Source organism: Aedes aegypti, chromosome 3 (assembly GCF_002204515.2).
Source record: "Aedes aegypti strain LVP_AGWG chromosome 3, AaegL5.0 Primary Assembly, whole genome shotgun sequence".
NCBI classification, from domain to species: domain Eukaryota; kingdom Metazoa; phylum Arthropoda; class Insecta; order Diptera; family Culicidae; genus Aedes; species Aedes aegypti.
This window is the reverse complement of record NC_035109.1, coordinates 261,719,976-261,792,064: the sequence shown is the minus strand read 5'-3', so window position 1 is coordinate 261,792,064 and position 72,089 is coordinate 261,719,976. Positions and strand designations below refer to the sequence as shown.

Here is a 72,089-nt window from a genome sequence, read left to right as displayed (position 1 = left end):
CCTTCCTTAGGTGTTTAGAGCCCGCGGCTACAAAGCAAAGCCATGCTAAAAGGGTTCGTTCCCGGCTGGTCCAGGAACTGTTCGTAATGAAAATTGGGGGCATAGAGTATCATCGTACTTGCCACACGATATACGAATGCGAAAATGGCAATTTTAACAAAAAAAAAGCTCTCAGTTAACAACTGTGGAAATGCTCATTGAATACTTAGCTGAGAAACAGACTCTGTGCCAGTAAGGACGAAATGCCATTAAGAAATGCCATTCTTTAATTACGTGAGATAATTCTGACGATTTTTCAAGCAGCGTTCCCTCATGGTAATATGTTTAGTGTGAAAATAAGAAAGTAAACTGTAAATTCGAAAGATAAAATTAAATTATAGAAAACTACAACACATATTCAGCAGAATATTCGAGAATTTTCGGTGAGATTCTTCTCGCCAATTCATACAGATTGGAAAAATCACTCAAAAATATATGTTAAAATTCAAGTTATGTCTGATGTTCTGCCAAAATTTCATTCAAATCGGTTCATAATTAACTGAGATATAGCTTACCAAAGTTGGTCATTTTGTATGGAAAATCGAAATAGTTGCAAATGATTTGTCCAATACTGTAGAAGATGCTGGAACTTATGAAATGTTTCACAACATAAGGGACATTACAACAGCATTTGAGGATGTAGTTATTTCAGATCAGAAAAAAAAACATTATAACAGCATTACAGCGACGTGCTCTATGGAGTATGGTCAGAGCAAATTTAGGCGATTTTTCGTTCATTAACCTTCCAGTTGTCACGCGGTTTGCCACCGTCAGAGCCACCACGCTGCTGTTATGAACGATAAGCGAGGTTTTTTCACAGTCTTGTACAAAATACAACAGCGCGACGACTGAAGTGTTAATATCATGCGTGTCGATTTGTGGTCATTAGCCTGGGACACGGTTATATGAAAAATTTAGATTCTTGCTCCAGTCCACTTTTTGGATTGCTTTTAGGTCCCATAACAACTGTGCAAAATTTCAGCTCGATCGGAGAAACTATATTTTAGCGCCAGCCGTTCAAAGTTTATATGGGATCTACTATGCGAAAACTTACTTTTGCAAAGAAAACTCGCCAGAGGTCGTCCATTGACCTCTATAAAAATCCTGAACACAGATCTCGATAAGTATTTCTACGATGAACAGCATTGCCGAAGACCGTAAAGCAATCCGATGCTTGTGAAAAAAGTTATTAAGCATAGAGATTCGGAAATTTTGCCCAATTTTGTTATTATTGTTATTTCTTTACGTGTTAATCAACGTCGCCTTGCCAAAAGGTTTTCATTGAATAACTTTTTTCCCAAGTGTCAGATTGTTTCGCGGTCTTCGGCAATATTCTTCATCGTAAAAATACCTATCGAGGTCTGTGTTCAGAATTTTTATAGAGGGCAATGGGCGTCCTCTGGCGATTTGCAAAAATAAGTTTTCCCATAGTAAATTCCATACAAACTTTGAACGGCTGGCGCTTCAAAGTGGACTGGAGAGAGAATTTAAATTTTGTCCCACACTAGTGGTCATGTTAATGAAATTATAACCATTATTCTCTATTTCTCGAAAACTTATTCATACAGACTCAAGTCAAAAAAGTATACAAACTTACTTTATCGATCCTACGTGTTAAGCAGGCGGAATTCTACACGTACCACTCTGTACCAACTCAACTTTTCACTTTTAGAACGTTTAATTTCCGGATTTACAAAACGACGAAAGTAACATTTTCAACTTTCGCAACCTAACCACTACTTTCGCCGCCCCGCTGTATGGAGAGACAAAGTGACTTAACCACGAATCAAAACAAAACACTACTTGAGCCGATTTTACACTGGTAGAAAAACGTCGAAAGTAACTGAATGAAACGGCTTATCATTTTCTTATAATTATTTTGTGGGAAATAATAGAAACTACCTAGTTTTTGAACGTGAGCTGAGTGTATGCAAAATTTGAGCGAAGTACACGGCAAAAATATGTTAAAAAATTGATTCATTTTAAAACAGTTTTAGAAGATAGATTGTGATTTTTCCAAATTAATTTTCTCAAAACCGTATAAAAGTTACTTACGTCGATTTGAAAAAGTAATCGAGATTTCTAAAATTGCATCTCTACTGAGACAGGGTCTGCTGTAAATCATGCACCACTTGCATATTTATCGAAATAAAAATTTCTTTGTCCATGTTACCATTTTGCAATTGAGCATAGACGTTATCAATCTTTAAAATATTATGCATAGCCTGTAGCTTTAAAATTCCGTTGGATCGTGGCTAGCCACGCAGCCTAACGAACAACGCTCCGTCATCGTAATCATCGTCATTCTCGAAACTTGAATAGCAGTTTTTCTGTTCAAAACTTCAAAAAATTATTCGATGAAAATGTGTACACTGTGTTTCGGTAGGGAAACAGAATACAGTGAACGCATTTTCCTGTAAATTTTCTTGATTTTGAACGAAAAAACTGCTTTTGAAAATTCCGATATCAATGACGGATCCTGCCCCCTTAAGCTAGTTGTTCAATAATAGTATACATGATGATGCGAAAAATGTGAATTTGTGAGGTTCTAATTTGCGCGTAATAATGAATATCACACAAAATTGCAACGAACATAGCTAAAAAGGTCTTAAGCGGCATCCACAAATTACGTAACGCTCTAGGGGGAGGGGAGGTAGGCCCAAGCGTTACGACTCATACAAAAATTTGAAATTTTTCGTACAAAAAGCGTTACGGAGGGGGGGAGGGGGTCAAAAAATTCAAATTTTAGCGTTACGTAATAAATGGATGCTGCCTTATTCGTTTTATACGATTTTTTTTTATGAAAAACGCATGAAAATATATAAAGAGAAGTATTTTTATCTATTTTCTATGATCTAGAGTGAAAAATCATTCTGAAACACATTGATTGATTGATTTGATTTGACTTTATTAACGAGATTTTTAGCCCTGGGCTAGTTCATCTCGGGACCAACGGCTTTACTTCCCTTCCGAAGGAAATCGTCACTATAACTTTTTACGTCATAAGTGACTATGTCGGGGATGAGATTCGATCCCAGGTCCTCGGCGTGAGAGGCGAGTGTTCTAACCACTACACCAGGTCCGTCCCCTTCTGAAACACATCCTTCTTCCATATCTAGGGTGGCACGTTTCGTTCCCTATGGGCGAATTACCTCTAGTTCCCCTATGAGCATTTCACCTCAACGACAATTTTGCCATGGCAGTCACAGCGACATATTGCATCTGGTTGAGCCCCATGAGCCTATGCATGCTATAAAACGTTTGACTTTTACTGTGCGCCCTATTTTCAAGTTGCCCGTGAGAGAGAGAGTGAGACAGCACCAACACACGGCGCACAGTAAAAGTCAAAAGAATAAAGGAATTTATGGCACGTACAGAGGCTCATAGCAAGGCTCCTTGGCAGAAATTATAAGGCCACAGTTTTTCTTGGTGATATTATTATTCCTCGTTTTTCTTTCCATTACCTGGTTGAAGGCGTCGAAAACTGGACATTGCCAGGCTAGCAAATTCGACGCACAAGTGACAGTGAAGGTTTAGCAATTGTGGTATGAGCAACTTCCTGTAGCACGGATGCTGTGATACGGGTACCACGAAAAGTATTCCACCATTTGCTGTCACTATGCTCCTGCGTTACAAGTTCAAATTTTGTCAGCATTATCGGACACTTTTTAAGCTCATTATAAGCTTTTTGGACAATAGATCTTAAAGCTTGCAGATCCTTAGTGGAATTAATAGGATCAAACAAATTCCGTGAATTATATTCATCCAAAATCTCTAGCAATCTCTTCATCTGCCTTGAATCCTGTACTCTTGAAATTTAAAGTCGATATCGCGACCTCTTTATACAGATCAGAATGCTGGTGGAGGCTTCCAATATGCTGGTAGATCTGTCACTGAAGGCTATAAAAGAGAAATACAGAAATAATAGTAGTTTTTGCTATTCCGTTGCATATCACCCTACTTTTCATCAAGAGGGTGAACAGCATAACGGCCTACTTTTCCTAACAAAAGAAATAGTTTCGAAAAGTGCTACTTTTCATCACTGTTAACGATGCTGAAAAGTAGCACTTTTCAGTTTTGTTTTTGGTGTCGTCAATTAGATATGGGAATCTCTTCATATGCGATTCCTTCTATGTCTACAGGTTTCTAATTGACTTAGTAGATCAGCTTTAGATTATACTTTCGCTGGGCGATCCGGATCTTACTCAGGTCTTTCTGGAATGGAATGCGAACGTTCAGCGGACCTAATGTCAGCTATTTTACTACCAAACAAGTCTGATGCTTCACGGGACGGTTCGTTTGGCATTTTGGCACTTAATAAGCAACAGTATTTACAATACGATTCAATTTTACAGTTGGCGTCCTACCTGTTCAGTCCTCGAAAATATGGTATCGTGTGAAAATTTGTGACAGTCATACAACTGCTCTGTATCACGGCCTACATGATGAAAAAATACTGATACTACGCAAGGATACCCACGTGGATGGTCTTGATATATGTTTGTGCTAATAGAAATAATTCAACTGAAACGGCATTTTCGTAATAGCAAAAAATGTTGTATGCAACTCGTTGCAAAACTCGATTTTTTCAGCACTCGTCGTATTTATCCAACTCGGCAAGCCTCGTACAACTCATGCTGAAAAAATCATCATTTTGCATCTTGTTGCATAAATAACTATTACGGCACAAGTTGCAGAATGATGATTATTACAGCACGAGTCGTAAATTTATCCTACGAGGCTTGCCAAGGTAACTTTGATAGTTTTTTCGAAGAAAACTTGAATATTTATGCATGCTGTTCCAAAGAGTTATAATTTATATTTTTAAACAAGTACTGGCATATTAACTATTGATTGCAGTTGATAGACTACCAAAAGATTTATTCTGAATGGATACATAATTTTTCATATAATCGAAAGTCGGTTTTCTGTCTTGGGGTACCGTAAAACGGGGTAACTTTGATAGTTTTTTCGAAGAAAACTTGAATATTTATGCATGCTGTTTCAAAGAATAATAATTTATATTTTTAAAACAAGTACTGGCATCCTAGCTATCGATTGCAGTTGATAGATTTCCAAAAGATTTATTATGAATGGATATATAATTTTTCATATAATCGAAAGTTGGTTTTCTGTTTTGGGGTAACTTTGATAATGGAGTATGAATCGAACAAAATTGAATGAATAACGAACATTTGTAGGGCATTGCATACCTCTAGGCGTTTAACGTTATATAGAAATTTCTGACTTAGATTACAAAAATGGTCCCAGTTTGTGAAAATGCTCTTCGCTAAGAGATTTGAGACCGTATTCAAGTTCTATGATAACTAGACTGTCAAAGATAAGTGGCCAACTATTCAAAACTACATCAAATAGTGATCGTAGAACAGATTGTTTGTAAGCGTTTCGAAAATGCTAAAATTGTGTCAATTTTTAATATTCGTATAAAAAGCCTCAAATGCACTTGATTCCAATGAAAACAGCTTTGACATGAAGTGTCATACTAATACTCTTTACTTTTGCATTTGTTTTGCTTAACTGATTTACAGAAACTTCGTTATTTCGTTTAATATGTTGTGGGTCTCGCACTATCAAAGTTACCCGCATTATCAAAGTTGCCCCGTTTTACGGTACCGTAAAACGGGGTAACTTTGATAGTTTTTTCGATGAAAACTTGAATATTTATGCATGCTGTTACAAAAATGTACAATTTATATTTTTAAAACAAGTACTGGCATCCTAGCTATCGATTACAGTCGATAGATTGGCAAAAGATTTATTATGAATTGATTTATAATTTTTCATATAATCGAAAGTTGGTTTTCTGTTTTGGGGTAACTTTGATAATGGAGTATGATTCGAACAAAATTGAATGAATAACGAACATTTGCAGGGCATTGCATACCGCTAGGCGTTTAATGTTATATGGAAATTTTTGACTTAAATTACAAAAATGGTCCCAGTTTGTGAAATTGCTTTTCGCTAAGAGATTTGAGACCATATTCAAGTTCTATGATAATTAGGCTGTCAAAGATAAGTGGCCATTTATTCAAAACTACATCAAATAGTGATCGTAGAACAGATTGTTTGTAAGCGTTTCGAATATGCAAAAATTGTGATTTTTTTTTAAATTCGTATAAAAAGCCTAATATGTTCTTGATTCAAATGAAAACCGCTCTAACATGAAGTGTCATACTAATATTCTTTAGTTTTGCATTCGTTTTGCTTAACTGATTAACAGAAATCATGATATTTCGTTTAGTATGTGGTGGGTTACGCACTATCAAAGTTACCCGCATTATCAAAGTTACCCCGTTTTACGGTACCGTAAATTGGGGTGAAATTGATCACCGATTAACACGATATTATTTCTTACTAATAGAGCACCTATATCAATGTCACCTATAGTAAATGAGCGTTGTTTGTCTTAAAAATGATCAAATCGTGTGTTGTGAAGTTTTTGGGGTAACAGAATGCTTATTTCTATGAAAATAATGTAAAAATGCAGAATCATGTAAGGTGTGGTATTGGGAGACTTCCACAAACTTCTAGTTCTAAACAAGGATTTGAACATGGTGTCACCCTGAAAATTGTTAAGGATGCTCAAAATTTATCACCAAAACAGATTTTATCATCAACATTCGTACCAATTCGCTCATTTGTTTAAAATAATTGAACTTTGATAGTCGAACAAAATTGAATGAATTACGGATCATTTATAGGGCGTTGCATACCTCTAGGAGTTTAACGCTATAAGGAAATTTCTGAATTCGATTACCGTAAAACGGGGTAACTTTGATAATGCGGGTAACTTTGATAGTGCGTAACCCACCACATACTAAACGAAATATCATAATTTCTGTTGATCAGTTAAGCAAAACGAATGCAAAACTAAAGAATATTAGTATGACACTTCATGTAAGAGCGGTTTTCATTTGAATCAAGAACATTTTAGGCTTTTTATACGAATTTAAAAAAGTAAGAGGTTGTTTCCGAGATACAACCGCCAAGTTGACGTTGGATAACGTTAGCTACTTCTTCTATTTCCTGGCTTGAGACCGTCACGAACTTATGCAAGATGTCTACTGATGTCAATTCTGACCTATTATGGACATTGTGTGTTATTATTTGGTTGGTTCGGTTAACACTTCAACACCGATAGACTCGATCGATGGAAGAAGACGCATGAGCGGTAACTCTTGCTTCTCAAACATTTCGGTCGAACGTTAGGTTCACACATGATCTACTAAGATTGGTTGCTTTAGTGAGTTCTTAAGCTAGTTTGAGGTTGAGGTACTTCTCCATGAAGTCCGCGAGCTCCATGTTCTCCTATTTGCTCAAATCGATGTTAAAGTTGCCAGTCACGATGATTGGCATGATCTTCTTTAGATACTCGAAGAAGTTCTGCACCATGAAGAACTATTTTTGCTTCGTCGTGGTATCCGGGGAAATGTAGAGGCAAATCTGCCATTCCAGAGCTCGGCCGTCATGGTCCTGCAGGATCGGTTTGTTTGAGGATACCAAACTGTGCGCGATCCACGCCAAGCGTGTCAGCATCATGCCGAAGGACATCCAGCTGACTCGTCGTATCCGTGGAGAACACGCTTAAATTGAATTGCAGCACAATTTCAAACAAAACGGCCCTTTTCAGGGTCACAACAATGTAAAAGAGTTACAACCAGAGACATTTCATCTATGACTATTAATTGATTAATTAATGTATTTATCAATTATATTTTGGTTGATTAGTTTTCAACGGAGATAAATGGCAAACAAAGTTTTACCTAGGTTCTCGTCGCTCGGATCGGGCGGCGGTAGCATTTTTGCAGCCTCTCTCTTACCAAATCAAAACATCAACAAAGCTGTTGCTGATTAGTTTCAGCTCTTTGTTTGACAAGTTGATACTCTGATCGCTCTAGCATGCATTTACATGTAGGTAGCGACGACGACAACGACATTATTCAAAGTAAAATTTGTAAGGATGCTTAAAATATATCCCCGAGCCCGATTTCATCTTCTAAACTCGTACCAATTAGCTCATACGGTTGAAATGATTAAATTTCTGTTCTGTTCTGATCCTTAGGAAATTCCCTACATACCGTGGTGAATCAAAATCCGGACGGTACCAATATTCGGACACTCTCGTAATTTTCATCGATTGATGGTAAAATTTAATGAACATACGTTCAGTTTAGTTTATATTCTCTACTATGAACATAACTGATCATTGTACATTCATTTGTAATCTAGTTACCATTGCAAAATAGGGAATAATAACGAAAACAAAAAATTGCTTCAGTCAAATGTCTTTTCTTTGCTGTGCAAGTGATTTTGAAGGTAGCGTCGACGAACGAACCACAACATGTAGTGAACGATAATATTTGAGAATTTTATTAATAATGGTAAGTTTTCTAACATGTTTTGTTCACGAAGTGATAGTTATCATATGTGGTATCATATTCCTGAAATATGCAGTAAATATCTGCTAAAATTGGAGAAAAGTGTCTGTCCGGTTTTGGAGCCAAGTGGATTTAAATCCGGACATTGAGTATAAACCGTATATTTTAATGGTGTAATAACATTATCTACAATAAAAACGAAAAGAAAACATAAAACACTATCAATATTTATGGAATGAGTGTTCAGACCATTGCAATGCACTGTTTTGTGTAGAAAAGTTGTAGAAATCAGTGATGGTTGCAACTCGAATCACAGGCGTTTCAGTTCAGGTAACCAAATCATATATTAATCCTACATTTCAATAGCTTCAACTAGTATAGGATAAATGCATTTCATAAATTTAATGCACAATTAAACTTCAAGAAAATTACGTGATCAATTTTAATAATTACATGTTAATATGCAGCTGTCCGGATTCTGATTCAAAAGTGTCCGGATTTATAGACATGATTTGCTACGGGTGTCCGGATTTAAGGACAAGACAACCCTAATTGTTTTAACTATTTTCATGATAAAATCTCAACTTTTATAGGAAATGTTATCAATTATACTTAGGTCTGGCATAAAACTGTTCGCTAGATGCAAAGATTTCAATTTAATATGAAAAACACTTAGCAAAAATGAAGGTTGAAGATTTGTGTATTCTTAAGCGTCCGGATATTGATTCTACGATAGGCGTTTTCATCGCAATTTTTGTAATTAACTATTCAATATTCATCATTTCTTTAAATATTGCATTATTAGGAATTTAGCAAGCATATTCGGATTCAGGGACCTCATATCCATTATGTAGAGTCGTTTCAAAAAATAACAATAATCGCAATTGTTCAATTTCACCCCGAAATGGGATTCCCCAATTTTTAATTTAAGCGATGATTTTTAGCACTAAAAGCACATTTGTTAGAAAATTTTGACACATGAGTCAAAGCGGCTAATCGTCGTACTTGTTTTCCTGCATTCAGTTGTTTGGCATTTTCAACATTTTTGAAAACAGACAAGAAAAACCATGAAAAATGATCAGTTTCACCCGATATTACGGTACCTATATGTAAACTTCAAAACGCCAAAACATTATAACAGCAAGAAAAATGTGCTTTTCTATGATAAATAAGACATGCCTCGATTTTTACCGATTACCAATTTTTCAATAGTTTAGTCATGAAAATCAATAGTTTTCATTATTGGAGTAGATTCGTAGAATGATTTCCAATCGATTGGTGCAAGAATCTTGAAAATCAATGCGGGAGTTAGTATGTTATTAACAGTCAAAATCTAACCACTTTTCGTGACGCGAGCGATTTTTCGTTTTTCGAAATTGTACCCCAGTATGTTGCCGTAAGACGTTATCCAACGTCAAAAATTATACAATTTTAGCATTTTTGAAACGTTTACAAACAATCTGTTCTACGATCACTATTTGATGTGGTTTTGAATAGTTGGCCACTTATCTTTGACAGCCTAGTTATCATAGAACTTGAATGCGGTCTCAAATCTCTTAGCGAAAAGCATTTTCACAAACTGGGACCATTTTTGTAATCTAAGTCAGAAATTTACATATAACGTTAAACGCCTAGAGGTATGTAATGCCCTACAAATGTTCGTTATTCATTCAATTTTGTTCGAATCATACTCCATTATCAAAGTTACCCCAGAACAGAAAACCGACTTTCGATTATATGAAAAATTATATATCCATTCAAAATGAATCTTTTGCCAATTTATCGACTGTAATCGATAGCTAGGATGCCAGTACTTGTTTTAAAAATATAAATTGTAAATCTTTGAAACAGCATGCAAAAATATTCAAGTTTTCTTCGGAAAAACTATCAAAGTTACTTCGTTTTACGGTACAAAAATGGTCCCAGTTTGTAAAAATGGTATTCGCTAAGAGAGACCGAATTCATGTTCTACTACAACTAGGCTGTCAAGGATAAGTGACAAACTCATTATGACTTCATCAAATAGTGATCGTAAAACAGATTGTTAGTAAGCTTTTAAACAATAGTAAAATCTCGTAAATTTTTAATATTTGCGTATGAATCCTCAAATGAACTTGATTCCAACGAAAATAACATTGACGTGAAGTGTCATACTAATACTCTTTACTTTTGCATTCGTTTTGCTTAACTGATTAACAGAAACTTTGGTATTTCGTTTGGTATGTTGTGGGTCTCGCGCTTAAAAGTTACCCGCATTATCAAAGTTACCCCGTTTTACAGTATAAGAAATTACATCGGAATGCATTCACCATTATTTTACAATTTCTAAAAAAATGTTATGTAATGATTCATTACGCAACTCAAAACAGTTGCGTAATGAGAAAGCGTTGCGTAATGAATTATCACCGCACTGGTTTCAATTGCGTAATGACAATTCCCGCACTGCATACTTGAGTGCAGGAATGTAGGCCGTTTCATGACAGATTGACGTGATGGAAAACAGCCTATTACGATGAGAAATTGCAAAAAGTATTATTCGGATCAAAATCCAAACACTGAAAATTTGTAAAATAATGTAAAATATACATGAAAATTTCTGTCATATTGCCAAAATCGAACGGTCACTGTACTGAACAATATCCTAAGACATTTTTGGCCTTTTATTTTTACACTTCTTACAACCATAATTTCCAATAGTTATTAGCTAATAGTTAATTGTTTCTAAACAAGCAAATTTCACGAATTTTTGGACTTGATATTGATCATCGAATCGCCTTTATATTGAGCATCGAATCGCAACAGTCCATCATGTCAACGAGAATCACTTAGCCCAAATCCGCATAGGAACAGCAACAGCCATTTCGAACAACATAAATTACTATCAGCGCCCACTCTACGTGATCTGTCAATCTATTGTCTGTTCCAGTTGCGCCACCAGAGTTTTTGTAGGTATGTATGTGACAGCCTACCGAAAGCCCCCAACTGGTAGCCGTTGCCAGTAGTAACGACGCTGGAAAGTGAGAGTGAGAAAAACGTAAAAAAGTGCCCACAGTAAGACTACGCATCTCGTTTTGGAGCCCGCATTTTATTATATATCGCCTCGTGTTTTGTTGCCTTCATCGCGGGCCGAGTGGGAAAAACGACCTTCCACCCCCACCTACAGTGTGCACGGTGCTTCGCAGATCGTTATTATCAGAAAAATAATTTTGAATGGATCTCGTATTGCGCCAACGCGAGAGTGAATTATTTTACCAGCCTTGCAACGAAAGTCGGAAACGGAGAAAATAACATAATTAAACGTACATCTTCAGCGTTCACAGTCATGATCAAGTCCATAAAATCAAGTTTCAAACAACCAAAAGAATACTATTCTGTTACATCATCAAGACTTCAATCTATAGTCGAGCAGGGTTTTAAACAAGTATTTTTCCTGGTTTTATTCCTAAATTATTGGTTTGTGATCAAAATTCAAATAATTTCGCCTTATTAACCTATCGGTCGTCGCGCGAATTTTTGTAACGCGAGTAGTCGCGCGTTGTACTTTGTACAACACCCTTGGTTTTGCGAATATCTCAGGAGTCTGACCACTTAGATAGATGACGTCTTCGGCAAAATTGATCAGTAGCTTATGGGCTATCATTATTATAGACAAGAAATTCGGGATTTTGCCACTAGGCGGCGCTAGTGAGCATTAAGCTTTTGTTTCCCAGATCTCATGATCCTGACCACTTAGAAAGATGGCGTCTTCGGCAAAGTTGTTCGGTAACTCAAGGACTATCATTGTTTGAGCTAGTTGATTCAAAATGTTGCCACTAGGTGGCGCTAGTGAGCATAAAACATTTGTTTCGCAAATATCTCAGGAACCTGATCACTTAGAAAGATGGTGTCTTCGGCAGAGTTGTTCAGTAGCTCAAATTCTTTCTTTGTTTAATCCTTAAAGTTAGAGATTTATTAAAATAATGATAGTCCCTGAGCTTCTGAACAACTTTGCCAAAGGTGCCTGTCTAAAAAGTCAAGATCCTGCAGTATCCGCAAAACAAAAATGTCATGCTCACTAGCGCCGCACAGTGCTTCGTCCCTTGGACAAAAGTCAAAAAATCAACTTTCATATTCGACCGAATCAAGTAGGCCATGATGTTAACATATGTTTTGAGCGTGTAGTACAGATATTAGAAAGTTCGTGCAGTTTTCAAAACAAACCAAAACACCACGTGTTGACAAGTTGTTTCATCGTTCAATGAATAATGTTTTCGTGTTAATCCAGTCCCTCTACAATTCGCTTTATTCCCATCCTTATTATATTTTCAAAATGAAAATTGTTATGGACCGTATTGAAACAAGTAAGTAGGAGTCATTCCATTCAATTTTCTGTGATATATTTTAACAATTGTTGAAAAAGATGCTTCTGAGCTACATGCTTTTTAATACAGAAGAAAATTAAAACACTTATCTTCTTTTTGCTCATACAAAAAAGTACCTCAAAGTACCTTTCTAAAATCCACTCAAAAATAAAATTTGAAGTATTTTTTAAATTCTGGAAGTGATTCCAGCTGCATTTGTTTGCCAATTGTATGTCATCTTATGATTTTTAGGATATGCTGCCACAACCATCAATAAAGATTGTTTCGAGCAGTAGTTTTCTGTCGCTCCACCCAATCGAAAAAAATATGTTCTGAATTTCATGTACAGTTATGGCACTGATTCTTTCTCCAAGATATTTGAGAACGAGCTTAAGACGTTTTGCAAATTTTATTCTTGCAAAATAAACCAAAAGTGGGCTAAATGTGGAAGATCATACAAAATTTTCGTGAAGCAAAACTCCAACTGGTTAGCAAAACCAGTGCAGCTCCCGCGCAATCAGGAAACTGACGATGAAGATATTTCCAGCGCGGCTGCATAGGCTGGCAATGGGCCTCACAAACCGTTCAATGAATGTTCAAGAAAAACTAAAAAGGGACGTGTTGCAGATCTTTTGAACAAAGAGCTCGCATTCGCTGACAATTTATCAAATTCTTCAAGTGGGGATCAAGTACAGGTCATTACTGCAGCACAGGCATTAGCTTTGAACATTGATTTAGATGTGCTTGCTTCCTAGCCTTTATGCGGTAAAGCAAGAGAAACAAAAAATAATTTCGAAACCGATTTCTGCATCAGAAACAGCTGCTACAGTCTATTTGCAACAGCTCATGAGTTGTACTGCATCCAGTATCATGAAGGATATCTCGTTGGAAGCTTCTACTGCTGTAGAACTGGTTTGCAAGTGGGGCTTCGATGGAAGTTCAGGACACAGCATGTACAAACAAACATTTTCGGAAGCAGGAAAATCGGATGAAAGTTTGCTGACTGGAACCATTGCGACGTTCCGTTGAAAATGATCGAAATAAAAGAAAATAAAACCATCTGGTCAAACGACATTTCAATTTTCTTTTTAGCAATAATTCAGTTCTCGGATGATTAGGGTGCCGGTACCAATGGTTGTAATGTACCAGTAGATTGGACTATGGAATAAAACGTACATTTTTAGATAAAACCGGCATGTGTTATTTTTGGTAGATAGATTGCCTCTAGTTTTGTCGATTTGCCAAATTTCAGCTTTTTACTTAATCAAAAAGTCATATAAATAATTAGGTTTACGCAAAAAAATTGCTCCCTTGCACCAATAGTTGCCGTCGTGTTCCAGTAGTGGATCAACGGATGGAAGCAGTTTTTAAAATGAATGTATAAAAATGAAGAAAAGTCCCAGAGATTATCTTTATGCTTCATTCGAAAGATATTAGTTGCTGTTCCGTGGGAAAAATGTTAAACCTATGTAAAAATTTAACATTTTGTTTAAAATTGCTTGTATCATTCTCGAACGTCTACTACTGGAGCACTAGCGCAACTACTGGAACACGTGTACCAATAGTGGCTCAAGCGATTTTTTGTTAAAAAATTAGTTTTATCACTCTTTTTATATTTTTCCCATATAGTACAGGTTGAAATCTTTCTGCTGATGCCAAAAGATCTCTGTTCAGACTTTTCGTTATTTTGTTCTGATTTTTTATAGCTTAGGTAGTCCACTAATGGCACCGGCACCCTAATAGCTCGTAAATGAATTGTGTTGCTAATATAAAGAAACTTTATTCAACCTTTTTTAATGGATTTCATTTTATTCATTGGAATAATCCGTACTTCAATATATTTATAAAAAAGTTGGTTATTGAGACACTTTTATGGTTACGCATGTCACATACATCGTTCATGCGAACGACTCAAGTACTTTTTCATGCATTTTTATTTTGAACATTTCTTCCAAGCGAGCACTGTTCTATGATGTCAAATGTAAAATTTGACGTATAAGCCACTCATGCCATTACTGATGTAATATGTGTCATTTATGCCAATAATGAGTTTTTTTTTTGTGTGTAACGAGATCCTCCTCAACATCGTAGGGCAAAACCGCATAAAATAGCCCGTTATGACTTTTGTCCCCAAGTGCCATACGTTCGAAGCACTGTGCGCCGCCTGATGGCAAAATATCGTATTTTTTGGCTCAAAAATGATAGCCCTTGAGCTACCAAACTACTTTGCCGAAGACACCATCTTTCTAAGTGGTCAGGCTCCTGAGATATCTGCAAACAAAAGTTTCATGCTCACTTGCGCCGCCTAGTGGCAAAATTTTGAATCAACTAGCTCGAAAAATGATAGTCCTTAACTTACTAAACAACTTTGCCGAAGACGACATCCTTCTAAATGGTCAGGATCCTGAAAAATCTGCAAAACAAAAGTAAAACTTCCATGCCCACTAGAACCATCTAGCGGTTAAATTTCGAATGAAATAAAGTACCATCAGATAGCGCTTCACCTCCAGAACAACTTTACTAAAGACCCCAAGTTTCTATATTATCTAGATTTCGAGATATGACGATTTCAAACTCTGGTTTCCTCGAACCGTACATAGTGCGTTCATTATTATGCGACTTCCATGTACATTTGTTGATTTTACCGTATTATAAAGGGTCATACTGTAAATAAAAACTGTCGAGTATTGTTCTTAAGAAGATTCTTGAGGAATACATTTTGGTTTGGTGTCGATAGATATCTTTGTTGCAAAATGATGGCATATAAATCACAACTGTTGTACAAAGTACAACAGCGCGACAGCCCGAAGGTTAAGAACATTTAGGTGTATCTGATGATCGACCATTGTTTCAAATATGACAGTACTAAAATCTTCCGCGCCTATGATGCACCGCATCTCATAAAATCTAGTCGAAATAACTTGATCAAGAACGTGTGCAGCTTTCGTCATATTGTGGACAAGTTCTTCTTTTTCTTGGCATGATGTCCTCACTGGGACAGAGCCTGCTTCTCAGCTTAGTGTTCTTATGAGCACTTCCACGGTTATTAAATGAAAGCTTTCTTTGTCATTTTTGCATTCGTATATCGTGTGGCAGGTACGATTATACTATACTCTATGCCCAGGGAAGTCTAGGAAATTTTAAAACCAGTAATAAGAAACCAATATAAGAATGAACGTTAGTACAGCAAATACTGTGCATTATAGCAGTATAACGAGTGCCTTGAACAACTTAATTGATACCAAAAAAGTAAGAGGTTGTTTCCGAGATACAACCGCCAAATTGACGTTGGATAACGTTAGATTCTTCTATTCCTGGCTTGAGACCGTCACGAACTTATGAAAAATTTCTACTGATAAATATCCAATCAATTTTCATACTATTTGTTACATGTCAATTCTGACCTATTATGGACATTGTGTGTTATTATTGGGTTGATTCGGTTAACACTTCAACACCGATAGAATCGGTCGACGGATGTTCAGGCAAATCTGCGATTCCAGAGCTCGGCCGTCATGGTCCTGCATTAAGCGAGTGGCCTAACTGATTGGTTTGTTTGAGGATACCAACCTGTGCGCGATCCACGCCAAGCGTGTCAGCATCATGCCGAAGGACATCCAGCTGACTCGTCATATCCGTGGAGAACGCGCTTAAATTGAATTGCAGCCAGGGATTGAATCCTGAGAAAATTGAGAGAATCTCTCGCCTATCGCTCTCTGTAACTATCAAAATATGCTGCACATTATGAGAGACTGTTTATCGTATACTGCTACAACTTTGATCAGATTGGGGGGATAGTAGTGTATGATCAAACCACTCTTAACATGTTCCAAACCTGGGGTACACTATTGCTATTGAAAGTTTGTGGATTGTTTATTGTGCCAGTAAAGAAAAACACCTATCCCCAATGGTGAGCAAGCGAGAAAAATGGATTTTATCAACGCTCTTTCTTTGGGGCTCTCGTTCCCTGCTTCCATTAATCAGACTTGTTACAACTTACGATACCGTTTTGATTCATATTACGGACAGCTTCAAATTCCGGACACTCTACTTTGTATGGGAAACATTTCACGCGAAATGTTTCAATTTTTGCTGTTCAAAAGTTCTCAATTTCAAGGCTCGTTTTAGTAAACTTTTTCCATAAATACCTTTGAAAATTTATAATGCCCAACTACCTTAGATGTCTCTTTGATGGTTTAACGATTTCGATTGATGATTTGACTGTTCCATTAATGATTATTATGAGCTGTCCGGAATTCGATTCAAAGTGTCCGGAATATGAGGCAAAAGTGAGGAAGCATCCGGAATAAGAATCATGAAAAGACCACCCATTTTGATTTATTTAAAATTATTGAAGTTGCGGAAGCGTATTCTTCACCCACCGTTCGAAAGTAAAGGGTTTCCGACGCTCGATAGCGCTAAGGAATCATACAGAATGATTTATTTTGTATGCTCTATGCTGGGTTATATTTCCCTGAGCCCTTAAGTGTCCGTAATATGAATCAAAACGGTACATTGACAATCGTGGACCGCAATAGATGGGATGTTTTTCTTTGCTTGCTTCGATCGTGCTTCATACTCAAATGAGAGCGAATTTTGCAATGCCTGATTGCAGCACAATTTCAAACAAAACGGCCTTTTTCGGGGTCACAACAATGCATTCGACGTAAAAAAAAATTACATCCAGAGAAATTTCATCTATTACTATTAATAATTAATTTATTTATTTATGAACTATTATTTTGGTTCAACGGAGTTCAATGGCAAACAACAAAGTTTTCTAGGTTCCCGTAGCTCGGGACAGGTGGCGGTAGCATTTTTGCAGTCTTCTCTGTGTGCGTATTTCGATTCGATCAACAATTTCGGTTGTATGACATTTGCCAGAAAACCATTTGCCAGAAAGCCGTTTGCCAGAATTAATTTGCCAGAATGGATCATTTGCCAGAAAACCATTTGCCAGAATGGACCATTCCCCAGAAAGTCATTCCCCAGAAAGACCATTTCCCAGAAAAAATATTACTACATTACTTTTCTTGACGTAAGTTTTTAAACTTTTTGTTTGATAAAATGTTTTAAACTAATAATGATATCATAAACTTATTATATAGATAGCTGTAGGGGTAAACATGCAGCTATTCAGCAAGCTGACGGACGTGAGTTTGAATTCCACCGGGCGAAGATTTTATTGTGTGTGTGTGTGTGTGTGTGTATACAATCCATCTCCCACTGACCGGCAGTGCTTTTATGGAAGAAAATTGTATGCATGTATATTTGATACCCTTCGATATCTTTATATCTGCAGACAATTTTAACCCGGGAGATGAAAGGTGATAGCTCTACTGAAATTCCAACGACCCATTTCAAGAATGGCAGTAAATACACACACATTCTGAGGTCATTTTCATATACAGTAAGCCCCGCATAAAAACACCCAGATATCAAATGGATATATGAAATGTTTTTACACTTCCCGAATCGAAAATTAAATTTTCGACCCTGGCACGTATTTAGTTTCAAATGGTAATAGGTGAGTAAATAATAATAATGAACGATTTTACCTGGATGTAATGCTCTTTACACTTTTTCACTGCACTGCGCGCATAACATGATCGCTTCACCCGCCCCCGCAGGAGCAAGCGTCACGGTCAAAGGATCACACACTACTAAATTATCTCGCGGATCACGCCACTTTCCCCCCCCCCCCCACTGCACTGCGCGCGTAACAAGATTGATCCTGTCTGACCGCTTCACTCGCCCCCGCAGGAGCAAGCGTCACTGTCAAAGGATCACACTCTACTCTTCCACCGGGCGAAGATTTTATTGGATCGAAAATTTTCTCGATTTCCCAGGGCATAGAGCATATTCATATCGGCAATACGTTATACACATGCAAAAATGATCAATTGGCAATAAAAGTTCTCAGTTAATAACTGTGGAGGTGCTCGTAAGAACACAAAGCTGAGATTTGGCTCTGTCCCAGTTGGGACGTAACACAAGATAAGAAGAAGAAGGTGTAATAGATTTCCGAGGTTTTCATAGTTTATGAGAAAAAACTGTTTTTTTTTTAATGTTAAAATAGTCATCAATTTTATACAAGCTATTAGGGGTCGTCCATTAACCATGTGATCATTTATGGGATGGAAGGGGGCCTGGCCAATGACCACGATACAAACAATTCTTTTTAAATTTTTGTATAGACGAAAGACCCCGTGGAGGTAAAAAATCCGAAAGAATTGACCACGTTGTTAATGGACAACCCCTTATAGGCAACTGTATTTTCAACATTCTATTAATGATTTTCCCTTCTTTGAAGATTAGGCTGTTCTTTCGGGCTAACTAATTCAAGGACTTATATGCTTCATAGGAGATTTACCCTTCTTTATATTATTGGCTAGTCTTTATAATTGTACTGTGTGTTTCTGCCTGCAGTTAACAGAAGGAATGGAAGTAATGTAAACAAGGTTGTGTCATCTCAATTTTAAATAATTACAGCTAAAAAAATCAATATAGGACTGCTGTCAATAGAAATGTCTGTAAAAAGGATTTATGTAAAAAAATGCAAATATCGGGAAATGGACAATCAATAAATGTCCTCAAATAAAAAATAAATAAATTGAAAGTGATTCAATAATGGAATATTTACCATGACCTTCATCTAATTTCTCATTGAAGATTACTCGAGTGAGTCCGAAAACATTAATCTTCATAATGGACTTGTTTCGTAGAGCAAGCGACAGAATATGAGAAACCAATATATGTGTGTTTTTTGGTTTCCACCATTAATCATGGCCACGTAGCAGTCCTGCCAAAAATTTCAAAATATCTCCGGTTCCAGATAGCTAAAACTAGCAATCAGGGTAGGGGAACTGGGGGTAATATGCCCATAGGGGGCAAAACGCGCCATCCTCGATTTGGACGAACGGTGTGGTTTAGACAACTTTTTTTCATCCTAGGTTATAGAAAATGGATAAAAATGCTTCTCTTAATATATTTTTATGTGTTTTTCTCAAGAAAATCGTAAAAAACGTATAAAAACGTTTTTCGCTATTTTCGTTGCAATTTTGTGCGATCTTCAAGGTCAAATTTCAGGTCGATAAATAACCAAATTTCTGAAACTATCGCCGAGAGCCAACTTGTGCACTGTCATAGTTTGTATAACAGGCAAAATATATGTTGAATTTGTCCTTAAAAAGCTTATTGAAGGACCTAAACTTTAATCAACTCTGGGGGCAAAACGCCCACCCCTATTTCATAACACCAAAACAGCCGTTTGAATTCAAATTCTACCAAGCGTAATGCCATATTGAAGTTACGGGCAATTTAGAACCTTACAAATGTACATTTTTTGCATCAGCATGTATACTATTATTGAGCAATAACATCTGAACAAACGCCCGGAAGTATGCAACCTATAAACTAGCATGATAGTGTGCGTAAGTTTACAGCATGGCTAACGCCGAACTGAAGCGGGGCGTTTTACCCCGCAAAACAATACATATGCAGTTAAGAAAGCATTTTTTTTTAAATTGATTTATAAAACACAGAAAAGCTAGAATGGATAGCTGTTTCTACTATTTGATAGAAAAAATGTTAGTTTATCCGACCATCATTGAAAAAAGATCATAATATAATGTTTTTATATATAAAATCGCTGTTTTCCTTAACGTGGGCAAACTACCCCATGTCCCCCTAAACACTGAAGATTGAAGAGTTTTCCGGCAGCCTGCCGCAAATGTTGTAAAACTACTTGAAAACAATAAATAATGTGGTTCAAGTTATTATTAAGAGTAAAACAGTTTAACGTTCTTTTCAAGGACTGAATAATGTATTTAAATATATGACCGAAAGAACATTGGGTAGTCATTTGAGTTATATTGTTCCAATGATTATTGGCGCTAAACTGATCATATTTCAAACATAATTTTCCCTTCTTTCACTCAAAGGCTGTTCTTTTTAGTTGTTTTGAATTTTTTTTCCGCAGAGATACACTATTCATATTTCTGAAATTATTCAACTAAACCAATTCGTGTCAAACGTTTTAGCTTTTTTGTTCTCAGACCAGCTATGTAAGTAGTGAAAATTGCATAAAATTGTATGCGAAGGATTTTAACAGCATAGACTAAATAACACGGATCGATCAGTTGCGTTGTTTTATACTTGTTATAATATTACAAAGATATAAACATTATTTGGAGCAATATTTACGATGCGAGTGACGTACTGTAGAAGTGACGCTAAATTTTAATTAATTTTGCGCTGCAGCTGTGCAGTGCTAGTAGTCCAATCCTCTTGATGTAAATAATGTGAAAGTTGACTACACAATGTTTCATGCTATAAGTGCAAATAGTATGAGTATATTCAAGATACAAAAATAACAAATATCGAAAATTTCGGTAGGCTTGAGGTGAAGATGCATCGAAGCCAAACCTCAAATTTTCAAGAGCATAAACCTCGAGAACCAGCCAGCGGTTTGAGCTGAAAACTTAATCGATTGGTCACACGCTGGTGGTGACCAATCGATTAAATTTTCAGCTGGAATGGCTGTTTGGGTCACTAGATTTGCGCTCTTGAAAATTTGAGGTTTGGCTTCGATGCATCTTCACAAATATGTCGATCAATTGATATCAAGGTTGAAAACAGATTACAAAAAATGATTCTGGGGAATGGTTTTCTGGCAAATGGTCCATTCTGGGGAATGGCTTTCTGGCGAATGGTACATTCTGGGGAATGGTTTTCTGGCAAAAATCATTCTGGCGAATTGATTCTGGCAAATGGTTTTCTGGCAAATGTCATACAATCACAATTTCTTACCAAATCAAAACATCAACAAAGCTGTTGCTGATTAGTTTTAGCTCTTTGTTTGACAAGTTGAACTCTGATCGCTCTAGCATGCATTTACATGTAGGTAGCGAAGACGACAACGGCATTATTTAAAGTAAGTAAAGTTTGTAAGGATGCTTAAAATATATCCCGAGCCCGATTTTATCTTCTAAACTCGTACCAATTAGCTCATTCTGTTGAAATAATTGAGTTTCTGTTAGTTATCAGAGATTTCCTTAGGAAATTGCCTACATTTAGGCGTTTTCATCGCAATTCTTGAAATAAACTGTTCATTATATTTTTAAATATTGCATTAAGAATTTAGGAAGCTCATATTCATTATGTAGAGTCGTTTCAAAAAATAACAATAATCGCATTGACAAGTGATTAATTTCACCCCGAAATGAGATTCCCAGATTTTTTATTTAAGGAAGCACATTTTTAGCACTAAAAACACCTTTGTTAGAAAATTTTGGCACATGAGCCAACGAGGCTGACCATCGTACTTGTTTTCCTGCATTCAGTTTTTTGGCATTTTCAACATTTTTGAAAACATACAAGAAAAACCATAAAAATGATCAATTTCACTCGAAATTACGGTACATGTAAACTTCAAAACGTCAAAACCTTATAAAAGCAATAAAAATGTACTTTTCTATGAAAAATAAGACATGCCTCAATATTTACCAATTTTTCAATAGTTTAGTCATGAAAATCAATAGTTTTCATTATTTGATTATATTCGTAGAAATATTTCCAATCGATTGGTGTAAGAATCTTGAAAATCTATGCAGGCGTTAGTAAGTTATTAACAGTCAAAATCTAACCACTTTTCGTGACGCGAGCGATTTTTCGTTTTTCGAAATTGTACCCCAGTATGTTGCCGTAAGACGTTATCCAACGTCAAAAATCGATGGAGAAGAGACTTTGGAAAAATCAGTATCGGGGAACAATAAGGAATAATTTCCAGGTGGACCCACGCTAAACCGTGGAACAGGAGTAAATCTTGCAACAGCGGTTACGATTTTACTAGAAGTATGAAATATTACCGGAGAACCTAAGGTGCTTTGCTTCGACACAACAGCGGTGAACACCGGAGAGAAGAATGGAGCAAGTGTTCTGATAGAAAATCAGTTGGGACGTTCGTTATTACACTTTGCGTGCAATCAACACGTCCATGAGCTGATTTTAGCAGAAGCGATTGTTTCAAAGCACCCACATCCGGACCCGATATAAAGTTATTCGCACGCGAATAATAAAGCTCCTTACTTGATGAATCATCCTAGACACATCGACAATAAAGATAATACATAACTCCTTTCTCCATTCCAACTTGTTTAGATGTATGTATGTATTGGCTATAAAAATTTAATTTTATGATCTGTCTTGAAAATTAAGGGTTGAATTGCCTTGATCGATTTTTCTTTTATCTGTATTTTAGAGGCTATCGGAAGAAGTATATGATCGATTTGTGATTGATCTATGCTGTTGCTCCATGTTGTTAGTACTGATTTGGATTTCGCAAATGTATTACAAGCCCTGAGATCAAAGTGATACATAAGCAGGTGTGTTAAAAATCCATTTTCGTTACTTTCCTTGTGTTGCAGACTTTTTTCAACAAAGTTAGAATAATCTGTTGCATTTCGAGATCCAATGTGTGCATTAAAATCTCCCAAAACAACGTAATCATCTTCTTGCGGTATGTTTGCAATGACATTCAAGAGGCTAGTGAAAAGTTGACTAACGTTCTTGTTCTTGTTGTGTATACCTTTTTGAGCTGGAAATCATATTATAAGTTGTAATTCAAAGTTACAAGTTCAGTTGTCACGAAGGACAGCTAAATGTTGACTTCAAATGAGTACAGAGTCAAGGATGCTCAAATAATTAATTCTGCCTTCAACAACATACTGTTTTGTGACGGTTAATTGTAAAATAGCCCAAATTCTACTAATGCAAACATAAGTTGCTGTCTACTTTACTGTCTACTTACAATTAGTAAAATATCAAAGATTCAAATAACCTTTGGGGCTCGAATGCATAGCAAGATCATTTCATTATTCGAGTGCGAGGTTAAACAACATTTTTAAAAATTATATGTTTCCACATGATACGAAAGTATTGTTTCAAATTATTCACGTTTGAAAAATCTATCATAAAAATACAGGTATAATTACATTAAAGGTAAGGAACCAGAAATTGTTTCTGGTATGTTTGATTTACTACGCTAGGGGTTTTGAAAGGTATTTGATCATTATTGGCCTAAATATTCGTCATGTTGAAGTGCTTCTCATTGTGAGTTTTCAGATAATTCAGCAACGTCCCTTCTACCAACGTGAATCATGGAAGTTAATATTTACCTTTCGTTGTTATACATTTCCGATCCATCAAATATGGGAATAAAAATTAATTTTGTAAAAATATAAAATGAGCATTACCGTCCAATTCAAAATTTTCTTCTCTGTGATTGACCAGAATAATCAAAATTACACAAGGCATCAACAGACGGAGCTTGGGAGTAACTTACCGCCTTCAGTGTCAAATTCGAGAATTCTACGCACAATAAAGTCAAAACGACGTCGGCCACGTCCTTACGGTCATCGGAGAAGGGAGGGAACATAAATGTGTCATTCATTGTTACTTAAGACCGAGTATACCGCTGCATCTTCATGGTCGTCATGGAAAGGAGTTTTTGTTTGTGGAGAGGATTCAGAAGCTACACAATCCTCATTCACCTTAATAAATAAAAGTAAACCAGACGCCAAAAATTATTATTTCTTCAACTTTATTTACTGCAGTGCGTAGAAGACGTTATAATTATGGGTCCCTGGCGAAAAATATCGGAATTTGGTCCAAATATACCATTTAAAAGGCGAGTGCTCGGCTTTCGAAGCGTCCGGCAATTCGAAGCACGGAAAATATTGTATTTTGTTTTATAATTGAAGAATTTAAAGCTGTTATAATAAAAAGCTGTTATTTATCCATCGAGAGTAGAGCTGCAAAAGAGCCATGATAGGGATCTTCATGCTCTTCACGAGCCGCACAAAACTAAGCAGCGGAACAGATACGCTCCGCGGGATCATTTAAAACGCTAAGCTATACGATTTTTTAATATGGCCCAGACACGCAACACTGCCATAGAAAACGACAGGCTAGCACAATTTTTTTTTTCCTGATAATAAAAGTTTGGGGAGCACCGTGGTGGGGGATTGGGGACGTCGAGCCTCGCAGCTTCATTGGGTGGTGGTAGGATCTAAAGGCACACCAGCAAACGATGGCGATAGGACGTGCTGCAACGATGAAGAAGAATGATGTGTTGCGCAACATCACTCTCGTACGTACGTTTTATACATAAGCCTCGGAGTGTCCGCCCACTTTTCTGCGCCGTATACATAGGCGTTACAGTTAATTACTTTGGGTGTCGAAAACTTGCGTGATGAGAATGGGATGCTCATTTTGATGTTTCTGAGCTGGGATTAGGATTGAGTTTGCAAATTGAATTGTTACTAAATTCGGATGAATGTGGCTCGAAGAACCAATTTTGTCGATTCAGTTGGAAGAACGAACTGTCCTACTCTTAATGTATTATTACTTAAATGCTATTCAATTTCATTTGCTCCAAAGTTATTGATGACTCGTCGTATTTTTCATCAAATGGATTTACAATCGAGCAAACAACATTTTGACCTATTTTGACCATCTAAAACGAAAATATGTAAGGGATTATGGAAAGAGGGCTGGGGGTTGAGATTTTTACGCGTCATATAATTTATTTCTAATTTCCATAAAAAAGTATTACCATGGAAAGAAAGGAGAGAGTTGATACGTGCTCAAAATGGTCTCACATACTTAATAAATGGATAGCCCTTATCCTGATTTATGGCCTAATTCGACACAGAAATCAGATGTGCTAAAGAACACGTTGTCCCCCACAAAATTTGTCATCAATTTGATTTACAATTGAGCAAAACAAACATTTTCCTTACGTGAACTAGGTATTAATCACGAAACCTTTACAATTAAAAGACAGTACGCGAGAACCGCAACCCCTTTCCAAGAGAGGATGTATTGATGTTCTCCGATCGGGCTATAATTTTCAGGCTTTGTTCGTTTATTTAAAAGAAGATTTGTCGCAAAATTGCAGATGGAATTCTTGGAAGAACACTGGAGTAGTTCTCGGAGAAATTCCTGGAAGAGTTTTCGAAATAATCCTCTGAGAAATTTATGAAAAATATCTGAATTATGTCTAGGTAAAATCTTTAAAAAAATTACTGGAATCCTTGGAGTAGTATTCTAAGCAACCTTTGGATTATTTCGTGGCGAAATTTCCCTGGAGGAATTCATTGAAAAATCCCTGAAGGTTCTTCTTTAGAAATACTGTGGATGAATCCCTTGAAATATTGCATGAGGAAGTCCTGGAGAAAGCCTAGGTGAATCCCAAGATGAATCTCCGTGGGAATTTTCGGAAGAATCCCTCGATGGATCTGTGGTAGAATTTCTGCAGTATTCTATGGAGAAATTCTGGGTGACTTTTCTGTAATGTATCGAAAATTTTCGAAAATGTCTCTTATTTCCTGGCAAAATGATCTTAGAAAAAAATCTTGAAACGGGTTTTGACGAAATTGTTCAGGGAACCCTAGGCAAATTTCCAGGAGAAATCCCTGGAAGATCCTCTGGAGGAACCCTTAGACTAATTGAAAGAGTAAATCTTGGAAGAATTCATGGAGGAATCCCTGGTGAAACTTTGATGGAGTTCTAGGGGGAATTTTCAAAGGAGTTTTCGAAAAAATCCCTGAATTATTAGGCGGAGAAATTTCTCTAGAAAAATTCCTTGAGAAATCGCTTAAGGAGTTTCTAGACGAATTCCGTGGAGAAAACCCTCGGTAAATTGCAAGAGGATTCCCTGATGGAACCCTAGAGGAGTCCCTTTGAGATTTGCTGGAGAAATCTGTGGAAGAATCCCTGCAGGATTCTTTGTAAAACCTCTATGGAAGTCATCGGAATAATTACTGGTTAAATCTGTGTAGTTATTTCTGGTGAAGTTTCTGGCTGTATCCGTAAAGAAATTTGTGGAAAATATCTGAATTATTTCTTGGTGAAATTTTTGAAGAAATTCTTGGAGGAAACACTGGAGTACCTAAAGAAGTTTACAAAAATATCACTGAATAATTTCCTGGCAATATTTCCCTAGAGAATATCCTGACGAAACTGCTGGAGAAATTCCTGAGGGAATTGGTGGACGAATTTCTTAAGATATCAGCAGGATTCTCACGAGGAATCCATAGTGGAGTTCTTTGTAGAAGGAATTCCGGGATCTTTAAATGAAAACCTAGGAGTTTTTAGAAAATCTCCGAATTATTTCGTGGTTGAATTTACTTACACAAATTCCTTGAGAAATAGTTGTAAAGAAATCCTTGAAACCTTCCGGAAAAAAGTGGATGCATTCTTGAGAGAAACAGCAGACGAAATCCCTTATGCAATCTTGGAAGTTATTTATTTATTTATTCTTTAATACATCAACAGGCAATCAACAGCCCCAATGATGTCTGACTTAATTCTAGTCTTAATACTAGCAAAAGGTCAGAACTGAACTTAAAGTGAACACAAGTCAAAGCTATGGAGGAGTCCCTTTGAGAAATCTCGGAAGAATTTCTCGAGGAATCTGTGGAAGAATTCTTAGAGAAGTCTCTGAAGGTGTCATCGGCAGAATTTCTGTGCGTAATCGGTTTCATCTACGCTGTGGGCATTTCGGTTGCAATTTGTTCGCAAACATTTTGGATTTTTTGGAATCATGTTACTTGCGGTATACGACCACCGGATCATATTAGGATATTTCACATTTCTCCAATAGTGCCGTAAAGAAATGGGTAAATAATTCCTAGAAAAATTACAAAGATTCTCTCGATGTTCCCAGATGATTTTTTTTAGAAAGATTTATTCAAGAAAACCTTCAGTACCGTAAAATGGGGTGAAGTTGATCATTTTCGAGCTATTCTGTTCTATAACTCCTAGTAGAATTCATGTATTATTATCCAAATATTTTTAAAACATGTACTGGTTGAATATCTATCGAAATGTACAAACGAAATTTTGACGAAATGTTCACTTATTTAATTACAAAAACATTTATTTTAAATTAAAAAGTGACGTTTTTGATTCCGGGGTGAAGTTGATCAATTATTGCGATAAGTTTCCTGAAATAAAGAGATATGCTATTCACTAAATTTGGGGTCACTGAATATGGAACAAGTCCCAAAAATCTTACAACTTAATGATATATCGGTTAATTTTGAATTTTAATGTTGGAAATTTCGGAACACACCACATTAAACGCCTAAAGGTATGCAATTTTCCTTGAAATTAGCAACACGCGCACAAACAAATACATTTTCACTCAGATAATGATTGTTTAACCACAATGCAAATTTAAAACTGTATTAACAGAACATAACTGCAATGTAAGAAATAGTTTATTTAAATAATGTCTTTATATAGCCTTGTCAATAGTCGATTGTTTGGAGAAGAACCCTTCAACAGTTCATCAAACATTTTATTAAAAATCTGTTTTTCCATGGTATAATTATCTTGAATGTCAAACCGAACTTAGGAACATCAACAGCAGCCATCAGGTAATACGACGTCACAGAAATTGTGCTTATTGAAATCAAATCATAGCTCTATTGACAGTTTATACATGGTGGTACATGAATGATCAACTTCTCCCCACTGATCAACTACACCCCGAATTACGGTACTCTACTAGTAAATTCAGTTGGGATCATTTTAATAATTTTAATTCATATTTTTTTCCAGTTATTCCTGTGGAATCTCCTATCGGATTTTCTGAAGGTTTTCCTTATTGTCCAAGGAACATTCCCAGAGTTCCTGTCATAGACAAGTATCCTCCACAAAATGTTTAATAACTTTTCCAAGCAATCATCAAATAAAACACCTTTATAAATATCTATAGATGTTCTTTCGAAAAATTCTTGAAGGATGTTTTTAGTGGTTGTTCAATTTCGGGAATTGTGTCAATTCTTGCAAATTATAAGTGTGCGCAACGGTACAAGACCCCTCGTTATCGGCTACCGATATCGGTTCAACCGATCCGACAATCAACTGACAACTGCAGCCCGAAACGTCATGAGGAATGATTGGGAGAAAATTGAGACACCTATTGTTGAAGACGTATAATAGTATCCACACTAAGACTCGTTTGAGCCAAATTAATTTCTCTGAATTTGATATCCTAAAATTGATTATTCTAAAAGTTGTTAACCTAATATTTGTTCCTAAATTTATAAGTAAGTATTTCTTAATCTATTGAAATGAATTTGATCCTTATTGTAAAACTTAACTCTGAAGGGGCATACAGAACAAATAAGTACACATTTGTTACAAGTAGACGGACAGTTAACGAAGAAGACAACAAATGTAAGTACCGTAAAACGGGGTAACTTTGATAATGCGGGTAACTTTGATAATGCGAGACTCTCAACATACTAAACGAAATAACAAAGTTCCTATTAATCTGTTAAGCAAAACGAATGCAAAAGTAAAGAGTATTAGTATGACACTTCATGTTAAAGCTATTTCCGTTGGAATCAAGTACATTTGAGGATTTATATGCAAATATGGAAAATTTATAAGAATTTAGCAATTTTGAAATGCTCTCAAACAATCTGTTCTACGATCACTATTTGATGAAGTCATAATGAATTCGTCACTTATACTTGACAGCCTAGTTATAGTAGAACTCGAATTCGGACTCAAAACTCTTAGCGAATACTATTTTTACAAACTGGGGCCATTTTTGTAATCTAAGTCAGAAATTTCCATATAGCGTTAAACGCCTAAAGATATGCAACGCCCTACAAATGTTCTATAATTCATTCAATTTTCTTCGAGTGATGCTCCATTATCAAAGTTACCCCAAAACAGAAAACCGACTTTCGATTATATGAAAAATTATATATCCATTAAGAATAAATCTTTTGGAAATCTATCAACAGGAATCGATAGTTAGGATACCAGTACTTGTTTTAAAAATATGAATTAAAATTCTTTGAAACAACATGCATAAATATTCAAGTTTTCTTCGAAAAAACTATCAAAGTTACCCCGTTTTACGGTAACATAAATTAAAACATGCGACATGAAATTAAATAAAACTAAATTGCAGCTTAAAGCCTACTCAAGCAAAAGAACGAGTTTGCTGTTAAGAGTCCGAACTGTGACCGTCTTCGTAACAAAATCTTAAAGATTTGTTTGGTATCGTTATCGGCGTGGAATACATAACCATGTCTAGTGGTGATCCCGTTGCCGATTCACGCGAGCAGCGTGATGCAGATCAGCAAAGTCAATGCATTATCTGCAATCAACCGAACCATGCCGACCGTAAAATGGTCCAGTGTGATGGATGCGATCACTGGTTCCACTTCAGATGCGTCGGTGTGAACGACAGCATCGAAGATCCGGAAAGAAGCTTCAGATGTGCGGCTTGTACTGTTCCCGATCCTCCGGGTTCAACGGTATCGACATCAGCGAGTGTCCGTGAAGCCCGGATCCAGCTAGAAGTACAGCGACTGGCAGACGAAAAAAGGCTTCAGGAAAAGATGCACGCGGAAAGAGAGAAGCAGGAGCGAGATCTGCAAGAGATGACTTTGCGTCTCGAACGAGAGCGGAGGGACAAGGCGATGAAGGAAAAGTTCGCCCTGGAGAAAGATTATCTCCAAAGGAAATATGACCTCCTACATACGCAGTTGGATGACGACGGGGACGCAGTTAGTGTTCGTAGCCGTTACCAACCAAGATCAGAAAGGGTTGTGGATTGGATTACCAGTAATCCGGCTGTGACCATGAGTGCCAACACTGGGACTATTCCCACTGGACTCACATCGCAACTGAAATCAATCACACACTCTATGCAGCAAACATCGGCATCAGCGATCACTAATGCGAATCGTGTGCACCCAGCTCCCGCTTTCATATCCAAAGTACCACCGACCGCGCCGAGTACGACTACGAGTGATTCGACTCCCCTGCCATGCTATTCGAACGCATCGATCACGCAGGCAGCAATGCAAAACCCAGTTGCGAGTGTGCAACAAATTTTACCATCCACATCAATCGACACCAGCAATATGTTTGTGATATCACCAACTATTGTGTCTACGGCATCGCTCTCGTTGCCGCCACTGCCCACGTTACCCGTTCGTACCGGCGTCATTCTCATCTCAACCACCACAACTGTAAGCAATTCCATCCGTGCCATCATCATCGTTGTATCGGATAGGTACATCACACACTGCTGTGGCGTCGTGTTTACCATCAGGAGGAATTCCATCAGTGTGGCAACAATCGACGTACGTTAGTATGCCACCACCAACCCACCATTCAACACCAACGACTGTGGCTTCGGAGAGACGTCCAGTAGGAGAGCAACATCTGTACAATACACAGCCAGTTCGTTCTCAGGGAGATCAGCACAACTCTGCATCAGTCCCGGTCAGTCGAATCAGTATGCATCCAGGTCTTGGTGAGAATGCTAGCTATGTAGGTCAGTATGTTCAACCTATGGCAGTGGTAAGTAATACCTATGGGTTACATGGCATGCAAAGTTCGTACCAAAATTATTTACTAAATTATTGGTTCCCGGGAGCAAACAATGCTCCATTGCAAATATTGCCACAGCAAGAAAATATAGCAAGCGTAGCTAGGCCAGCATTACATTTGGGGGGGAACACAAGTCAGTCAGGCTCTCAGGGTATACAAATAAATCAAAACCCATTCCTTTCGTCTCAATTTGTTCCCGGGGGTCCCCAAAGGGCTTCACTGCACGGTGTGGGGTCAAATGTTCCAATGTTACAAGAGCCGAATATTAGTGGGTTTCCTTCGGCTCCACTGGATTACGCGCCAAACACTCAGCAGCTCGCAACTCGTCATGTGGTGTCAAGAGAGCTTCCAATTTTTGATGGGAATCTTGCGGAGTGGCCAATGTTCTGGAGTAGCTACACTACTTCAACGCAGATGTGTGGTTACACGGGAGCTGAAAATCTTCTTCGGCTGCAGCGCTGCTTGAAAGGCGAAGCGAGAAAAGCGGTGAATAGTTTCCTGTTGCACCCGGCAAACGTGGACGACATTATGTCAACCTTGCGCACGCTGTATGAGGGCCCGGAGGCCATCATAAACACCTTGCTAAACGATGTCAGAAGCACTCCAACGCCCAAACCGGAAAAATTGGAAACCCTGGTGAACTTTGGATTGGTGGTGCGCAATTTTTGTGCACATTTAGTGTCCGCAGGCCAAGAGATGCACTTGGCCAACCCGATCCTTCTTCAGGAGCTGGTGGATAAGCTGCCGGCCAATGTGAAACTGGGATGGGCTATGCACAAACAGTCAGTAGCAGTGGCAGATCTTCGAACATTTGCTGAGTATATGAATGTGATCATCAACGCAGCGAGCAGTGTATCTAGCGGTATTACCGAAGTTACAAAAGCAGAGCGGCAGAAGGGTAAAGCCTTCGTGAACTCCGTCCGTTTGGAGAACAACAGTAAGAGCGATCAGCGAACGGAGAAAAGCAGCAATAGCGGAAAAGAGTTCGTGGAATCCAAGGCATCTACAGCTCCCAAGGTGCGGCCGTGTGCAGTCTGCCAAGTTCATGGCCATAAGCCGAAGGATTGCTCTATTTTCAAGAGGAAATCTCTCGGTGAACGCTGGAAAGCAGTACAAGAAGCACATTTGTGTAAGCGCTGTTTATATCCTCACGGAAAGTGGCCGTGTAAGGCACCTGTTTGTGCTTCCGATGGTTGCCAAGAGAATCATCACAAGTTCCTTCACCCTGGTAATCCCCAAGCTGGAGACAACCAAGGAAATTCTGCACCAGCTTCGACTTCTGGCGTAGTTACTGTTCATCAGCATCTGCATCAGAGAATTCTGTTTCGAATCTTGCCAGTTTGCCTTCACGCTAACGGCAAATCAGTGAACACGTTCGCCTTTTTAGATGGAGGCTCTGATTCAACGCTGTTAGAAAGTTCTATCGCCAGGAAACTTGGGGTCACCGGAGCAGTCTTTCCTCTCTGTATGCAGTGGACGAATGGTGTTAGGCGGGCAGAAGATTTCCGGGACCAGCGGTAAGGGTTTCACGATTTCCGAAGTGCATACCGTGTCCAGCTTAGATTTTCCGCACCAGACCATCAATTTCGGTGAGCTGCAAGGAAAATTTCCGTATCTGAAGGGGCTTCCTGTGGCAAGTTATGAAGACGCTGTCCCAGGAATATTGGTTGGTTTGGACAATACTATGCTGAAAACCACCCTGAAACTGCGCGAGGGTAGCGGAGATCAACCAGTTGCGGCGAAAACACGTTTGGGCTGGATGCTATACGGAAGATCTGGAGGGTCAGACCCCACTCTGTTGCGACGAGTATTGCACCTGTGTAATACACCCTCAAATGAAGATCTGCACGACTTAGTTAAATCGTTTTTCACCATCGAAGGCGCTGGTTTTGGGTCGAACGAACTTGTCGAATCCACTAGTGAAAAGCGGGCTCGCGAAATAATGGAAGCTACCACAGTTCGCACGGAGTCCGGAAAATTTCAAACAGGTCTGTTATGGAGGTACGACCTGGTAAAGTTTCCGGATAGTAAGCCTATGGCGGAGAGGAGGCTTCAATGCCTCGAAAAGCGGCTTTCGAAAGATCCAGCCTTGTATGAGAAAGTGCGACAGCAAATTGCTAATTACCTCTCCAAAGGCTACGCCCACAAAGCGACGATGCCGGAGCTAATGGAGACCGACCTAAGCCAAACCTGGTATCTGCCACTGGGGGTCGTAACTAACCCGAAAAAAACCGGAGAAAGTCCAAGTGGTGTGAGATGCAGCCGCCACTGTTGAAGGAGTTTCGCTCAATTACGTTCTACTAAAAGGACCCGATCTGTTGCAGTCACTACCGATGGTACTTTGTCGCTTTCGGCAGAGAGAGGTGGCCATCAACGCTGACATCAAGGAGATGTTCCACCAAGTTCTCATTAGACCGGAAGATCGTCAGGCTCAGCGATTCCTGTGGCAAAATAATCCATCGCTACCGGTGGAGGTGTTCGTGATGGACGTCGCCATATTTGGATCTACATGTTCACCGAGTTGTGCGCAGTTTGCAAAAAATCGGAACGCTCAGGAATTTTCCAGGGAGTTTCCGAAAGCTCAACCGTAGTTCTGGAAAATCACTACGTCGACGACTACCTGGATACCGTTGATACAGTCGACGAAGCGGTGGATCTTGCAACGGAAGTGAAGTCACTACACGAACGCGCTGGGTTTGAACTGCGGCACTGGTTGTCCAACAAAACTGATGTTTTGGAACGGATCGGCGAAGAATCCTCTGTCACAGCGAAAAACTTCGTGATGGGGAAGGACAGCGGCGCTGAACGTGTGCTGGGGATGATATGGTTGCCGAAGGAGGACGTTTTTACTTTCGCAATACAGTTTCGAGAAGATCTGAAGCGATTGCTCTACGGAAATGCGTTCCCTACGAAGAGAGAGCTCCTAAGCCTGGTCATGAGCATCTTTGATCCGCTCGGGTTGGTGGCAAACTTCGTAGTTCACGGCAAAATCCTCGTGCAAGAGGTGTGGAGGGCTGGTATCGGCTGGGATGACCGGATACCTGAGGAATTGTCCGCATCATGGCATCGATGGGTCCTAGCACTGCACAGTTTAGCTCAAGTACAAATCGATCGGTGTTATTTCCCAGGTTACGACGCAGAGACGTTGAACAGTCTGGAATTGCACATTTTCCTGGATGCCAGCTTGAATGCCTACGCTGCGGCGGCCTACTTCAGAGTTGTCCAGCGTGACACGGTACGTTGCAGTCTCGTTTCATCAAAAACTAAAGTAGCGCCTCTGAAACAGCTCTCGGTACCAAGGTTGGAGTTACAAGCCGCCGTTCTTGGAACTAGGTTGATGAAAACGATTGTTTCAAGTCACACCCTTCCCATCGGTAGGAAATTTCTTTGGAGCGATTCGAACACCGTGTTGGCCTGGCTCAGAGCTGATCAGCGAAGATTTCACCAATTTGTGGCTTTTAGGATCGGAGAAATCCTTGAGTCCACCGACATTACCGACTGGAGGAAGGTTCCATCAAAATGGAACGTATCAGACGAGGCCACTAAATGGGGCAGTGGTCCAAATGCTTCGGAGAGTTCAAGATGGCTTCGCGGGCCGGAATTTCTCTACCGAGATGGTTCAGCTTGAAGCATTTCCACAAGAGTATGCTACGTTGAAGTCGATGCAAGGAGAACCTTCACATCCGTCGAGACAAGTTGAGTAAACCAGCCCAATCTACAAAATGAATCCCTGCATATCCCTCCATCCTCATGACTGATTCGCAAAGATGGCCGAATTGGTGCAGCTGCTATCGTTTCGGAAGACGCAAAGTTTCCCGTGATACTTCCGAAGGAGCACTACGTCACCGGCCTGATCATCAATGAATACCATCGGAGATTTGCGCACGCTAACAACGAGACGATTGTGAATGAGCTCAGACAACGGTTTCACATACCGAAGCTCAGAGTTGCTGTAAGGAAAGCAGTGGGAAACTGCGGCTACTGTAAGGTGCGTAGAGCGACTCCTCAACCACCTCGTATGGGTCCACTTCCTGAAGCGCGCTTGACTCCATACATCAGGGCATTCACGTTCACCGGTCTAGACTACTTCGGACCCGTAAATGTGCGGATTGGGCGCAAAAATGTTAAACGCTGGGCGGCATTATTCACGTGCCTCACTACTAGAGCGGTGCACCTAGAGGTGGCCTTTACTCTAAGTACGGAGTCATGCAAACTAGCTGTGCGACGATTCATCGCCCGCCGTGGTGCGCCTTTGGAGATATATTCCGATCAAGGACTTAACTTCCAAGGGGCGCGAAAGGAGTTACGGGAAGCCATCCGGAAGATGAACCTGGAGCTGGCATCAACCTTCACAAACGCAGCGACAGAGTGGAAGCTGAATCCGCCGTATGCTCCCCATATGGGCGGTATATGGGAAAGACTAGTGCGGTCTGTCAAAAATGCTTTGGCCGTAATGAAGACCTACAAAAACCCAGACGAAGAGACCTTCTTAACCGCATTGGCAGAAGCTGAATCCATCGTGAATACACGTCCACTCACCTACCTACCACTGGACTCAGCTGAGAGCGAAGCACTAACGCCTAACAATTTTTTGCTGCTTAGCTCGAATGGTGTGTGCCAATCAGCAGTAAGTCCTGTAGATGCCAAGTTCGCACTTCTTGCCAACTGGGGTCACGTACAAGTGATGTTGGACCGTTTCTGGACCAGATGGGTTAAAGAATACCTACCGGTCATCACTCGGCAGGCAAAGTGGTTCGGAGAAACGAAACCAGTTCGAGTTGGAGATTTGGTTATTGTGGTGGACGAGGCAAGACGAAATAGTTGGGAGCGTGGCGTTATCGTGAAAGTGCATCCTGGTAAGGATGGCCGTATCCGCAGTGCAGATGTTAGGACCAAAGGAGGTGTGCTTCTTCGGCCGGTAACCAAACTGACGGTCTTGGACGTGCTCGATCAACCTAGTATGGCTGAAGGCATAACTTCAAGCAATACGGGGCGGGGTATTGCGCAACGGTACAAGACCCCTCGTTATCGGCTACCGATATCGGTTCAACCGATCCGACAATCAACTGACAACTGCAGCCCGAAACGTCATGAGGAATGATTGGGAGAAAATTGAGACACCTATTGTTGAAGACGTATAATAGTATCCACACTAAGACTCGATTGAGCCAAATTAATTTCTCTGAATTTGATATCCTAAAATTGATTATTCTAAAAGTTGTTAACCTAATATTTGTTCCTAAATTTATAAGTAAGTATTTCTTAATCTATTGAAATGAATTTGATCCTTATTGTAAAACTTAACTCTGAAGGGACATACAGAACAAATAAGTACACATTTGTTACAAGTAGACGGACAGTTAACGAAGAAGACAACAAATGTAAGTAACATAAATTAAAACATGCGACATGAAATTAAATAAAACTAAATTGCAGCTTAAAGCCTACTCAAGCAAAAGAACGAGTTTGCTGTTAAGAGTCCGAACTGTGACCGTCTTCGTAACAATAAGTTTTCTCATTTAATTTTCTAATATGCATTACCCATACTGGGAATTTAGGTTGTTGGAGGATTCCATGGAGGATACTTGGCTGAATGTTGTAAATTACTTGAGAATGTATATGATACGGGTAGTTTCGGGATTAACTGCGGGGTTAAAGATTCTGTTAATCCTTAGGCGATCATCTCGATCTCTGGTAATGATTTCAAAAAATTGTAATTGCGACTAAATGGATCAGAGTTTCAAATTCTTACACAAGTCCTTCCAGTAGTTAGGTATTCCACCAAGATTTTTTTTTAGATTCCTCCAGAAGTTCCATGCGGATTACTCCAGGAGTGTACCCAGGGATTCTTCAAGGAAACACCTTCAGGAATTTCTCCAGGAGATCCTTCAGGAATTCACCCAGGAGTTCATGAAAATCCTTTAGGAGTCGCTCTAGGAGTTCTTTTGTAAATTCATCCAGAATTCTCCCAAGAGATAATCCAGGAATTCCTCCAAGAGTTCCTTTAGGAATTTCTCCAAGAATTCCTACAGGATTTCAGAAGTATCAGAACAAAGAGCTAAGCCATTCAACAGGTCGCAAAACATTTATGGTATACCGTAATTTCGGGTGAAATTGATCATTTTTCACTGTTTTCTTTGTATGCTTTCTAAAATTTCAACAATATCATACAACTAAATGCAGGAAAACAAATACGACGGTGAACCTCATTGGCTCATGCACCGAAATTTTCTAACATATGTGATGTTAGTGCCAAAAATCAGCTCTAAAATTAAAAATCGGGGAATCCCATTTCGGGATGAAATTGATCACTTGTCAATGTGATTATTGTTAGTTTTGAAATTAACTTTACATACTTAATTTGGGCCTTCTGAATTCAAATATGCTTGCCAAATTCTTAACGAGACAATATTTATGGAAATAATCAATAATTAAATTTCAAGAATACCGCGAAAAAACGCCTAAATGTAGGCAATTTCCTAAGGATTTCTCTACTTTGTAGCAGAAAATCAAATTTTTCAACAAAACGAGCAAATTGGTAAGAGTTTTGATAGTAAAATCTGTTTCGGAGATATAGTTCTAGAATCCTCACAAACTTTCAGGTTTACACCATGTCCAAATCCTTGTTTAGAACTAGAAGTTTATGGATGTCTACCAATTTCACACCAAACTTGATTCTGGAATTTGCATTATTTTCATAGAAATAAACTTTCTGTGACACAAAAAACTTCACTATACACAAATATACATTATTGAGGACAAACACCGTTCATTTAATATAGGTTACAATGAATTTGTTGCATTATTAGTACGAAATGAAATCGCGTGACACGGTGATCAATTTCACCCTACTGTTCAATTACACCCGAATTTACGGTATTTGGGCGTTAAATATACGTCTTTTGTTTAGAAGAAAGATGGTTAAAACATGAAAATTAATAAAAATAAAACGAACATGAGGAAGGTTTGAAAAATGTAAATTAAAAGGATTAGAATAACATGTTATAAATGTGATTAATTCCTGGCATAAATTGCCAGGCGAAGTGTCTCCATTTTGATTCCATTCAATTAATTCATTAGCAAATGTAGCATTTTCAGTTGTTATTCAATTTAAACCCTTGCAAACAAATATCAACTCAATTTCTGCACAAGGCACTGTTCAGAACATAAATTTTTTGAGTTGCACAGACAATGAAGCCATTCGTCATATTATTCGCAGACAGCATAAATGGACTAAAGATTGGGGAAATGTTTTTCGATGAACCCGGCGCGATAAAAAAAACCGAAATGGTCGCCATTCTCGGTGGCCGTAACCCTTCTCCCTTCTGGCATGTGGCCCTTATTTGGTTGGCAAGCCGTTAAATCACTGCGCCTTAATGTGTATGGTACGTATGATGAGACGGAATAGCTCTCGAGTGTCTAAAACGCACAAAAGAGTATCTCCGCTTCTTGTAAATTTATTGTTATTAATATGATTATTTTATTACTCTGGATCAGTGGCATGGGAAATCAAGGCGGAAGGAGGAAGCTCACCCCATCCCGAATCATATCTGCACAAGCAGTTCAATAGAAAGCTGGAGGGAGGGTAAATGAGATTGGATCGGAAGATGATTATGATTCACATAGTCATTCGTGGGTGCGTAAATGGATAGTTTTTATTTGATGAATATTTATAGTCTTCCGGAGGGGGAGCTATTTTGACAATGTGATCATTTACATAAAAATTACATTTTATGCGACTTGGTAATACGACAAGTTGATAGTGCAGATGAAACTTGTGTGCTTGTGCTAACCAGCTACGGTGCACAGTGGTGCCATTGCAGAAAAGAAATCCAACATCAAAAAACGGAGCAAGACATTCCATCACAATTTTAATTTCCCCTAGGTATTTTGAAAATCATGCTCCAACGCGCCGACGATGGCCCTTCTCAGCAGACGACATCCGGAGAATTCTTAACACATCATCATCACCGTCTCATCGTCTTCGTCATCATCTTGTAATGTGATCCCTCGGCTGCGCTCTCTGCAAATGACATTCATTATTCCCGTTCCCATTTGGCTTTGTATGATTCCAAGTAATGATTACCATATTTATTACAATACCTGTTGACGTGTAAAATAATTTCTCGGGCCTCCTTCCCATCGGGAGTCAAGCAGGAGTTGACGGTCTAGTTGAAACTCTGGAGCATTGTGAAGTACGTGTAGATTTTCTTATATATCTGAAATGGAAAACAGTTATTTATTCAAATTTCTCACGAACTAGAGTTGCAGATTATAATTACAAACCTGTACGAAGGCAAACAGATCAATCGCATCGAAGCCGTCGGAGAGAACCACCGGATGTTGCGATGAGTTGAGAATGAGTGCCAGTGATTTCTGCGCCGGAATGGGCATTGCGTACCAAGATATGTTATAAATTTCATCTATCAGTTGATCGTTCTGTAAAAATACAAAAAATATAAATTATTATTATTTCTAATTATGCCAGGTTCCAATAAATCTGAATTAACTCCATATAATGAACAACTTTACTAAATCTTTTTGAACTGCGGACACAATCTCATAATTTATATCGTTAAACAGGCAAAATTCTGAGGTGCCCGATAATTCTTCTAATTCTACAATTTTATTTATTATTCTTTATTATTCTTTATTAGGCAACATAAATATCTAAATTTGGTTAAACTAATGTCAACAAACATTACCGACAAAACCTCATCAAAAAAGATTGAGGTACTGATATTTTTGGTTTACTTTAGAAGAAGATCCCACAGTAGCGGACACCCAAGCCGCTAAATTCATAATAATAAAAAAATAGGGATTATATGCGGTCTTGATGCCCATTTATGATAAACATTATAATTTTTGTAACGTACAAAATTAAATTTGAAAATATTAATATCTATTTCGACATTGCATTTTGATTTAATATTCAATACCAAATTACCCGAAATCTTAAAAGGTGGCACCCAATACCGAACTTGATCTGAAAATGCCTCTAATTTTTAAATTTGTACATCATTCAATGTTTTTACTCCAGGAATAGTAACAGAGAAAAAAGGGGAAAACAACTCTGCTCCACTCCACTTTTCTTTGGCTACGAGTCCGATGTCCCTTTGGAACTACCTCATGGTATTTCTTCAAGTGGCGGAGGGTTTGTTGATGCCTCAACGCCTTTTCGTCACCTCTTGTTCTATTCGATCTGGCTGCAATTTGTCGCTTTAACGTCACTCGCAGCGCCTGGGCCATGTGAGACTGGGCTGGAATAGGCTGGATGCCGAGGTCGGTTTTGCGATTCCGGTTGAGAAGTGACTTCCGGTTCGCAAGCGCTCTGACGACCCAAAGTTGGCGATTCGTCGTGATCGATACTACTCGGAGTAGTTTGTAAGGAGGATCCTGCTAGGTCCTCTAAATTCCAGCTTAAACGCCAGACGACGCAAGTCGTCTGCTAGAATTCACTTTTGTTTGCCCAGCTAACTCAGGGTCTAAACTTATGCAGAATCCACCTTGTGTCGTCTCCCAATAATCCCAAGACTTCCTTCCCAAACTGGTGTTCCTTTTCAATTAGAAAAATTCTAGTTTTAACAATTCAATCGTAACTTATTGTATATTTGAAAAAATTCGAAGTTCCCAATGTTACATTATATTTATTGAAGCTGATGAGAAGAACCATGCATACAATTTTACAAATTTAACAGGAAATGGTTTTTAATCTTCAAAGCTACTTTCGCATTAGATATATTGGCTGAAGTTGGATGCAACATTTATAATTTTGGTTTGTGTAATTCGTTTTCCAAAAAAACCTACTCGTGACGTCACGTCTCATAAAAAAACTCAATCGTAAGCGGTTCAACTAGTACTCCCTCTCTTCTATTGGTTTTCTCCCTGGTACTACTACTACTACTACCTTTCGGTTTGTATTTCGGTTCTGTAGAGGAAATTGGTTTGGTACTTACAGCTCGTCATAATGATACCCACACCATGCTTATCGTGTTGTAGTAGACTTCGACTGTGGCCCGGTCGTCGTTCCTCACAGCCCGACGAATGATGACTTCAGCTGGGGGCTTTTTAGCGTCGCTTCGAAGTGGCGTCGCTGAGCCGTCGGGTAAGATCCCGACCACTTGTTGATTCTGGTCGATCTCAACAACAACCCGATCGTGGGCCGGTTCGTGGGGTGGTAGGAGGCTCGATCGAGACGGTGTTTTACCATGGATTTTATCCCCGGGACGTGAGTGTAGGCGAGCCGCTCTGGCGATGGCAAACTTCCCTCATCCAGATCTCTCGCGAATTTTGGCAACCACGTGGTAACGGGTGGTGCTCGCGAGGCCGAACCACTATTCCGATGACCACGCTCTCTTGGTGTACCCTTAGTGGCCCACAGCCACGAGGCAAAGGGTATATCTAGGAGACTCGCCTCCGTCTGATCGCAAGCACTCGATAACAGGCAGGTGCTTTTTTCGGGGGCTGGTGACGATGGTACTCGCATGCAGATGTGTCTTCACACCACCCAATGGGTTGTGGTCACGGTTGGTGACTGTGAAAGTCAAAACGAATTAGCACCACAATTTGTAACCAAACCAACATTTCCAATTACCACACTTTTACTCAGATTTAGTTTCCGGTTTCTTTCTTGATGAAATATTCCTTTGTATATTTTTCTTTCTGGGTTTCCTGGGTAAGTATTACCAACGACTCGTTATTACCATTATAATATTACTCCCATCCCTTCTACTCTACATCATCTCATCATAATTGATTCGAGCACTTTTTATCTTTTAGCCTACCTCGCAGGCGCTAATTTTAACACAAACTTTGGATGTCTATGAGACGGTTGTACAACCGTTTCAAGTTCCTGCCGGTGAAGCTAGCCTACTGCGATGGAGGAATAAGAGTGACGAAGTCAGCCCAGCGATTCCGGTTGGAGGATGGTTTCTGGTTCACTGACGCTCCGACGACTCAAGCCGGTGATACACTCGTACTACTCAGAATAGAATGCTGCAGGTTGGTCCTGCTATTCCGGTTAAGTTTCCGGTTCACAGGCGACTCGACGATCATTTGTCCTTGACGGTGGATTCCGAAGCTGGCCGGGCAGATTCTGAGGTCGGTCCTGGGATTTCGGTCAAGGGAAACTTGCGGTTCACAGGTGCCCCGACGACTATTTGCCAGTGTCGTTTCGCGATCTACTCAGCTTGTCCCTGGCGGAGGATCGAGGCTACTCCGACGTTATCGGCGAAGCCGACGATCTCGACCACCTTGGGTAGCTCCAGCGATAGGACCCCATCGTACATAGTATTCCACACCGTTGGACCCCCCCTAATACTTACTTACTTATTTGGCTTTACATCAATTATCTTGATAAAGCCTCGCCAACAATATTTCGCCAATTCCCTCGGTTCATGGCCGCTTCTCTCCATCCTCAACTGTGACCCACGCTCTCCAGGTCCTGGTGTACCTGTTTAATCCACCTAGCTCACTGCGCCCCACGCCTTCTTGTTCCGACCGGATTCGTGGCGAACACCATCTTCACAGGGTTGTTGTCCGGCATTCTTGCAACATGCCCTGCCCAGCGTATTCTTCCAGGTTTAGCTACCTTCACGATACTGGGTTCGCCGTAGAGTTGAGTGAGCTCGTGGTTCATCCTTCGCCGCCACACGCCGTTCTCCTGCACGCCGCCGAAGATCGTCCTTAGCACTCGGCGTTCGAAAACCCCAAGAGCTTGCAAGTCCTCCTCCAGCATAGTCCACGCCTCATGCCCATAGAGGACTACCGGTCTTATGAGCGTTTTGTACATCGTGCATTTGGTGCGGGGGTGAATCTTTCTTGACCGCAGTTTCTTCTGGAGCCCATAGTAGGCACGACTTCCGCTGATGATGCGCGTTCGTATTTCCCGACTAACATTGTTGTCAGTCGTCAACAAGGATCCGAGGTAGACGAACTCGTCCACCACCTCGAAGGCATCCCCGTCTATCGTAACACTGCTTCCTAGGCGGGCCCTGTCGCGCTCAGTTCCGCCAACCAGCATGTACTTTGTTTTCGACGCATTCACCATTAGCCCGACTCTTGTTGCTTCGCGTTTCAGGCGGGTGAACAAATCTGCCACCGTTTCAAATTTTCTCCCAATAATATCCATGTCGTCCGCGAAGCAAACAAATTGTCCGGATCTCGTGAAAATCGTGCCTCGACTGTTAAGTCCGGCTCTCCGCATGACACCTTCAAGCGCAATATTGAACAACAGGCACGAAAAGCCGTCGCCCTGTCGTAGTCCCCGCCGAGACTCGAACGAACTGGAGTGTTCGCCCGAGATCTTCACGCAGTTTTGCACACCGTCCATCGTTGCTCTGATCAATCTTGTGAGCTTCCCGTGAGCTGTTCTCGTCCATGATTTTCCATAGCTCTATGCGGTCGATACTATCGTATGCCGCCTTGAAATCGATGAACAAATGGTGCGTAGGGACCTGGTACTCACGACATTTCTGGAGGATTTGCCGCACGGAAAAGATCTGGTCCGTTGTCGAGCGGCCGTCGATGAAACCTGCTTGATAACTTCCCACGAACTCGTTTGCTATAGGTGATAGACGACGGAAGAGAATCTGGGATAGCACTTTGTAGGCGGCGTTTAGGATGGTGATTGCACGATAATTTTCACACTCCAGTTTGTCGCCCTTTTTGTAGATAGGGCATATAACGCCTTGCTTCCACTCCTCCGGTAGCTGTTCCGTTTCCCAGATTCTGACTATCAGCCGATGCAGACAAGCGGCCAACCTGTCTGGGCCCATCTTGATGAGTTCGGCTCCGATACCATCCTTGCCAGCAACTTTGTTGTTCTTTAGCTGTTGAATGGCATCCTTAACTTCCCCCATCGTGGGAGCTGGTTGATTTCCGCTGTCCGCTGTGCTGACGTAGCCATCGCCTTCGCTGTCCTGACCTTCTGTGCCTGTGTTCTCTGCACCATTCAGGTGTTCATCGTAGTGCTACTTCCACCTTTCGATCACCTCGCGTCCGTCCGTCAAGATGCTCCCATCCTTATCCCGGCACATCTCAGCTCGCGGCACGAAGCCTTTGCGGGATGTGTTGAGCTTCTGATAGAACTTCCGCGTTTCTTGAGAACGGTACAGCAACTCCATCTTTTGGCATTCCACCTCTTCCAGGCGGCGCTTTTTGTCCCGGAATAGGCGGGTTTGCTGTTTCCGCTTCAGTCTGTATCGTTCCACGTTTTGCTGCGTACCATGCTGCAGCATTGCAGCCCGCGCTGCATTCTTCTCCTCTAAAACCTTCTGGCACTCCTCGTCGAACCAATCGTTTCTTGAGCTCCGTTCCATATATCCGACAACGCTTTCGGCAGCGTCGTTAATGGCTGCTTTGACTGTCCTCCAGCAGTCCTCAAGAGGGGCCCTATCGAGCTCGCCCTCATCCGGCAACGCTGCCTCAAGATGCTGCGCGTACGCATTGGCGACATCCGGTTGTTTCAGAAGCTCGAGATTGTACCGGGGCGGGCGTCGGTACCGTACATTGTTGATGACGGATAGTTTTGGGCGCAGTTTCACCATCACCAGGTAGTGGTCGGAGTCAATGTTGGCGCCATGATAGGTTCTGACGTCGGTTATGTCGGAGAAGTGCCGCACAGTGCTTCGAACGTATGGCACTTGGGGACAAAAGACAGAACTGGATGTTTAATGCGGTTTTTCCCTACGAAGTTGAGGAGAAAGTCGTTATACACAAAAAACTCATTATTGGCATGAATGACACATATTACATCAGTAATGGCATAAGTGGCTTATACGTCACGTTTTACATTTGACACCATAGAACAGTGCTCGATTTTAAATAAATGTTTAAAATAAAAACGCATGAAAACGTACTTGAGATGTTTGCATAAACGATGTCTGTGGTATGCGTAAATGTAAAAGTGTCTCAACAACCAAATTTTTATAAACATATTAAAGCACGGATTATTCCAACGACTAAAATCAAACCCAATAAAAAAGGTTATATACAATTTATTTATATTAGCAATACAATTAATCTACCAGCTATTAATCATCCAAAAACATATCAATCGAATCATTATCTTCTTTTCTACAAAGATAGTTGAAATTTTGTGGGTTTCTGTTTGATGATTATTAGAAACAATTTGATACATAGGCTACGAACGCGAGCTCTTCAGGTTCATTATTGTTGATAAGATATATATAGGTTTTTCTTGAACATTCATTGAACGGTATGAAAGGCCTTCCCATGCCAGCCTTTACAGCCGAATAGGAAAACTCTGCATCGCCAATTTTCTGTTTGCACGGAAGCAAAACTGGCTTTGCTAATCAGTCGGAGTTTTGCTTCACAAAAATATCGTGTGATCTTCTATATTTACCCCATTTTTGGTGTATTTTGTAGCAATAAAATTTGCTAAACGTATTAAACTTGTTTTCAAATATCTAGGAGAAAGAATCAGTGCTATAACAACCGTACATGAAATCCACAACATGATTTTTTCGAATACGTGGATTGGCAGAATACCATTACTTGAACAAATCTTTATTGATGATTGTGGCAGCAAAGCATACAATCGGCAAACATATGCAGCTGGAATCACTTTCAGAATTTGAAAAATACTTCAAATTTTATTTTAAAGTGGATTTCAGAAAGGTACTTTGAGGTACTTTTTGGTATGGGCTAGAAGAAGATATGAGTTTCAATTTTCTTCTGTATTAAAGAGCTTATTATTCAGAAGCATCTTTTTCTACAATTTTTAAAATATATCACAGAAAATTGAACGGAATGACTCCTACTTACTTGTTTCAAAACGATCCTTAACGGCTTTCACTTTGAAAATGTGATTAGTATGGGAATAAAACGAATTAAAAAGGGATTGGATTGACACAAAAACAATAAATTATATATAACGATGAAACAACTTGTCAACACCTGGTGTTTTGGTTTGTTTTGATAAGCGCACGGACTTTCTAGTATCTGTATTACACGCTCAAAATATATGTCAACATCATGGCCTACTTGATTCTTTTGAATATGAAAGTTGATTTTTTGACTTTTGTCCAAGGGACGAAGCACTGTGTGCCGTCCATCGATCAAAACGTGGCCGATTTGCGATTCTGTCTGCTGAGGTGATCTCCAGGTGTACCGATACGGGAGGCTGTGCTGGAAATAGGTGCTACGAATGGCCATGTTCCTGGAGGCGGCAAAATCTATCAGTCGTAGGCCGTTCTCGTTCGTCAGCCGGTGGGCGCTGAACTTTCCAATCGTCGGTCTGAATTCCTCCTCCTGGCCAACCTGAGCGTTCAAATCTCCTATGATGATCTTGACGTCGTGGCTTGGGCAGCGGTGGTACTCGCGTTCGAGCTGCGCGTAAAAAGCGTCTTTATCATCATCAGTGCTTCCGGAGTTTGGGCTATGCACGTTGATTATGCTGAAGTTAAAGAATCGGCCTTTGATTCTTAACTTGCACATTCGTTCATTGATCGGCCACCACCCGATCACGCGCCTTTGCATATCACCCATCACTATGAAAGCTGTTCCCAGCTCGCGTGTGTTGCCGCAGCTCTGGTAGATGGTATGATTACCTCTAAACGTTCGCACCAATGCTCCTGTTCAGCACACCTCCTGCAGCGCTACGATGTCGAAACCGCGGGTCTTCAGTACATCGGAGAGTATGCGAGTACTTCCAATGAAGTTGAGAGATTTGCAGTTCCACGTACCGAGTTTCCAATCGCTAGTCCATTTTCGTCGCTGTGGTCTTTGCCGATTGTTCCGGTCCATATTCTCTCGTTGACGTTCCTGTGCTGATGTGTTTTTACGGTTGGCTTGCAGGGCCTGACACCAACCCCCTAGATTTCCGGAGGACCATTCCCCCTAAATGTTCGGAGGGCCACAGTGCGCAGTTTAGCTTAGAGTTCTTCTCTGGCACTCGGACGATGATCAGCCGCCCCTGACATGGGGAACAGACGTTGTTGTGAGCCGCTCCTAACGTGGAGTACAGACGCTCCAAGTTTGCAAAAGCAAACCCCCCCTTCCCTGTCAGCATACGACCAAAGTTCCCACCGGGGGTTGGTTACCCGATCTTCCCCAAGGTTACTCGTACCCCGGCCAGTACCACGAGGAGGTAGGGATAGGAGTTGCTGGGCAAGAGGCTAAGGACCGCACAAAGGGGTCTATTTTATTCCTACAGGTACGCGAGGTACCAATGGTACGCCATGCCCAGCCATTTACCACGCCGGACCCCCCCTAATTTTGGTACCAAAAGAACCTTCAGCCGAAACGGAGCGGAGTCGATTATCGACGTTACTTTTTGTAGTCCTGGCCTAACGAGTAGTTCGAACTGGAGGGTAGACAATGCCTACACTCACAGCGATCACCTGGCGGTTCGCTACAGTATCGACTAGAACAACAGCAGGCAGCGGGTTGAGGAAGCGGCTAGGTCAAGGCCAAGGAATCTGTCAGAGTGCCGACACGAATCAGTGGGGTGATGCCTAGAGGATCGTTATGGTGAAGACAAGAAGTGCAATGGCTCCTACAGAGCAATCTCCAGAGATGCTGGAGGGGATCATCGAGGGGCTCTTTCCGCGCCACAACCCTAGCCCATGGCCTCCTTTCGTAGGACAGCCGGGGATTGGGGCTGGCGATGAGGATAGGGTAACCGATGAGGAACTTGTAGGGATTGCAAAATCCCTAAGCATGGGGAAGGCACCAGGTCCGGACGGAGTTCCGAACCTGGCCCTCAAAGTCGCAATCATGGAGGCTTCTTCTTCTTGGCATTAACGTCCCCACTGGGACAGAGCCGGCTACTCAGTGTAGTGTTCTTATGAGCACTTCCACATTTATTAACTGAGAGCTTTCTTTGCCTTAGTTGCCATTTTTGCATTCGTATATCGTGTGGCAGGTACAACGATACTCTATGCCCAGGGAAGTCAAGGAAATTTCCATTATGAAAAGAGGACCGACCGGGATTCGAACCCAGACACCTTCAGCATGGCTTTGCTTTGTAGTCGCGGACTCTAACCACTTGGCTAAGGAAGGTCCCTAATCTTGGAGGCTCTCGGTATGTTCAGATCTGCTATGCAGATATGCCTGGACGAGGGAGTATTTCCAGATGTGTGGAAGAGGCAGAGCCTGGTAGTATTGCCAAAGGCGGGGAAACCACCCGGTGATCCATCGGCGTATAGACCAATATGCTTGATTGACACGGTGCACAGTGGCGGGCCTTCATACAAAAGTTCGGACAAAACCTCAAATAAGTCCAAAATCGCTTGATAATGGTAATTTATTAACTAACTGGGATATCTGATATCATCCCGTTGGAAATAACTGTCAAATTGAAAATTCGATTTTCTAGTGAAATTTGTTCATTTTTTTTTATCCAATCGAATAAAAAGGCTATCATTACAAAAAAAAGTTTTAATGCAGAAATTTGTGCATAAACCTGGACTAGAGATACATATTTAAGTTTCTTTTAGTAAATTCAGTAAAGTTTCAATCAGGTTATGACACATTATACTGATTTGAATCATAAAATTGATAAATTATGATGGAAAATTAAAATGGATTTTTTACCTCCAGGGGCAAAAAGGGGCAAGAAAAACTATTGCACCTCTGAAAGTATGAATAATTTGCTGCTTCATAGTGAGTGACTCATTTACCCGAAACACTTCACATAAAACGGACGAAGCTTTGAAAATTTATCAAAATTTTAGAGGAAGTTTGCGATAAACATTTTTTGCTACAAATAACAACTCAATGTGTTAAAAATGATGTAATTGTAGTCCAATCAATGGCTTAAGACTACACTTTTAAATGAAACTTATTGAGCTTAAATCGGTTATGATTTCATTGAGATACAGCTGTTTGAAGTTTGATAGGTAAACCATAGTTGATAAATTGTAAGCAGTCCAATTTTGCTGACTTTCCCGCACTTACGCTGCTGCCAAAAATCGAAAACAAAACAGATCACTCTCAAATTTTCAGGAAACGTCACCGAATGATATAAAAGTCTATAAAAAATATTTACAAGTGATTTTGAAAACATGAATTTCTGAGGTTTTGTCCGGCCATGCGCCACAGTGCGGTGGGGAAGGTGCTCGAGAAGATCATCATCAACAGACTGTCGAGGTACACCGAGGGTGTAAATGGTCTCTCAAGCAACCAGTTCGGCTTCCGGAAAGGGAGGTCCACTGTAGACGCTATTCTGACGGTTAATAAAACCGCTGAGATAGCACTCCAGCGTAAGAGGAGGGGTATTCGCTACTGCGCAGTAGTGACTCTGGATGTAAGGAATGCATTTAATAGTGCCAGTTGGGCGGCTATTGCTGATGCGCTCCTGCGTCTGGGGATACCAGAGTACCTGTACAAGATTCTCGGAAGTTACTTCCAGAATCTGGTATTAGTCTATGACACAGAGGTGGGTCGGAAGTGCTTTCACATAACCTCAGGAGTTCCGCAAGGTTCCATCCTGGGTCCGGTGTTATGGAATGTCATGTACGACGAGGTGTTGAGATTAAAATTCCCGGCGGGTGTGGTCATCGTTGGCTTTGCCGACGATATTACGCTGGAGGTCTACGGTGAATCGATCGAAGAAGTGGAATTGACTGCAGCCCACTCCATCGCAATTGTGGAGGAGTGGATGAGCTCCAGGAAACTGGAATTGGTTCACCCCAACACTGAGGCTGTTGTTGTCAACAACCGAAAGTCGGTGCAGCAAGCGGTGATCATTGTAGGCGACTGCACGATCACTTCGAATCGCTCTGTCAAACACTTGGGGGTGATGATCGACGATAAGCTTACCTTCGGTAGCCACGTTGATTATGCCTGCAAGAGAGCCTCCATAGCTATTGTGGCACTGTCCCGGATGATGTCCAATAGCTCTGCGGTTTTTTTTTTTTAGTTTTAGAAGGTGGTAAATTACATTTACGAACTAACCCAGCGTTTCACGTTCGATATGGAGGCTAGTCATATCGAATTCGTCCATCGTGCGCCAGAGTGTCGGACTCTTTTATACCGACTAAAATCCACCTTCGCCCACGAGCCATTCCCCCCGGAACTGCCTCTTGGCATTACTTCATGGGGGAGGCTATTGTGCTAACCACTGCACTGCTCATTACTTCGCTTCCTGCGTGTGACTCACGTGCATCTTACGCTGCTGTACTTTCCTTGCTCCCTTCGTACTGCTGGCATCGCGCCAGGGCCATGTTTCTACTGCCGCTTCTGTCATTACTACGCTTCGTTGATCTGCTGCGACGTGTTTGGGGCTGGCATCTCGCCAGAACCCTGCGCAACTTTTGCGCCTGCTGCTAATTCGCCGATTCACGAGTTCTCCAGGTTGGACCAGTTGGATGCCGAGGTCGGTCCAGCGATTCCGGTTGGAGGGTAGCTTCCGGTTCACTGGCGCTCCGACGACCCAAAACTGGTGGTTGTCACGATCGCTACTCGGCATAGTCCCCGACGGTGGAGCTAGCCTACTCCAGCGGAGAGTTCCCGACGTAGGAATGACTCCCGAAACCGTTAACGTTACGCGTTTGTTCCCGCTTCACTGCTGCTGACCGGTGAAGTGCCGAGGTCGATCCAGCGATTCCGGTTGGAGGATGGCTTCCGGTTCACTGGTGCCCCGACGACTTAAGCCGGTGACTCGCTACGGACTACTCAGAATAGTCCCCGACGGTGGATCTATCCTACTCCGACGAAGATTTCCCCGACGGCGGAAGATCGCCCGAACCGATGCTTTCCGGGCTGATGCCGAGGTCGGTTCTGCGATTCCGGTGGAGGGAAACTTCCGGTTCACAGGCGCCCCGACGACCATTTGCCGGTGCAACTACGCGTTCTACTCAGTTAGTCCCCGACGGTGAACTTAACCTACTTCGAAGCTGACCGGGCAGATGCCGAGGTCGGTCCTGCGATTCCGGTGGAGGGAAACTTGCCGGAGCTGTTTCGCGATCTACTCGGCTAGTCCCCGGCGGAAGGACATAGCCTACTCCGACGCGATGTTGGTCGGTAAGTGCCGAGGTCGGTCCTGCAATTCCAGTTGGAGGATGACTTCCGGTTTGCAGGCGCCTCGACGACTTATTACCGATATTCCGCTACGCCCGCTCTACTCGGTCTAGTCCCCGGCGGAGGATCTAGCCTACTCCAGTCGCGCCCGTTGGTCTCCTTCATATGCTCGCTTCAACAGGCTGACTTGTCAAGCGCCAAGGTCGGCCCGACGATTCCGGCTGCCCCAACGATTCAGAACCATGTGCTGTCCGCTGTGTTGAGTGCCGCTGCTCCTCTCGCCATCTTCGTTGTAAAAGAGACATCATCTGAAAGATTGTCCTGTTTACCGCGTCCCATTTCTCTTCGTCGGCACACATTCGTTGGACGATATTGTGCACATTAACGTCATTGCCGACGACGGATGTCATCTCGGCTCGCTCATGCTCGAAGCGTGGACATTCGAAGACCACGTGCTCAGGGGTTTCGTCAACATCGCCGCACCCGGTGCATAGCGGCGATCTTGCGTGTCCAAACCTATTGAGGTATTTCTTGAAACAGCCATGACCAGACAGAAACTGCGTCAAGTGGAAATTCACTTCTCCGTGTTTTCTGTTTACCCACATCGACAGGCACGGAATTAGTCGGTGGGTCCATCTACCGTTCTTAGCGCTATCCCACTGTTGTTGCCATTTCCTCATGGTTTCATCCCGGGCTCTTTTCCGAATTCCCCGCGTGTGTCGATCCCTGTAGCATTCGCTGTCCTCTTCGAGTTGAAGGCTTATAGGGATCAATCCTGCAATCACACAGGCTGCCTCCGACGATATCGTACGATACGCGCTCGCCACACGCATGGCCATCAGTCTGAACGTACTGTTCAGCCGGGAGCGGTTCCTCTTCGTCTGCAGTGCTGTCACCCATACGGGGCCAGTGTATCTGAGTACCGACGTCGACACGCTCGCCAGTAGTCGCTTCTTGCTGCTGCTGATCGCTGAGTTGTTGGGCATGATCCGGGATAGAGCTGATATCACCTTCACGGCCCTCTCACATGAATAATCGACATGGCTGTTGAAGCTCAGCCGATCATCGATCATCACTCCCAGGTGTCTAACTTCCCGCTTTGATTCGATGGTACACTGTCCAACCGAGATTCTCGCCTTCTGCACTGCCTTTCGGTTGCTTATCATCACAATTTCGGTTTTGTGATGGGCTAACACAAGCTTCTTCCCTCCCATCCATTCTTCCACGGCGTCTACTGCTTCAGTAGCAAGTATCTCTACTTCCTCTAGTGATTCGCCGATGACTACGAGCACCACGTCATCCGCGAAGCCGACAATCCTCACACCCCGGGGGAAGCTCAGCTTCAACACTTCATCATACATAGCGTTCCAGAGGGTCGGGCCAAGAATAGAACCCTGTGGGACGCCCGCCGTGACTGTCGTGCACCTTTTCCCAGCATCTGTTTCGTAGATCAGTGTACGATTTTGAAAGTAGCTCCCCAAAATCTTACAAAGGTACTCGGGAACCTCCAATCTGTGCAGCGATTCGGCGATCGCAGCCCAACTGGCACTGTTGAAGGCATTTTTTACGTCTAGGGTGACCACACCGCAGTACCGATTTCCTCTCCTCTTTTGCTTCCGCGCCGTCTCCATAGCTTCCACGACCATTCGGATGGCATCAACGGTGGATCTACCCTTCCGAAAGCCGAACTGCATGTCGCACAGGCCGTTTTCTCCCTCCGTGTATTTCGTAAGCCTGTTTAGGATTACTCGCTCCAGCACTTTGCCAACTGTGTCCAGCAGACATATCGGTCTATATGCTGAAGGATCTCCAGGAGGCTTGCCTGGTTTAGGCAGCAACACCAGCTTTTGTCGCTTCCAAATGTCGGGGAAGTTACCCTCCTCGATACATTTTTGCAGCACGGTCCTGAACATATCCGGGTTTTCTTGGATTGCTGCTTTCAGAGCTACGTTGGGGATACTGTCTGGTCCCGGAGCCTTCCTGGTTTTTAAGGCTTTTGCCACCGCGATCAACTCATCGTTCGTTACCTGGGCTTCTTCTTCGTCGTTCTCTTGTGCTCCGTAAGGTGTGGACGGCCAGGTCGTCGGTTCGTGCCGGGGGAACAGCACTTCAATGATGATCTTCATCTTCTCCGGACACCTATCGGGTGGTACAGCTGGGCCCCTCAACTTCGCCATTGCAACTCTGTAGGCGTCACCCCACGGGTTTGAATTGGCGTTGCGACAGAGCTCCTCCAGACAGGCTTTCTTGCTGAGCCGGATTTCCCCGTTGAGAGCGGTTTTTGCCGCCTTGTACGCTGGTCTTCGATCTGCTCTTTCAGCGTCGTTGCGGGCTCTCTGCATCATTCTCCTAGCCCGAAAGCAGCTTGTACGCAGATCGGCAATCGTCGATCGCAGTCGACTATGTAGGTCATACCGGTGCCCTTACAGCGATTAAGTGGCCGCAGGGAGAACATCCTGGTAGCGCTGCTGTCGTGGCGTCGGCCTACAGGGTTGGATACGAGCGTCTGGTTGTTCGGGGCAGGTAGAGGCCCCTTCGTCAGCAATCCCAGCCTGAGCCTTCAGTAGGTCAAATTGCGAAGCCCGCAGTATCAGTTCTTGATACCTGCGGTGCAGCTGGGCGCGGACGTAGTGGTCGACCCTGCCCACCTTCAGCGGACAATGGGAGGTGAGGACCACCTGAGAAGCTGGCAAAGCGCCAGCATGCTACCTTGGTGGACCCCCCTAAGCGTGTCATCGATGTTCGTTGCTGCATGGCTACGCAGATAACCTGGAGGTTGCGATGTGCAATAGCCCCTCTCCGAAGCAATGCCTTCTTGGTGGTCCCGGAGAGACGAAGGGTTTGGCGGCAATGGAAATGGTTTAGTGGGTCGGGGGTGTAGTCCTGTTTACTGCTTGCATGACCTCGGTCCGGAGTCTGTTGAGCAGATTATCCCCCCATTGCTTAGAAGGAAAAAAAAAAACACCGTTGGACCCAGCATGGAACCTTGTGGCACTCCACCGTTATACTTAACTCCTTCGGGCTAGCATCGGGTTTTGGAAGCAGCTCTTCAAAATCAAACCCGCATTCTGTACAGCGCTGTGGCAATGGGCTCCCAGCTGTTGAACGCGTTTTTCACATCTATTGTGACCACGGCATAGTTACGATCCCCTCTACGCTTTTGTTCCATTCCTCTCTCGGCCCTCTCCAGCACTGTTCGAATTGCGTCCAACGTCGACCTTCCTTTGCATTTCATTATCCTGTTGAGGATAACCCGTTCTAAGAGTTTACCGAGTGTTTAAAGTAAACATATAGGCCTAAATGATCCAGGATCCCCGGGCGGTTTTCCTGGCTTCGGCAACAGTACCAGTTTCTGAATTTTCCATATTTCTGTAAATTTTCCTTCGTCAAAGCATTTCTGCATCACCTTTCTAACCATATCTGGATACGCAAGGAACGCTGCTTTATGTGGCACGTTGGGAATACCCGAGGCTTTGTTCAGCTTCAGCGTTTACATCGCTACTATGAGCTCATCGTTGGAAATCTGACGAGCTTCAACATTTACTACCTCTTCATTGCCATATTGTAGGGTCATGCTTTGGGAATAGACCCTCAACGATGACTCTCAGTTTGTCCGCACACACTTCGACCGACTTGCTGGAATACATTTCTCCGCTTATCTCGAACTTCCTCGTGTCTTACTCTCTGCTGTCATCTCCTTAAGACAAGCAGCGCGAAGAGTGCAGAGTGCCTTGTTCCGTTAGCTTAAGGGACGCCGACATGTCACACGCCCTGACCATCGTCCTTGTTAGCTCCACCGCATCGAGGTCCGGGATATCGCTGTCTACACGAAGTCGATCGGGTTGATCGGACGACACACCGTATCGAACGACAACGGCCAACGATGCGTCAACTTTGCAGCCTCTCGTGGTTTGGTAGTCCTAAGCACCTTCTTCGCCGCATAGATATCCATAAAGCCATCTGGAGATCACCCAATAATCAAACCAAGGACTAAATCGACCACGTTCTAATCAACTGAAAATTCTTCTCTGATATCACCAATGTTCGCACATACCGCAGTGCATATATAGATTCGGACCACTACCTAGTTGCTGTATGCATGCGCTCAAAATTTTTGACGGTGCCCAACTCGCGTCGAAGCCGAACGCCGCGGCTCAGCATCGAGCGGCTATGGGACTCAGAGGTAGCCCAAGCATACGCGCAGCAGTTGGAAGTGGCCCTACCAACGGCGCTGCCACTCTTGAAGATGGCTGCAGATACATAAGATATACCATATGTAGCACCGCAACATCAGCACTAGGTCCAGGGGCCCCGAATCAGAGAAACGATTGGTAGGACGGCGAATGCGAGCAGTTGAAGAATGAGAAGAATGCAGTATGGGCGAGAATGCTGCAACACCGCACGAGAGCGAATGAGGCACGGTATAAATAGGCACGGATCAGACAAAAATCGATCGTTCGGGGAAAGAAGCACCATCAGGAAGAACGGGATCGTGAAGTGATGGAAGAGCTGTTCCGCGCTAAAGACACACGGAAGTTTTACGAGAAGCTTAACCGTTCGCGCCAAGGCTTTGTACCTCAAGCCAATATGTGCAGAGACTTTGACGGTAATCTTCTCACGAACAAACGTGAGAGGGTCGTAAGGTGGCGGCAGCACTACGACGAGTACCTTAATGGTGATGTGGCCAATAGTGAAGGTGACACGGAAATAGCTTTGGGAGCACGCGCGGACGACGAAAGACTTCGGCTTCCAGATCTCCAAGAGGTAGAAACGGAGATTGGTCGGTTGAAAAACCACTAAGCCGCTGGAGTGGACCAACTACGAGCGAGCTGTTAAAATACGGTGGTGATGCACTGGAAACAGCGCTGCAGTGGGTTATTTCCAAGATTTGGGAGGAGAAAGTATTACCGAAGGAGTGGATGGAAGGTATCGTGAGTCCCATCTATAAAAAGGCGACAAGTTGGATTGCGCCAATTATCATGCAATCACAATTTTGAGCGCCGCCTACAAGGTACTCTCACAAATTTTATGCCGCCGTCTATCAACCAATTGCTAGACACGGCATGCCCCCCCCCCCCTTTCGAGTTTATATTGATGTTGATGAAATCGAGGTTGTCGAAGAATTCGTGTACTTGGGCTCATTGGTGACCGCCAACAACGACACCAGCAGATAAAACCAGAGAAATGGAAATCGTGCCTACTTTGGACTTCGCAGAACGCTCCGATCGAGCAAAGTTCGCCATCGCACGAAGATAACCATCTACAATTAGACCGGTTAGATTAGATTAGACCGGTACTCCTCTATGGGACGAAACATGGACCCTACCTGCAGAGGATCAACGCGCCCTTGGTGTTTTCGAACGGAAGATGTTGCGGACCATCTTCGGCGGAGTGTGGATGGAAGACGGAACGTGGAGAAGGCGAATGAACCATGTATAGCACAAGCTGCTGGGAGAACCGACCATCGTCCACCTCGCAAAAACTGGAAGGCTGCGGTGGGCCGGGCATGTCACCAGAATGTCGGATAACAACCCGGTGAAAATGGTTCTTGAAAACAATCCGAGGCACAAGACGACGTGTTGCGCAGCGAGCAAGATGGGTCGATCAAGTTGAGGACTATCGGCGGACCCTTCACAGGCAGCCAGGCAGGCAGCCAATGACCGAGTCGAATGGAGACGTCTCCTACGTACAGCAGAGACCACCCAGGGCTTAACCTGACTGGTAAGGTAAGTAACTTCTTGCTTCTACCAATACCAGGACAACTTCTAGCCCACAAACTGTGTGGGCTTCGTAGACGTGCCTTTAGTGTCACCACGGCATTTATACGAATCGTGCTAAGAAGTGTGGGTTCGAAGTCGGTGTCAAAATTTTGTAAATTGTTTTGAAGCAGCTGTTCTGTCTTGACACTTGGAGCAGTTTGTAAAACTTTTGAAAATCGGATCTCATGGAGATCATTGAACTTTTTATGCAAACATTAGTAAAATTATCATCATGTACAGAAAAGTGGAATGAAAATATGTAAACCCAGATAATTGTGGGAGTGTCTTGATATTATAATTGAAATTATTGTAATACTTCGCACTTACCTTAGTGGAGTAGATTGTTCCCAGGGCACAGGCGATGAATAATTGAACAATACATAGCAGAACTACAATCAATCCGGGATACCAAATTCCATCGGTCTAGAATTAAATATTTCTGGCTGATCAATATTTCTATATCCATATCTATTAGTTATATTCAATATCTTACTTCGGATTGAACATAAAGTGAGGCAACTGTTTCTGCAATCATACAAGAAAAATTAACGAAAAATCCAGGCTTAAGCAGAGAATCCATTTTAGACATGTATCTGAAATTTATAGGTAAGTATTTGTAAAAATGCGTAATAAGTATTTAAGAATGACACATTACTCCACATGCTCCTGATGTTTCTCTGTGATGTCATTCAACAGTTGATATAGTTCTTCGTCGTTCTTGAATTTATCATATTCTAAGGCTAGCTCATCGAGTTTCTTCAGATATATTATGATGACATCCAACTGTCCCATTGCATGTATGATGAAAAAGAGAAAGCAAGTATCCGTGGCCAGCAGTCCATAGCTGGCTTCGTAAATTTGCAAAAAATGGTATGACAAGTTGATGATATATCCAAACAATTGTGTATGGTCAATCCAGGGAAAGAAAAACCCAAATGGCAGCTGTAGCGACCTAGACGTAATTGAGTAGACGATGGTGTAAACAGGAATAAACGTTGTCAACATCATGAACAGGTAGCTGAATATCTTAATGAACACTTTGCACAATACGGCGGTTGTTTGTAAGGATTCTCGAGCCTCAGGGTAATCTCTTACTCTATCGAAACGAGCCACATTGTAGACGTGCAGCTCATACAATCGATCATCGGTGTAGTTGGCAATCTTAGCGAATCCCTAACATTCTTGAAGTTAGAATCTCGCTATTGATAAAATTTCAGTTTCATTCTTACCTGGACAGCTATACCCATGGTGACCAGACAGAACACGACATCGGTCAACTGTCCCCAAAATACAGTCAAGCACCAACAATTTACCACAATGTATAACGTTAGATCACAAACCAGAAAAATCAACCGAGGATTCAACCGGGTGTAGTCACCTCCCCGCAAACGATCGGCACCACTAACGTGAAAATAGCCTATTAAGGTGTCACACGCACTTTCGTACATGGCTCGTGAAGATTTAAACTCCGATTGCAGTTCATTTTTGCGACGATTATAATATCGTTGGAATCGTTCCATGGTGTTTTCCCCAATGGTACCATACAGCAACAGGACTAAAAATGCTGCCGATGTAATTCAGTGAGGGACTTTTAAAGCTATACTTTGTTTAAAACAGAATTTTAAATTGAGGCACATTGGGATGGAAAGTCATTAACAACTTGTTGAGCGATTTGATCTTTGAACAGTCTTCGTTCATAATTTATAATGGCGATTAGCGAATTCAAACAGGTGGAAAGTATGGCAACGAGCAAATCTATAATAGATCAGATTATGCGAACTATTCTAGTAACATCAATACGTAATAGCTTTGGATATTGGATTACGTGGAAAAGATTACATGTGTTGAACGACTGTTATTCACACGTCAAAGCTTCTCACATCTATTTTCTCCGAAATTATATAGGCATTACTGTCTGTTGTGCAACTCCAACAGCGGCACGTCCCTTCAACAGGAACCACATGTCAAATAAATTGGGTTTACCATCTTAAGAAAACTGAACATCTCTGGGGTAGCAGTCAGGCAGCCATACATCAGCGTAGTGTCAAAACACAATAAAGCCAATTTTTACAACATCACGCATATCGGACGCAAAAATTCAATTTGTTGATACTATGAAATGCGTGCGTTTATGCTTTGCACCGTTGCCTTCGGTGCGTATCCGGTAGGAAGCATGGTTTTTTACATGATGGAATGCTTACTTCTGCCATGGTTCACACTCAGATATACAGAAAACGCAACGACGAAAAAATAGAGGGGATTTTCACTCAGACGACGTGAAAGCAATTGCAAAATGTGAGCTCGATTTGGAAGCATGTAGAATAACTATCTTGTGTACAGTATTACTCGATAATATGCGATTCGTCAGCACGGGAAATGTTGATATATTGTGAAAACTAGGTTTGATGCGCTGATATCTCGGTAAGTTATTTTCTTTTCTTTTCTATTGTTTCAACGGTAAATTAATCATACATTTTCAAACTGTTTGCGTATATGAACGGATTACTTTTTTCAATTACCGTAATCCGGGGTGTCATTGATCAGCGGGGTAACATTGATCGGAATGACTCATCTCGTTAAAAGATCGTATCATCATTTATTGATGGAACATTTCCAAATCACGAATGGTGCTTCTCTTTCTTATTTTCATAAGCTAATGTAAGTGACGATTTTTGCGAAAATTGCGTTTACATTTTGCGTAAATTTGTCAACTTTTTGAAACAATGATTTCAATGGGTAAGGATGACACTACCGAAGATTCTTGTCTCACATAAGTTCTGCAAACGATATGAGCAAGGAAAATGCGGTTCTTACTAAAAATGACATCGCCAAAAACGATTCCGTTGTCAAAAATTTCATAAGTATGCTCAATTAGGCAACATTAACGAATTACTGTAAATAATATAGAATTCCCTTAGGAAATTGCCTACCTTTAGGCGTATTCCGTGGTTCGAAGTGTTTTTAATTTTAAAATAACTCAAAAAGTAAATGACTTATAAGCGTTTTTCCTTCATATTCGGCTTCGGGGGCCATGATTTTACTAAGTAACGATATTTTCAATATAACCGAACGTTGTTTACATAGGTGATCAATGTTACCCCATATCAGCTTAATCAAAAAATCACTTAAAACATTTTTTTGAACAAATCTTTCAAAAAACAAAATGCAGTATATGGTCACGAGCTATGGGTGGCAGTACTTGTTTTAAAAATATAAAATTTACGACATTTGCATTTTCAAACGAAATATTTAAGAAGTATTCAAAAAAAATGATCAATGTTACCCCGGATTACGGTATTACAATTAAAATGACAACATGATTATAGTGATCGATGTTGACGATAGCCACAAAAAGGGGGCAAAATCGTTGTAGTGCTGCAAACCAGGAGCGTCTGTACTCCATGGTAGGAGCGGCTCACAACAGCGTCTGTTCCGCATGTCAGGAGTGGCTGATTATCATCCGAGTGCAAGAGAAGGACTCTAAGCTAAACTGTGCACTATGGCCCTCCCAACATTAAGGGGAACTGTCCTTCCTAGGGGGATGGTGTAAAAAATCAAACAATGGATAATCAACGAGAGAATAGGAACCGGGACAATCGGCGAAGACCACAGCGACGTAAAGGGACTAGCGATTGGAAGCTCGTTACGTGGAACTGTAAATTTCTCTACTTCATCGAGAGCACACGCATACTTGCTGATGTGCTGAAGGACCGCGGATCGACATCGTAGCGTTGCAGGGAATGTGTTGGATTGGATCAATGCAATGGTGCGAACGTTTAGAGGTAACCTACCAGAGCTGCGGCAACAGACATGAGCTGGGAATTGCTTTTATAGTGATGGGTGATATGCAGAGGCACGTGATCGGGTGGTGGCCGATTAATGAGAAAATGTGCAAATTGAGGATCAAAGGTCTGTTCTTCAATTTTAGCATAATAAACGTGTACAGCCCTCACTCCGGAAGTGCTGATGATGATAAAGACGCTTTTTACGCGCAGCTCGAACGCGAGTACGACGACAGCTGCCCATGCCAAGACGTCAAAATCATCATTGGAGATCTAAACGCTCAGGTTGGTCAGGAGAAGGAGTTCAGACCGACTACTGGTAAGTTCAGTGCCCACCGGCTGACGAGCGAAAACGGTCTACGACTAATTGATTTCGCCACCTCCAAGAATATGGCCATTCGTTGGACCTATTTCCAGCTCAGCCTCCCATACACCTGGAGATCACCACAGCAGACAGAATCGCAAATTGACCACGTTTTGATCGATGGATGACACTTCTCCGATATAATCGACGTCAGAACCTATCGTGGCGCTAACATTGACTCCGACCACTACCTGGTGTTGGTGGAACTGCGCCCAAAACTATCCGTCATCAACGATGTGCGATACCGACGCCCACCTCGGTATTATCTAGCGCAGTGGTTCCCAACCTTTTTGAAGCTGCAACCCCCTTTAAAATTTTACAAATATTCCGCGGACCCCCGAAAAATGAACGAATGAAATCAAGGTTTTTGCAAAATGAAAATGATCTTATTATGAATGAAAAGATATTTTTTACATACCACCCAATGTCTGTATCCACAGATAATGCTAGAATCTTTCAACTTTCAAAAAGGATATTACAAAATCTAACTAAAATAAGGTTGTTGAGATGCCAGCGATTTGTCAAAAACATTTTCAGGAGCACAATGAAATTTTTTTAGGCTTGTAGCAACTTACTCCTACGTTGTGACTCACTGTATCGGATGATTCCAAAAAGAACGACGTGGGACCACTATCGGCGCAAGACCCTACAGCGAAAGGCACTGCAAATCACCGTGGAGTGGGTGGTAGTACACTGGGTCGGTCCGCAACACGAACGGCAACAGCAGCAAACGAACTAGGGGAACATGGTCCAAGACGCACTTACCCCATAAATGGCCCACCTCATTAAATCATTCCTAGCACGTTTCAATTTATATTCTTTGCCAAACGATGTTAAAATATGTTTTCCCAAGAGTTGCCGCTACAACCCTTGGACATAAACTCACAGATTTTTCCTTAATTTTCCGGTGAAATTCAACATTTTTCCCATTTTTGTCTAAACATTAAGGTTTTCGGACGATTTCATTAAGGAATAAGCGTTTCCATACCACAGAGCAAATTCATGGAGAAACATAGTTGCTAACTACTAGTTCTCCATACTAAATGGCATTCTACCCCATCCATTTGGTCATTTTGAACCACCCCCCTTTTTCAACCAACTTTTCTACACGATTTAAACCCGTTAAACAACTCAATTTTGGGAAATGTTTTCATGATGGTAGCTAGCAAATATTGTAAAGTTACTGTTAGGACTTTGAACAGCGTTAAAATGTGGATCTTATTAGGAGAAAACGACACAAATCCTTAAAGTGGCATTTTGGACCATTTGACCCTAATTGAATGCCAACACCGCAGTGGGGATGGCGAGCTAATTGGCACAAGTTCACCACTGAAAAGTCTTCTTTCTTCTAGTAACTACACTACTCGAGCCTCTAGATAGCACACAGAAAGATTCACTTTATTACTGAACTGGAATTTAACTACACAAATTAATTTTATTCTGTTATTCTCTTTACAAGTCTGACGATTTTCTTCACTTGCAGGTCTATTTACGAATGAAGAGTTGGCGAATCACCGAGTATGCTGGGTGGTCCTCGACCCGATCAGCTGCCAGAAAATGTAAAAAAAACTCGTCTAACTTAGTGACCGTTAGCACCATCGACTGAGAGAGAAGCAAATTTCTCACGCAGTGCAGCCAGAGACCCAACAAGGCTATTTAAGGTTTGAAATATTTTTTTAGTTATCTTCAAAGTTTCACCAGATTCCGCTACCATGCTCAAAACAAGAAATTTTCCATACTTAATTTAGGTATCCAATAAATACCGTAATCCGGGGGCAAATTGATCACTGTGGCGAATTTGATCAGGTCGGTACCAAAAGACATTTCCTTCCAAGAATGCTGATGGTTTCGATGGCACCACAAACATTCTGTATTTTCTAGTTTATAGATGGCTAATGATAATTTTAAACTATTTTATATTTTTAGGGTCACTATGGCAAAGAAAAAATCACACTTTTTGAAGGTGTAAGTAATACAGTTGGAAATGTCGGTGCTAAACAATCCGCTGGTGCTATGCCTACATGTCAACTTTGAGTGTTCAAAATGTTGTGTAAGCTTAAGTATGAACTACTGAACCCATTTTTGATATCATACAGCATAGCAAGTATAGTTTTCTAATCGCAAAACCGTTTATGTCCAAATAATGTGCTCATTTCAAAGGAAATTACCTACATTTATGCATATTAGGCAGATTTCAAAAGTTTTATTCTACAATAAAATTATCAAATACTCGAGTTGTAAGAATTTTGAATTAATTTTCAAAATCAGTAGGTAAATTCCGGCGCACATTTTATTTGAAGAGAAGAATTTTTCTTCCATAACTCACCAGCAAGAAAATTTTCTTTTCTTCGAAGAAAATACGCGCCGGAATTCGCCTACAGGAGACCCAAATTAGGATAGGAAAAGATAGGATTTTTTTTTATTCTTTAACCTGCTTTTTTATATGGTGAACAATTTCGCCCCAGTGTGTTATTTTGATTTTTTGATATTGAAACAATTTTTATGATATGCTAAATATCATTTAATAAAAAGTCGATTACGTACACTAATAAAGATCAAAGGAGTACTGATTTTATCATAATTTATTTGACAATATTTTATTTCCGAAAGAAAACACAACAAAAAATTGTAAAATTGTGATCAATTTGCCCCGGATTACGGTATCACCTCTGGAAGCTGTTTTGAATATGTTCAGAAACTTGCTTATAGATTTGTAAGGAGTGAACTTACTGATTTTGAAAGAATTAATTTAAAAATCTTGACAGATATTCAAATTTTTATGCAAAAATTTTCCGACGAACATCACATCACGTATTAGTAGAAAAACTCATCAGTGGTGATGGATTCGAGAAGATTACGCCTGTGGTTTGTGTGTCGTTTAAACGTCTAAGAAAGTTTACAAAGATCTCGTGGATATCTGCCAAATATTAGGTAGCAAATGCCAACTCCCACGGCTACTTCGGGATCTTAGGAGCGATAGTAGTTTTATTTTGAAGTTCACACTAGAAGAAATGTAGATGAAACGCCGGTTAGCTAAAATTTGGTTTGTATTCTGCAACAGACAAAATAATAAGTATGCTAGTAATTGTGTAGTAAAAGAAAATTAGTAAAAAAATTAAAATAATTTTAGTTTTAGAAAACTGAAGCCAGCGAGGTAAGATATGTTTTACATTTATTCATCAATCTTCAAAAAGCTTGTTTTCAATAACTTCGCGGATCCCCTGAGAAGTTGGCACGGCCCTCTAGGGGTCCGCGGACCACTGGTTGAGAAATCCTGATCTAGCGCGTCTGAAACAACCGGATGTCGCCAATGCGTACGCGCAGAATCTGAAGGCAGCGTTGCCGAATGAGGGTGAGCTCGATGGGGCACCTCTTGAGGACTTCTGAAGGAAAGTCAAAGCAGCTATTAACGACGCTGCCGAAAGCACTGTCGGATACGTGAAACAGAGATCAAGAAACAATTGGTTTGACGTGGAATGCCAGGCGTTTTTGGAGGAGAAGTATGCAGCGCGGGCCGCAATGCTGCAGCATGCTACGCGGCAAAACGTGGAACAATACAGACTGAAGCGGAAACAGTAAACCCGCCTTTTCCGGGACAAAAAGCGCCGCATGGAAGTGGTGGATACCAAGAAATGGAATTGCTGTAAAGTTTTCAAGTAACGCGAACAGAAGCTCAACATATCCCTCATAGGCTTCATGCCGCGAGCTGAAATGTGCCCGGATAAGGATGGGAGCATCTTGACGGACGGACGCGAGGTGATCGAAAGGTAGAAGCAGCACTACGATGAACATCTGAATGGCGCAGAGAACACAGGTACAAAAGGTCAGGACAGCGAACGGAATGACTACTTCTGCTCAGCGGACAGTGGAAACCAACCTGCTCCCACGATGGGGGAAGTTAAAGATGTCATTCAACAGCTCAAGAACAGATGCAGATGTCTGACGAACACTCCAGTTCGTTTGAGTCTCGGCGGGGTCTACGACAAGGCGATGGACTTTCCAGGCGACACGGACGACATTTTTTATTTTTATTTTTATTTTTATTTTAGGGGTAGGGAAAAGCCCGTTTGAGTTGAGCTTAAAAATGAACTCTCTCTCAAATAGGCATAAAACCTTCTCATCTTTTCGCATCAACAGATTAACATATCCAAATTATACAATTGACTTAAAACTAATAAACACTAATAAACTGTTAAATAACATTCAAATCTTACGAATAACACAATAATTGCTTAATTCTTTTCTTAATAGTAGATCTAGACAAATTAAAATCAAACATATTATAACACTTGTTGAATACACGACACATACTAGCTAAAGGAGAATTATAACAGTAATTAGTTCTCGATCCTGGTACGCGAAGAAAGTCATTGGTGCGCAAAATTCGACTACGGATGTTGATGTTTAATTGGCACAGCAAATTGGCACAGTTTATACGAGAAGTCAGCAAGTCAGCGATAAATGTCGCCTTCGATACATTTCGTCGCACTTCAAGAAGATCTTTGTTTATTAGTTTACAGCGATCTTCGTAGTTCGGGAGGTTCAGCGGGTCATTCCAAGGCAATAATCCTAAAGCGAATCTTAAAAATTTTCTTTGAACTGATTCAATCCTGTCGACACCATTTTTATAAAAAGGAGACCAAACAACCGACCCATATTTAAGGATTGAGCGAACTAAGGAACAGTATAGAGTTTTCAGACAATACACATCTTTAAACTGTTTAGTAATACGGAAAATAAAACCTAATTGAGCTGAAGCTTTTGTGGTCACATAAGAAATATGATCTTTGAAAGAAAGTTTCGTGTCTAATAGAACTCCCAGATCTTTTACGACAGATTCTCTGTTCAAAACGGTAGCATGTAAGATATAGTCTCTGATAATGGGATTCTGTTTGCGCGTAAATGTTATAACTGAGCATTTTGAAGAATTTAAAATCATTCTATTTGAAGTGCACCAATCCGAAAAAATGTTGAGTTGATCTTGAAGAAAGTCTGCATTCAGTCTTAATAGTTAAATAGAGTTTGAAATCATCAGCGAATGACAGTTTGTAACAGCTCAGAAGAAGATTCACGTCGTTGAGGTACAACAAGAAAATCAGCGGCCCAAGATGACTTCCTTGTGGGACTCATGATGTCACGGTAAAAGAAGATGAGAGGTGCGTTCCTATTTTAACAGACATGGATCGATCCGTGAGGTACCTATTCATCGTTGATCGTTTCGGTGTAAAACTGTGTTGTTCTTCGGCAATCAAATTGGAGCAATGATGCATCATGTATTCTAAAACCAGCTTTTCAAACAGTTTAGAGGCGGCACTTAAGGAGGCGATTCCACGATAGTTCGATACAACTCTTTTGTCTCTTTTTTGAAACAGGAAATACATAAGATGTTTTCCAATTCTTGGGGAATACACCGCTTAACAACGATTGGTTGAAAATCGTTGCTAAAGGTAATGATATCGATGATATGCATTTACAATTGAAGGAATCCCATCTGGGCCAGGACTCGTTGATATCTTTAGTTGATTTCCAGTAGACTCAACCATTTCAGTGGAAATAGGAGATATTTGTTCGAATGCAGGACCTTGAGGAACATTGGAAGCCGCATTTAGGATAAAGTACATGCTGGTAGACGGAACTGAGCGCCACAGGGCCTGCCTAGGAAGCAGTGTCACGATAGACGGGGATATCTTCGAGGTGTTGGACAAGTTCGTCTACCTCGGATCCTTGCTGACAGCTCACAACAATTTTAGTCGGGAAATACGAAGGCGCATCATCAGTGGAAGTCGGGCTCCAGAAGAAACTGCGGTCAAGAAATATTCAGCCCCGCACCAAATGCATGAGCGTTTTGTACCGCTCATATGACCGGCAATATTTCATATTATATGCTCTATGTCTATGCAAAACAACTTTCACCAAAATAATTTCTAGCGGATTACATTACTCCTCAAGAAAAGTTCAAAACAAACATAACATATGGATTGTCCCAGGTGCACCAGCAGCTGGAGAGCGCGGGCTACAGTCGAGGATGGAGAAAAGCGGGTAGGAACCGAGTGAACAGGCGAAATATTGTTGCCGAGATTGTATCAACTTAATTGATGTAAAACCAAATAAATAAATAGGGGAGCATGGTCCAATTCGGTTTTTTGGCCATATCTTTTCAGCACAATGAACTACATGAAAAGTTTTATGTTTTCGTGAAAGCCTGATTCAGCGCGCTCACTTTTCGCTCAGAGAGTTTTGTGATATCTCCTACCAGGACATGACTAGACATGTTTGAACAAAATTCTCCAGAAGCTCCGAATTGGACCAACCCTGTTCCAATTTGGACCCCCATGTTCGGACCCTAAGTTTTATCGTTTTTGTATGGTAGTTATAAATCATTCAATGTTTTCTATTTTTTGCGCTCAACGTTTTTACATGATCTTAAAAAATACGACTAAACCTGTAAAGCACTGTTCAATTCAGAGAGTTTATTGGGTTCCTATCAGAACTTTAAAACTCAAACATATTTGCAATGCTATCAGAAACTTGAAGCGTAAGGGTTTTTTGTGACGCGGTAGTCAGAATTTTCAAATATCTCTTCTATTTTGTATCCCATAGTTTATGAATGGCTTAGCTTTCAATATAATCCATAGAAGATACAGTACAGGCAAGAAAAAAAGTACAAAACTTTGCATTAGGGCCCCTCATATTTTTGGTCCGCCCATTTTGTTCAAAACTCAAACTCAATAGGTTGGCTTGTGGAATTCCAAAACGTGCTGAATTTTGTATAAAAGGGCCCCCTTTATGAGATCTGACCCGGGAACCCCGAATCCCAAATCTGGCACTGGGTACAGTGAGAATTGACTATACTCGATTATGAACGAACCCTATTGTATGGTAGATATCGAAATAAAGAACAAACAAAAGATATTTTTAAAACTTTTAAGCTTTTTATTATTTTGACGAAATACATTCGAAATGGCCATTTTAACTTTGATTGTAGTAAAAGTTCAACACATTGAAGCTTTGCATGGACATATCGGGTTGAACATGTGAACTTGTATGGGTCACTGAAACACACATCATTGAGTCTCAGAACATCAAGTTGGGGAAGTATGGTCTTAGATATAGGGGTCAAAGTACACTATATTGAAGGGACTGCGCATCATATCGAGCTTGTGAACAAAAACACAGCATATCGGGTAAGGGAAAGTTGACTGTACTGTTCTTAGCACTCATAAACGTTTTTTATATCGAATTGCCAAACTATTTTGGATACAGCTTGGCTGTGGTATTGATAGATATGCTTTTCAAGTAGATAATTTATTGATTCCTTTAATTTTTGGTGATCTATCGTATTTCTTAGATTTTTTCGAAGACTTTCTCTTGTCTGCAACAGAAACAAATGCACCATTGATCAATATAACAACTACTGTGATTTTCTACCAAGTCGAGAAGACTTTCACGGAGTGAAGCTCTTAGAATAGACTGATTACACGTTGAAAATCAAGAGGTCCATATTGAACCATATCGAAAGGTCCGGATTGGACCAACACACATTTTGTGATGTTCGAATTGTTAGGCTCAACTAGCCTAAACAGTGCATAGACATATGAAAACCATATTGTCAGATGAAAGCTTAGGCATTGGAGATTGAATCACAAAATAACACAAAAAGATTGAAGAATTATTGTCGCTTAAAGAAGCATGGAAATAACGGTACACTAGAGCACTTCAAAACAACTAACCAATATAAAAATTGGACGAATTAACTGAAAGGCGTCAAATTTATTGTGTTAGATCGAAGCAGGAAGGTGGGTAGAATAACGATACACGCGATCTTTACTGTAGCGTTAGTACTGAGAAATGCTTGATGGACCGAATTAGAACAGGGTCCGAATTGGACCAGGTTCCCCTAAAATAAATTATTAGTCAGGGTCGGTTCTGCAATTCCGGTTGGAGAGTGACTTCCGGTTCACAGGCGCCTCGACGACTTATTACCGATACTACGTTACGCTCATTCTACTCGGTCTAGTCCCCGACAGAGGATCTCTCCGATCGCGCCCGATGGTCTCCTCTCATCAACAGACTGACCTGTCGAGTGCCGAGGTCGGTCCGACAATTCCGGTGGGAGGTTGGCTTACGGTTCATCAGCGTCCGGACAACCCAACTTCAAGCGCTGCTCTCTGCTTCTCGTTTCGCTGCTCTACTCACCAGTTGCGCTGTAAGCCAGATTTGCACCCCGCTGTTGGTCATCATATTCCACAGATCCGGATCGCTTATCATTCCGTGTACCCCACCATCTACACTGAAGTACTCACCAAAAGCAGCTGCCACCGTGTTTCGTACTAAGTTGAACTTCGGGCAATCAAAGACAACATGTTCTGGTGTTTCTTCAATATCCATACACTCAGGACAGGGTGGTAAATGACTGGACAATGCGTACCATTGGTACTTCGCGTACCTGCAAGTATAAAATAGACCCCATTTGTGGTCATTAGCCTCTTGTCCAGTAACTCCTATCCCTACCTCCCCGTGGTGCCGCCTGGGGTACGAGTAACCGTAGGGAAGATCGGGTAACCAACCCTGGTGGGACCTTGGTCGTATGCTGACAGGGAAGGGGGCCCCTCTCTTCTGAGGGTGTAGTGTCTGTTCTCCATGTTAGGGGCGGCTCAAAACAGTGTATGTTCTCCATGTTAGGAGCGGTTGATCATCGTCCTAGTGCCAGCGTGGGACTCTAAAAAGTGCTGTGCACGATGATCCTCCGGCGAGACAGGGGGTTGGTGCAGGCCTTACAAGCCAGCCGTAAAAACCATCAGTACAGGAAACATACAATGTAAATTCAACGTGCACAGCACTCACCTAGCAAGTGACGATGACGATAAGGACGCTTTCTACGCGCAGCTGAAAAGTGAATACGACGGCTGTTCAAGCCATGATGTCAAAATCGTTATCGGAGATCTCAACGCTCAGGTTGGCCACGAGGAGGAATTTAGACCGATTATAGGGAAGTTCAGCGCTCACCAACTTACGAACGAAAACGGCCTTAGACTGATTGATTTCGCCGCCTCCAAAAACATGGCCATATGTACCTACTTCCAGCACAGCCTCCCGTATCGGTACACCTGGAGATCACCGCAACAGACTGAATCGCAAATCGACCACGTTTTGATTGATGAAAGACACTTCTCGGACATTATCGACGTCAGAACCTATCGCGGAGCAAACATCGATTCGGACCACTACCTAGTGACGGTTAAAGTGCGCCAACAACTCTCCGTTGTGAACAACATTCGGTACCGACGCCCGCCACGGTAAAAACTGGAACGACTCAAGCTACCCGAAGTCGCAACTGATTACGCGCAAAGCCTTGAAGCTGCGTTGCTGGAAGAGGGAGAACTCACCGAAGCCCCTCTTGAGGACTGCTGGAGTAGTCTCAAAGCAGCCATTAACAACGCAGCGGAAGGTGCCGTTGGGTTCGTGGAAGGAAATCGACGGAACGGTTGGTTCGACGAGGAGTGTCGGACGGTTTTGGACGAGAAGAATGAAGCGCGGGCGATGATGCTGCAGCAAGGCACCCGTCAAAACGTGGAACGATACAAACAGAAGCGAAGACAGCAAACCCATCTATTCCGGGATAAAAAGCGCCGCCTGGAAGAGTTGGAGTGCGAATAGATGGAGCAGCTGTATCGTTTTACAAGAAACTCAATGCATCCCGCAAAGGCTTTGTGCCGCGAGCCGAAATGTGCCGGGGTAAGGATAGAGGATTGACTGACGAACGTGAGGTGATTGAAAGGTGGAAGCAGCACTACGAGGAACACCTAAACGGCGCAGAGGAGGAAGATCAAGATAGCAGGAGGAATGGCTTCATCAGTACGGCGGATGAAGGAGACGTGCCAACTCCCACAATAGGTGAAGTTAAGGATGCTATCAAACAGCTCAAGAACAACAAAGCAGCTGGAAAGGATGGTATTGGAACGGAACTTATTAAAATAGGCCCGGAGAGGTTAGCCACTTGTCTGCACCGATTGATAGCCAGGATCTGGGGTACAGAACAGCTACCGGAGGAGTGGAAGGAGGGAATAATATACCCAATATACAAAAAGGGTGACAAGTTAGAATGTGAGAACTATCGAGCGATCACCATTCTTAACGCAGCCTATAAAGTGCTTTCCCAGATCATTTTCCGCCGTCTATCGCCTTTGGCAAGCAGATTTGTGGGAAGTTATCAAGCCGGTTTTGTGGACGGGCGATCGACAACAGACCAAATCTTTATGTTGCGACAGATCCTCCAAAAATGTCGCGAATATCAAGTCCCTACTCACCACCTATTCATCGATTTCAAAGCGGCCTATGATACAATCGACCGCGAAGAGCTATGGAAGATTATGGACGAGAATGGTTATCCCGGGAAACTGACTAGACTGATCAAAGCAACGATGGATAGTGTACAGTGCTGTGCGAAGATATCGGGTGCATTATCGGACCCGTTTGAAACACACAAAGGACTTCGACAAGGCGATGGTCTTTCCTGCCTCCTGTTCAATATTGCGCTAGAAGGTGTTATGAAACGGGCGGGCTTCAACATGCGGGGCACGATCTTCAATAAATCCAGCCAGTTCATCTGCTTTGCTGACGACGTGGACATTGTCGGAAGAACGTTTCAGGTGGTTTTTGAACAGTATACCAGGCTGAAACGTGAAGCAGATCGGGTTGGATTGAAGGTAAATACGTCGAAGACGAAATATCTGCTGGCTGGAGGAACCGAGCACGATAGAGCTCGCATTGGCAGATGCGTGATGATCAGGCTGGTGCACCGTATCTTAGTAGCGATGTTGATATGACTGCCGGTGTGAGCTGGATCCAACGTCCGGGACTAGACCAAGTAGCACTGATCGTAATTGGTATACCTGAAGAGTTCGAGAAACAGCAGCTTGTCATAGAGTTTTGAATTAATCCAAAAGCACCGAAGCGATTATCACATTTGTGTATTGAGCGACTAAGAC

General features: G+C 41.4%; 1 protein-coding gene across 2 annotated transcripts; it reads right to left on the bottom strand.

The window, feature by feature from the left end:
- Positions 1-38,846: 38,846 nt before the first annotated feature.
- On the bottom strand, positions 38,847-58,513 carry LOC5571115 (putative odorant receptor 83c). 2 transcript variants are annotated; one of them, XM_021853572.1, is made up of 7 exons: positions 58,185-58,513; positions 57,611-58,128; positions 57,449-57,548; positions 57,283-57,378; positions 39,497-39,649; positions 39,297-39,429; positions 38,847-39,233 (listed from the first exon to the last, which is right to left on the bottom strand). In XM_021853572.1, the coding sequence occupies exons 1-6, from the start codon at positions 58,473-58,475 to the stop codon at positions 39,379-39,381; spliced, it is 1,209 nt and encodes a 402-aa protein (XP_021709264.1). In that variant the 5' UTR covers positions 58,476-58,513; the 3' UTR covers positions 38,847-39,233; positions 39,297-39,378. The 2 variants fall into 2 exon arrangements, with proteins under 2 accessions (XP_021709264.1, XP_001659557.1); XM_001659507.2 differs by having other exon boundaries at positions 39,314-39,429.
- Positions 58,514-72,089: the final 13,576 nt, after the last annotated feature.

Excerpts from the sequence above, each read along its gene's own strand:
- LOC5571115 (XM_021853572.1), bottom strand. The coding sequence starts at position 58,475 with ATGGAACGATTCCAACGATATTATAATCGTCGCAAAAATGAACTGCAA. Across the intron at positions 58,129-58,184 it reads CCATGGGTATAGCTGTCCAG|GGATTCGCTAAGATTGCCAA; the intron begins GTAAGAATGAAA and ends CAAGAATGTTAG. Across the intron at positions 57,379-57,448 it reads CACTTTATGTTCAATCCGAA|ACCGATGGAATTTGGTATCC; the intron begins GTAAGATATTGA and ends ATTTAATTCTAG.